Raw genomic sequence first — 72,089 nt, forward strand, 5'->3', positions numbered from 1 at the left:
TTGCAGTCAATTGGAGCACACGAAATGCTATATATGCCTGAGACTGACAAACTCAGCCATGGAGTGAAAAAAGCCCATTATAGTTCCTCGTGTCTTCGACTGGATGGGGAGGACAGTGACGCACTGTGCTAACCGCGCAGTGCGTCACCGCACTGCGCGTACAGTGATGTCCAAAAAAAAAAAAAAAAAACCCAAACTATTATATTTAGGCCAACCAAATAATTAAATTCATCTGCCGTGCTGTGTCTTATGTCTGTTAATTGCGTGTGTGTTCTATGGTCGATATTAGCATTAGTAGAGGCATATGATGCAAGAAAGCAAGCTTATGCAGCATCAGCCAGAAAAAAAAAAAAAAACCTTCCACTTCACCCCTCCGTTCGTTCGAATTACCTGTCCAGCTGAGCCTTAAATTTATTTAGGCTATCAATTTCCACAACAAGGGATGGAAGTCTGTTCCACCAACCAACCACCGCTGGCTAAAGGCAAATTTCCGCACATCTATCCTACATCTGTCTTTCCTCAATTTGAATTTATGCCCTCTCAGGTGATTTTTCTGAGCAAGAGGCAGAATCCCATCAGCATTGAGCATGCTCAAATCATTCAAGGCTTTATACACCTCTATCAGATCACCTTGCCGGTGCCTAGTCTCCAGACACTGTAATTTGCAAAACTTAAGCCTTTCTTCGTAAGAGCAACCCTTTGTTCCATTCACTAACCTTGTTGCCCTTCTCTGCACTCGTTCCAGCAGCTCTACATCATTCTTGAAATTAGGCTTCCAGACCTGTATACAGTACTCAAGGTGTGGCCTGACCATTGCATTATACATTTGTACAAGGGAATAATCACCTCCTTATCCCTGCTAAAAAAATTCCTGTATATCATTGATAAGACACCATGAGCTACTCTTGCAGCCCATCTGCATTGCTCAGAGAACTTCATATCTTCCTGCACAATTACCCCCAGGTCCTTTTCATTCTCTACCACTGTCAGTGTAGTACCACAGAGTTGATACGTTGCTCTGGGGTTGCTGTTTCCCATATGTAGTACTTTACATTTGTCAATGTTAAACTTCATTTGTCACCTCTCAGCCCATCTGCTCAACCTTTCCAGATCCTGTTGCAGCAGCATAGCGTCAGTAGTGTCCTTAACAACCCTGCCAACTTTTGTATCGTCTGCAAACTTGGACATTAAGCTTGATATACCATCATCAATATTATTTATAAATAAAAAAACAATAATGGACCCAACACTGAACCCTGAGGGACTCCATTGATAACATTAGTCCACGATGAGCAGTGTCCATTGATTACCACTCTCTGTCTTCTCCCCCTCAACCACCCCTTTATCCATAGCAGCAATTTGCCTCCAATGTCACACTGCTCCAATTTGTGCAGCAGTCTTCCATGTGCAACAATATCAAAAGCCTTTCTAAGATCCAAGTATATAATATCAAAGTTATTCCCTGCATCCAGTTCTTTTGTGACTGCATCATAGTATCCAATCAAATTGGTCAGGCAAGACTTCCCCTTAACAAAACCATGTTGTGTCCGAGCTATAACTAAAGTCTTGTCTAGATGATCCTGTGGTGCTTCTTTAACCAGTGCCTCCATTAATTTTCCTAGAACAGAAGTTAAACTCACAGGTCGATGATTACTTGTGTCAGCCTTTGATCTTCCTTTGTGAATTGGGGTCACATTTGCACTTCTCCAGTCTATGGGTACCTCCCGTGAGTCCAAGGAAGCTCTCATAATTATGGCTAAGGGTTTGCTTACTTCCTTTGCTGCCTCCTTTAATATAAATGGATAGATCCCATCCACCCCAGGTGCCTTTCTTGTGTTTATCTTCAACAATTTCTCCTCCACTTTACCCTCAGTTATTACAAGATTATCTAGCTTACTGCCAGAGTTGAATACACTTCTGGCATTCCCCTTGCTGAATAACTCCTCATGTTTGAATGTCGATGCAAAATACTCATTTAGTTTGTTAGCTACCTGAGGAGGATAATCAACAGTTGAACCATCGATATCAAGTGGACCGATCTGATTCATCCCCTTTCTTCTAGAGTTTACATAAAGTAAAGAACTCTTTGCTGTTTTTCTTTGCATCCCTTGCCAAAGATTTCTCGTAATCTGCCTTCGCCTGCCTAACCTCCTTTGTAACTTAGTTACATATCAACTTATATCTATCATAGGCTTCTGTGTAACGTGTTAATTTATATGTATCCCAAGCATTTTTCTTCTCTGCCATATGTCTCATTAGTTCATCTGACATCCATTTATCCTAAACCTTGAACATTTCTTAGTTGGTATGTAAAGCCTGGTAGCTTCCAAGATAAGTTCTTTGAATGCTTCCCATTTTGAATTTGCTGTTGGTAACATCATCAGTTGGTCCCACTGTATAGAATTTAAATACTGTCTCGAATTTAAATACTAACGTAGTTGCCTTTACGAAAGCAACAATCCTTTCCTTTACCCCTGATGGTAGTTACCTCTTTGAGTAAATCCCACTTCAGCACACTGTGATCACTGCCACCTAGCGGTTCCTCTATCTGCAGATTCTTAATGCATTAAGAATCACTACTGATAATCAAATCAAGAGTATTACCCCCTCTAGTTGCCTCCCAAACATGCTGATGTAGAAACAATCATCCGGTAAATCCACAAAAGCCTTGCTAGTGTGTGAGTGACCAACGCACAAATTCCAGTCAATATCTGGGAAAAATAAAATCCCCCATTATAAGACTCTGATTTACTGGCTCACTCTTCATTTTGATTTACTTAGGCGTAAATCACTTTGATTTACGCCTAAGTAAATCAGTTTTCCGACCCACCTAACACTGCCTCGATAGCATCAGCAAATATTCTTGCACCCTTTCTATTTAAGTGTATCCCATCCCTGTAGAAGCAGTTCCTTCTGTTAACAAGTACAGACCAAGCTGAAAAAAATTCAACCCCTTCAGCCTTCACAATCTTTCCAGGGCCGAATTGATCGACAAGGCTCTCATCATATACTCCCTCCTATGGTGTCTGGGGAGAATTGCAGACACTTTCAAATTCAACCCTAATTCACGGCTTGTTTTCAACAGTGACCTGTACTTGTTAAGTAATTCTGCCGGTCTCCTACTCTGAATATCATTAATGCCAACGTGTACAACTATATCACCTTTTGTGCCCCTAATAGATGATATCCGTTCTACAACGTCATCAACCTTTGCCCCTGGCAGACATACTCTGGTCCTGTTCCACCTATCCTTTTTACAAAGCATGTTTCCTGTTTCGTCACCGTCCACTCCACACCGGGTGGAAAAGGCACGGGTTCGAATCCCGACGATGACCTTTAATGGGCTTTTTTCAGCCTGTGGCTGAGTTAGTCGGTCTCAGGCGTAGATAGCAAGATTTTCCCCCAGAAACTGGGGGTTTTTCATCCAGAAAACAGGCATATCTGTAGCAACAAACAGACATACCAGCAAACCAACAGGTCTGCTGACGAGGCTAGTGGGAGCCAGACGTGTTCAAAGCCGCTAAGTGGATTTTCTTATTTATTGATTTGAAATTATTGTTTTTCTAAAACTTTTGATTTAAATTTAGTAGTATAGCATTATTTTGTGTCTTTCTGATTAATCTGGTGTATTTATTCTTTACCCGGCCTTATAATTCATAAAAGTATCGGTAAGGGTATCATATCCACGTGTTACGAGTTGCACTCCGCTGAACGAGAAGTTTTTTAGCCATATTTAGCGGCTTTATTGTCCAATTGATACATCAAATTATTTTCTATAAGTAGTTTATAGACCTAGTCAGGATCGTTAGTTTATTCTGAATTGAGACAGCGAGATTTGGAAGTTATTAATACTTAAGTGTCCCTAGATTTACCGTTCGTAACTTGCGCCATTGTTATACGATACAACGCTATAACCCGAACTAGATAGCGTTAGTATAGTATATAATATAATATTTTAAATTAATCAGCAAAATCTACTAATTTTGTTAAACTTCGTTGTCAATTAAATTGTACTTTTAACTAAATACATATAACGACTTAGATTACAAACGAAACATAATTAATTAATACATAACTTGATACGGAAGTTATATATACAAAACTTGTAGATAATATTTGATACTGGAAAATATATATAGCGTTATAACTCTGTTGGCATACAAGTTTAGGGTTATAATTTTGTACTGAAATTGAAATTTTATTGAAATTAAATCGAAATCATAATAAACTTGTTTTTATGTATAACATTTGTGTAATTATTTGTTGTACTGGACACAAGCCCATCCGAAGGGAATAATATACATCTAGAAGTTTCCCCCCCAAAACCTGAAGTCTTCTGTGAAGTTGAAAGTCAGACACGCAAGTGGGGAGTAATAAATAGGGGAATAAATCTAAATATAAATTATATATATATATATATATAAAACATGAAACCCCCCCCCCCACAGTCCTTTGAGTTTCCAGTCCTTGCAGGTGATCCGAGCGAGCATTTCTACATACGCCTTGACTTTAGCTTTGATGCGGTACAGGTGTGAGAAAAATGTCCATTTATGGTTCTATATGACTGAGATATTTTACTGTCCTGCAGGATTTGAGGCGAATAACTGTAGGTCTACATATATCCAGAGTTCCTATAATAAGGAGCATCTTCGTTCTGGTAGTGGAGATGGTCAATTTATGTGTTCTGTCCAATGTAAAAGTGCAGACAGAAAGTTGTTCGTCTGCAACCGAAGGGCGGTCCGGGTGGAAACCTTGACGCGGATGACGAGATTTTCCGCATACGCCAATATAGAGTTAGCTGGAAGGAGTTGCAAAGCCATTCGTCTAGCACTATATTCCGTACAGATGATTCTAAGGTAGAAACTTGAGGGCAGCCTCTGGACGTGTATCTGGTTATGCTATGAAATGGGGTCTTGATGGAGTTTTTTTTTTTTTTTTTTTTTTTGTCACTGAAGTGATTGATGAAGCTGTTGTAAACTTCCAGCATATCTGATGGCACTAGACCACTGGACTGAATCGAATTCTGCCTCGAAATCAACGAAGACTGCTAGAACATACAGTATTTGAATTCTGATTCTTCCCTTTTCTTACTAAGTGTAGTAGAGTATATATTATAGAGTTTTGTTTTTGTTTGTTTTCAATGTGGTTTTATGAGCATCTGCAATTAAGGCCATATCGCTCAGTGTATATTGTCTGTAAATTGCGTGTGTCCTGAGGTCGATTTTCTGTTTGCTGGACGAAAAACCCATTTCCGGGAGAGAAAAAAACATGCTTCCCTCACCTGAGACCGACTAATTCAGTCACTTTGTGAAAACGGCCAATAAAAATTCTTCACGGCATCAAGAACTGGAACTCAGAACTAAAGAGTTATGCATTGAAGTTCTGAGACTTCATTCGTGATGCGGTTCTAAGAAAAAGCCCGGTAAAGGAAAATTCCAAAGACTGGTTGCCTCACCATTATAATGCGCAGTTGCATTCTTCGCTGTTTTTGCAGGTTTTTTGGAGAAACAGGGAATCGCCGATTTTCATCAGATCTAAACCATGTGACTTTATATTTCATAAGTTGAAAAAATTCCGTAGAGGATGTCGGTTTGACACAATAAAAAACAACGTGACAATTCAGCCTTTGGCGATTTTGAAATCGGCTTCAAAGGAGAAAATCATTACATAAAATGTGCTGCCGCAGAAGGCACTGTTTCTAAAAGGATTAAGTCGCTCGCCCAGAAAGTGGTAGTAGTAGTAATAGTCCGAATACTTTCCGAACAGACATCATAGAGAAATTCAGTTTCTCCCCCGTCCCAGCCCTCAGGGACGCCCATAGTGGAGTTTACAAAATAAAGAGAAGGTATCATGGTTTTCAAAATTTCGTGTATGGTGTAGATCTGAACACGCAATGTGGGTAACTGACTTATCTACTCAGTTATAGTCGTTTGGTTATTCAATTTGCAAGATGCAAAAGGTTGTATGCAACCATATAGTCCGGGTTAGATAGATACTGCTTTGTTTCATAAATGACCCATGTTTGGTACTATTTTTATTTGCACATTCCAGTTCTTGATTACACTGAAAATCACCACCTTTTGATTCTCGCTTCTTACTTTGTATACCAGAGCAAATAATTAAGGTTCTCATAAGGAAGCAGCAGACTTTAAATAATTGGAGTCTGAGTTTCCTGTTGTATGTGTATTATGATAACAACTAAAGCCTTTCTTTTCGGTAATGTATAATGATGCCCTTTCAGACGAAATTCATCTGTTCAAAAAAGCGAGGACTGAAAAAACTATCAAGCTTGGTACGCTTATTAGTCTTCTAAACTAAACTTCGGCAGTTTACATTGCCGATCACCGTTGAAGGCAGTACAAAGCATGGGTTACTCTGTGTTGGAACGAGCGCAGAGAGGAGCAACAAGATTAGTCAGGGACATAAAAGGGTACCCTTACCAAGAAAGATTTCAGTTCTGTAAAATGATGTGTCTGGAAACTAGGCACTTGCAAGGAGGCCAGCTTGAAGTGTTTAAGGCTTTAAATAGGTTGACTAAACTACACACTGATGGCATCCTTGATTTTTCTCGAAATGATCCGCATGAGGTTGCGTAAATTTAAATTTAAAAAGAATAGATACTTTCAGCCAGAGCGTCATTAATTGTTGTAAAAGTGGTTGAATAAATTTAAAGGATTAGACAAATTATTAGAGAGAATGGGGAGATGTGGATATGTTTTTTCTTTCTGGCTGATGCTGTATAAGCTTGATTCTTTCCATCATATGCCACTACTAATACTAACTCTACTGGTATATAAATGTTGACTGAAGCACCGTACACACTTTAAACTTTTCTTGGGGACAGAAAATGTAATCGTGTGCATTTAAAAAATAAAAAATTTCCTTGGAAAAACCATTATTGAATGATTACATCACTTGTCATAATATGGAAAGTTCTTGTTCGATTCTTATTGCCAGACCAGGAAATGCCTTCTCATCAGATAAGTGGAACTGCCAATTACGTATGACGTTTTCATATGGAGGGCAAATATAGTCTGTCTGTCTTTTACAGAGATATGAATTTATTATTTTTCTTGTTTCTCGACAACATCCCAACAATCCTCACTGCTAACAAAGAATTATCGCTGTCCATACGGCTGAGTTCTAGTCCTCCTAGGCATCAGGAGCTTTACGGAAATTTTTTTTTCCTATTGTTGAGTTAGTCAGCCACGGGAGAAGTTACATGGTTTTTCATCCCGGGAACTTTGGTGTTTTATCCCGAAAAAAAAAGAAGCAAACCTACCATAGATTACACACATTTGCAGACAAATACATCAACTTTTAGGGGCTTAGTTATTTCCACGCAAAATTCAAAATAACCAATCGACAAATAACCAAAATAAAAATAACCAATTCTACTAAGAAACTGCGGATTTCCATCTGCGCACACACACACACACACATACACACAATATACTGAAGTATCTTATCCTTGGTTGCCTAGAGGAAACTAAGACCATTATTAAGAGAATGGAACAATTCAATGATTCATTATGACAGATTTACTGATTGTCGAATGTAATCTGACTTTAAATGATATTGTTGTTTCTTTTTGAATTTTAAATAGGCTTGGGTTTTGGCAAAGCTCTTTAGTTCGGTCCTAATTAGAATTCTCACCCTCATTTCTATATAAATGTTCAAGGTATTCTACTACAAACTTCCTTGTTCTTTTCTTTTTCTTCTTCATGGGATAAATACTGCAGAATTCATTCTCGGTGTTTATCGAAATTAGTTTCTCTCTTGCGTTCTCTCGATTTTAATCACGATGCTGAAGTCTGTTGTATTGGCCTTCTGTTTCGTGGCAACTGCTACAGCGATAACCATGGAAGAAATTTGCAGTAAGTTTACCAATAATATCGATAATAGAGGTTACATAAATATCTACTTGCTGTTATGTATTAGTAGCAGTAACAATCCTTGTATTGCGAAATACTTGTTTTGTTCATATATCATAATGAAAGTTCCCAATTTAATTGTCAGTATATTCGTCCGGATTTGTTTGTTTTTTTAAGAAAAAAAAAGAAAACGGATTTTTAAGCATTTTATTTTATAGTATTTTATTTCCTTAAGTATGTTCATTACATTTATTATTATTATTATTGTTGTTATTATTAGCCATATAGTACAAGGCAGCGTGAGGTTTATGCTACACCAGCCAAAAAAAAATTCCGAGTTACCCTGAGAGAGAGAGAGAGAGAGAGAGAGAGAGAGAGAGAGAGAGAGAGAGAGAGAGAGAGAGAGAGAGAGAGAGAGTAGAAAGGAATCACCAAGAAAGAGAAGAATGATGATATCCAGCTCAGGACCCAGGTTGTGCCAAGCCCATACTCACCAGATGTGAGCCCATTGGATTTTGGACAATTTATATTGGACATTCCGTACAAAAAATTAGTCACTTGTATTTAGGGTGAACAGATTGAACGCGTGTATCTTCTACACTTGTTTGCTTAAAGAACTGAAATTAGAGAATAATATTAATATATTAATCCGTTTTCTCTATTTAGAGGGACATCGTAGGTGACACAACGAATATAATCACCTACCCCACACCGGAGGGTAACTTCACAGGTTGAAACCTTGTCAATGACAGGATTAATTTTTTTTTTTAGTTCTTTTTCACAACGTGGCTCAGTTAGCTGGTGTCAGGAGAGGGCTACACGATGCTTATCTCTTTGAAAATAGGTTTTTTTTTCCGTCCAGTAATCAGGCCTTAGTTCCTTTGGTGCGCGTAATACTCTCTCTCTCTCTCTCTCTCTCTCTCTCAATTTACAGGTATACCAGGTGTGACTAAAGAAGCAAGGGTTTCCACCATGAAAGATGGGATGCAGGTGTTAGCGAGTGGCAAAAAGGGTGATAACATTTGGTAGATCTAAAGGAATAACTGAATTTAAGAATAAATCCAGAAATAAAAATCCAGAAATCCAGTATTTCTATTAAAGAAATAACTGGATTTACTGTGTTTCGGAAAGAAGAGTAATAAGAGTTGTTAAGGAATGGTGTGAGTCGAAGTCAATTAGAAATCAGCATCAGAATTTTGGTCGAAAGGCTGTGATCGTGATCGGTGATGAATATTGTGCCTAGTAAACGAAAACGGTTCAAACCAGCTGAGGTCCTGCTACAAACAGTAGCAGGACCTCAGCCAGTTACCAGAGAGGAATAAGAGAACTACATAACATGAACATTTGGAGTATATGGGTAGATGTAATCATTTACGGGCGACCGTAAATGATTACACAATTTCACACACGAATATCACAATTTATTTTTATTATTATTATTATTATTATTTATTTATTTATTATTTTTTTTTTTTTTTTAACACTGACACCTACTTAGCATTTTGGACAATTTCGTACTCCCTACGATGTTGCATTTCCTTGATACAGACCCATGTTTGTTTGAACAGGATAATGTCCAAAGCTGTATTCCGGTGTGTTCGAGAATGGTCCTTGAACACGAAAGCACAAAATCTGGAATGGCGAGCGCCGATTTGAACCCGATTTAGCACCTATGGGTTGAACTGAAACGTCGGTTGACGGCCAGATCAACATTTCCCGATCGGTATCTCAAGTGGTCAGCTGCTCTACAGGACAAAGGGAGGAATACATCCGCTGCACTCCATCGTTCGTTGGTGGAAAAGCCTACTCAGCAGGGTCCAGTGTGTCATAGCCAGAGGGAATCGACGCTATTGAAATATAGCACTGATTTGATTGTAGTGTATAATGGAGGGTAATAATAAATAAATAAATAAATAATCTTTATTTGTCCTACCATACTAAATAAAGTGTTACAATGGTGAGTGACAAATTCCCTTCACGGCAGTAAATGGCAGGGGATTTACATATAAAACAATATAAACAAATAGAAAATATAGACTCATTAAATTTACACTGTATTTCTGTCCTGGAAGTTAAAGTGCAAGTTGCTCAGTATAACAACAATTTGTTCACATAAGTACACAATTAAGTGCACACACTTCAAAAACGGGCACAACTGTTAGGCGACAGTAGCCTCAGCGAACCACATCGCGATTTTTTTTCTGTACTTCGGATCTTCCATCAGCCTTTCGAGGTCAATTCCAATTTCAGATAAGATCCAACGCCCTGGCTGGTACGAACCTATCAACCATCTTCAGTCTGTTTTCTTTCATCCTCAGGGATTTTTGGTGACTCTTAATGACACTACTGGCCTCAGATGACTCAGTTCATAGTTTCAACCAGGGTTCTTTTAAACGCCCTTGTCTCCGAACCCTTCTGTAGATCTAAGTCTTCGGCGGAACTGTTCTGCAAATCTTGCGTGGAACTTTAATATCTTTAAAAACAATAATACCCGAGTATAAATTAATTAAAAATCAAGATAAAATTAATCGAGCATTTGCAGAGCTCCAGGGTTACACACTTTGAAAGCCACTGCTCTAGACAGTCCTTGATATTTCTTAATTTGTTTTAAAACGTGGTCAATACATCTCAAAAACCTTTACGCCGGACTTTTTTTCTGCGCTAATCATTTCTCTTTCCTGTAAAAAGAAAAGAAAAATAACATAACAAAGATAGTAAAGTCACCTCTCTCTATTTCATTAAAAATCCTACAGATCCATGTCTCAAAACCTGTAATATAAACGACTCAACCTGTACTGGTATTTTATTATTGTTATTTATTTTTTTTTATTTTCCTTTCAGAATATCAGAAACCACTTATGACAAAGGCCTACTGGGAATGTGTACCTCAACGTATTCCTGCTGATGTAAGGAATTTTTATTTAATTTGCATGTTTTTGTTTGAGGCGTTGTACTGTTAGAAAATGGACTTCACTGAGAAATGAGACTATATACTTGTACATTTAAGTTCATTTGAAAGTTTTTTGGTGTTTTTTTTTAAAATTTTTCTTAATCGTAGATAAGCCTAAGTTTATTCCATTAATTTGAGAACTCGGGATTCACTAAGGTAAAATTTATTAGAACCATGAAGTAAAGCGAGTAAGCATCTAGGTATGCCATCCTCGTAGCAGAAATATTCTGAATTCCTTGACAGATCTGGCCTTGAATATCTCCGTTCCCCTAGACCATTACGGACTCCATTTGGCCACAAGCTCGGATCAGCGACATCGAGGAACCTACATCTGCCAGAAATGATTATACAACTTGGCGTGTAAACAATCTGCCGAAAGACAATTTGGTTATGGAGGCTAGAACAAAAATTTAAACCTTTACTTTGGTATGGTAAAGATTTCCATTTTAAAATTTTATGGTTCTCAGCATAAACTACGCTGAGAGGCCACTTTATTAGGTACACTACTTAATTACGAATAGGTCTCCCTTTATCCCCGAGAACAGTGAGATTCGCCGTGGTGTGGATTCAACGAGATTTCGAAGGTATGCCACAGAGATATCTGTTAACTCATTTGCTTAGCACAACCTGATCATTTCGGATCTTTACCCCGAAGCGCTACTTCCACCTTATCTCAGAAGTGTTAATAGGATTGGGATGTAATGAATGGGAAGGCCACTTCATTAGGCTGAATTCACTTTTCTGTGTTTGGAACCAGTTCAATGTAATACTGGCTTTTTGACAGGGCACATTCTCCTGTCGTTTAGGTTAGGAAAGCTGTATGTTAAGTGTCAAAGCAACCAAGACTATGATTTTTTAATATTACGTATGTAGTTGCGTATATTCGGTCGGTTTCCTGTGTTTCTGGACAAAAAAACATGATTTTTCTGAGGAAAAGAACTGTATAGCTGAGATAAATAACTCATCTACGTTGTAAAAAATCCTATAAATATTCCATGCGTCTTTGAAGCGCATGTACTACAACAGACCTGTTCCAGCCAGTGTGGGATGACGATGATTGTAGCCATTGTTTTTCCAACAACGACTATTCTGTTCGAAGAAGCATTTAGATACGCTGCAGCCATAAAGAGATTACATCTGGCTTTAAGCCAGACGTCCAAATGTAGCTCTGCTAGTATCAAGGGGTCCAACGTGTGGTACCAACACAGGACTGAGCCTGAATCTCATTCATGACGGGAGAAATGTTTTTCACATCTTCGATGGTCGATTTCAGGAGAGTATTGCACGGTTTTTTTCTGCTGGAAACTGGGGATTTTTATCCATCAGATAGCAAACCGACGGGAGAATACATGCAAATACAAATTATGGACGCCTCGCAGCCTTAGTTCCTTTGAAAAACATACCTAAAGGCCCAATGGGCACCACGAAAGCACTCCTGATACCTTTACTTTGCCGCCGGTTATGATAATCTGACATCTGGCAAGATAGGACAATGTGAATCGGGGAACCGTTATTAGTCAGGCAACGTCTCTCTCTCTCTCTATTTTTTTTTTTTTTAAAGCTTTTCTTTTAATGTTGAACCTAAACAGGGGAAATTGTTTAACTCTACCATACTGTGACAACAAAAATAGGTTCAGGTTTCTAGAAGCCAGGAAAATCGTATCATCAGACTTTAATTTTTATAGGCTACTGCCGGGAAACATAAAAGAAGATTCTTTTAGGATTACTAACACCAGCTCATTAGTTGATAGTTGTAATAAGACAAATAGGTTGAAATTATACAGGATTCACGTGCGCTAATAAACACCGATATTTTTTTATTTCTGAAGCGTTTTTCACTTTCAAGTATTTTCTCACTTCCTGGTCTCCTCAGTGCTTCTTGACTGTCATCACTGGAAAATGTCCACGCCCAAATTGACGCCGAATGATCCTTGAGGAAGAGCGTAATAGTTTTTTGCAGAGATAGTTTTAATAATAACTGGGTGTTAAATTAACCGACATATAACTGACAGCCACAGTTGTGAGTGTCAGTTAAATATGAATCGATTTTTAAAAGAAAAACCTGTAAAACACGTATTGTCTGCAGCAGTTATAGACAAAAAAATTTGGCATTGAGTAACATATTCAAATAAACCAATTCTCGGGATAAATAAATACAGATTGCGATATATATTTCACGAATAAAATATTTTATTTTTATTAACCTTGAGTTCGCACTCGCCTAGGTTAGATATGACTGCTAATTGAAGAAAATAAAGCACGTGCCACCTTTAATTTTGGATTTTCGCCAAAATATTCGATTCGTGTGTTTAAATATAAGGGACTTGCCGTGAATTGCAGAAGCCCAAAGACGAATCGAATCAATAATCGTTTTCTTAAGCCATTGGTCTATATTCTTTCGAGTTTTAAATGATGCTCTAAATTTTGAATATCTTACTACAGTACTCTTACACATTTCTAGTAAAAATCGCCTTGATTGGTTGTTATAGGGTTTTAGGGGGAGGATCAGCAACTTGGTCAAATTGCGCCGTATATAATATGCCTATAAATTGTGCGTGTGTTTTGCAGTCTATTTGCTGTTTGCTGAACGAAAAACTAAGTTTCCGGGAGAAAAAAAAACATGCTACCCTCACCTGAACTCAGCTCAGCCACATTGTGAAAAAGGCCCATAGAAATTTCTCGCATCATTGACGTTATTCGAACTCAAGTCTTTTCCACCCGGTGTTGGGAGGACGCTGATTATAACGGTGTGCTACCCATGAGGGTGTAAATTGCCTTCAGATAAATATTCTAGTTATCTAGGCTTCAAATTCAATTACTTATTTTATTTATTTAAAGATTGTTCCGCATGTTCATCTGAGTGATATGTTTCGCTAGAAGTGTCAATATTTTTAATCTATCAAATGTCCGAAATTTCGAAGTAACATTTTGTTTTTTTTTTAAATTTCAGAACAGAAATTGTATATCACAGTACATAACGAGCATATCATGTCATTTCCTACACAAATCACTAGCTTTAAAATTCATATAAGTTGCTACACTGCCCGGCAAAATAAAAAAAATAAATAAATAATAAATAAAATGTTTTTCATATTTGATAGTGAAAAGTGTCGTCGAAGGCGAATATTTGATATAATAGGTATCTTGGCATGCAAATTCCCAGTATATAATAGAAATCGATCTACCACCTTAGAGAGTGGCACATTATGCAAATTATTCATGCTTATAAAAAAACGGGTTGCGACCACATCACTTCATTCCCGTTTTTTTGGCTTTCTTAGTGGGATACCCACATTTCCAGAACTGAGGATGGCAAGTCATCGTTGTTAAATGATTCTTTAAAAAGGCTGACCGTTGGACGACTTGAAGTCAGGCAATCGCAGGTGGAGATGGCGCGTTGGCTTAATGTGTCACGCAGTGTCGTCTTGGCACGGTAGAAGAAGTTTCAGAAGAAAAAAACTATTACAATAAGAGCTGGCTAAGGGTCCCCGAGGACTACGTCAACCGAACAGACTGCTATCTGGCTCTGACAGCAAGACCGAGCCCTACGATGTCCTGTGATCAACTGTCTCTTGAGTGTGCTGCGTTCACAGATAAAAACATTTATAACCGAACTCAGTTAAGAAGGATCAAATCAAATGAACTCTACGCAAGGAAGCAGTGGTTTGTATCACATTAATCCCAAACCACAGCAGAGCTCAACAAAACTAGTGTCATGAACGTGACTTGTAGCCCTCAAAAGTGGGGCACAGTTCTGTTCTCTGATGAGTTCCGTTTTAGCTTACAGATTCTAGACCAGTGCTACCCAAAGTGTGGTCCGCGAACTATTTGTTACCTTTCCGCGACGAATTGGAAATTGGTCGCGGAAATCGTCGGAGAATGTTACCATTCTCCGACGATTCGTTCGTTACCGGTCCGCGAGATTTGTATTTTGCAAAAGTACCGATTTATTTCCAATCCGCGATGGATTGGAAATAAAAGAAACAGGTTCATCGCCACAAATATTTGAAAAAAAGTACTGTTCTAGACGTTATTTAATCTGGAGACAACGAGGAATGCGGTACCATCCCTTCAAGATCAGAGAAAGAGACACTTACGGTGGAGGCAGTGCTCTCGTGTAGGACGAAATGATCAATGGCCGCACCCGTCTCCAGAGAACAGATTCTCGAACCCTATATGCGACTTTTCAGGGGTGCAGTTGACCCAGATTTTCTTTTCATGCACAACAACGCCACTCCTCATGGAGCTCAAATGGTGGAAGAATATCTTGAGACTGAAGAAGATACACGACTGCAGTGGACTTAAATCAGCAAACTTAAATCCGATCGAATATGAGTGGGTGCCCTTGAGCGTCGCATTGAACGCCGACCGCTGACTCGTAGGGCACTTGTTGGGCTAAGGGATGCACTGGTGGAAGAACGGGATTTGTTGCCACAGAATCTTATAGACACTCTTATATCGAGCATGGTTCACCGTGGTAAGCCTGTTTAGCCTTTGGAGGGGATCATACGCCGTACTAATGTTATGTGATCTTTTTTTCCAGCATCTTGTATCGACTTCTGTAATGTGAGGCCTCGTGGGTAGCACAGCTGATAAACCGCCGTTCTTGCCGGGTTGGAAAAGACCTGAGTTCGAGTCCGGTCGATGACGTGAGCAATTTTTATGGGTCTTCTTCATAAAGTGGCTGAGTTAGTCGGTCTCAGGCGAGGAGAGCGTGGTTTTACCTCCCGAAACTCAGGTTTTTCGTCCCGCATACAGAACAACGACCACAACACACGCAATTTACAGACAATATACACGGAGAAATATGGCCTTATTCGCTGATACTCCTAAAACCCTAAAACTCCTACTACAACAGTAACTGTTGCTGTTGTAGTAGGAGCAACTATTAAAACTACTAAATATTAAAACTACAACAGCAACTGTTGCTGTTGTAGTTTTAATATTTTTTGGAATTCTTATAGAACACCTGTAAATGTCCCTTATTCTTGTCCGAAGTGTCTTGCTGTCTCCTCATTTCATCGTTATTCTATAGTACACTGCCAAGCCAAATTTTTCTCGCTTCACCATAAGCTGCGCGAGTTACACCACATTTTCTATATGCTCTGTTAATTTTGTCGAGCAGTATATATATAATAAACGAGAGCATTCCTCCACATGACGTCCATGCTTTCGGGTAGCTGTCCTTTCTGCAGAATCCCATTATTATTATACAGCATCTACCATACTCCAGTTCTTTATTCCATGTATTAGAGAGGCTCCATGTTTCTGATATTCGAATTCTATCATTACAGTATATTATAATTTTTATTCCTGAATTGCTCGATGCTAAGGCTATACCCTGTTCACAGGTGTTGAATGAATGGCAGCAGTGCAAGGAATCAGTCGGAAAGGGTTCTGTAGAAGATATACCATTTGTGGGTCAATGTTGCGAGGGAGAACTCTATGTCAAGGTAAGCGATTGTCTCATTAACATAATCTCTTTGTTTCCTTTGAGAAATGGAAAGTAATTAATTTTACAGTTAATTGTTTTTTAAGGAATTGCTTTAACCAGATGATGATTGCTCTGAATCAAAACAGATATAGCTCGAAAATAACGATCCCGTGTTACCCTTTAATTAATAATCAAAACTTGAAGTTTTTCTAGTTTCCTAAATAACCATAGAATTTTACTGTAATACTTTCTGAAGTGATTTTTTTCTCGGAGTAATTAAACGCATCAACATCTCCAGTGAGGTGCTGCTGTACCAACTATTTTGAAGAGCGGCAGGTGCTAATTGTTAAGAAATTGTTGTGTATTTTTTTATATTTCAAGATTACTTGCTTCTTTTCTTCCACTAGTTCTATAAATATCTACAAGAGTTATTATTCAAAAATTTGTTATTGTTTTTGCATAGTAAAGAAGAAAACTCGAAACTGGATATTCATTCAAAGATGTCTGCTGCTCTGTGAGTTGCAACGTGTGTAAATTTAAAATTTTAAACGTTTCACAGTGTGCCAAATCTGAAAAAAATTGGAAAAGATCAGTAAATTGAGTAACTAACAGTGTCGGATGTATAATCTATATATACACCGTCTAGTCAAAACATTATGACCATTTTTGCTATTCCTCCCCGCCTGGTTGCATATGTATATCGTTGAGAACTGGCGAATGTGACACTGCAGGTTCGCGGTTCATACGAAGTGCTTGATCGACGTGAGCAAGGGACGTGATCTGACGGACTTCGAAAAAGGGATGAGTGTCAGGTACCGATTGAAGGGTGGCAATATTACGGAAACTTCGAATCTGTGGGCTGTTCGCCAACTGCTATGGTTAAAATGTGTCAGGAGTGGACGGATAGTGAACTGAGCATCAGTCTCCGAGCCAATGGCGACGGCCTACGCTTCATCGATGGCCTGTCTTGTGGGAGCCGATAGACGGAAAAGAGTGGCACTGCAGACCACGGACTTTAACCAGCAGACAAGCAGCTCTGTTTCCAAGACCACGATCCAAAGAACCCTCCTACGTATGGACTTTCGGAATAGACGCCCCGAGCAAGGTACCCGTGCTTGCAACCACCTATTGCCAACGACACGTAAAGTTTGCATCTGAACTGCGTCATTAAACCATTGACGACTGGAAAAGTTCTTTTCCAATGACTCACATTTCCTACCATGCCGTGTGGACCGTAAATGGAGAGTACAGCGACAAACTGCAAAAAAGAATCACTCCGATGGTATGAGGATGTTTTCTGAGAAGTTCTTTGAACCCTCATAACGCCTAGACCGCACTCTGAATGCTAAAAACTACCTATCCATTGTGGCTGATCAGATACACCCTTTCATGGTGACTAACTTCCAGTATGGCGCAGGTGTGTTCCAGCAGAATGCGCGCTGTCACTTTGCCGGTGTTGTTGGAGAGTGGTTCGCCAAACACGAAAGTGACTTCCAGGTTCTGCCTTGGCTGCCGAATTCTCCCGATATGAATCCTATAGAACATCTCTGGGATTACGTGGATCGACAGATCCAACGTTTGGATCCGCAGCCATTGACTATCGCAAATTTATGGAGGCAATCCTGACGACATTGTACAACATACTGGAACGTTTGGGGGCCTTATAGAGTCCATTCCTCGCTGGGTCGGGGCAGTATTGGCTGCAAGAGGAGGTCATACCCACTGTTAGGTAGGCAGTCATAATGTTTTGACTGACTGCACAGAGTAGAGTGTGTTTAGTGTCAAACGGCACCAGGGGTTTCCCCCATCTCCGCGTGCTATACATTGTGGGTGTGAAACAGAACACTGTCAATGCCAGAGGTTTAAAAGTATATGGATTTTGTATTTGTGTAGTGTCGTGTACCGTTGTTCATCTGGTCATTTAGCCGCTGGGCCCCTAATGGGACCCAACGTTGCCCCACTCCGCCCCGTGGAGGCAGACCAGGTACACTTCTTAGTTATTTACTCTGGCAGGTCCTGCCACCTAATTTCCTGAGATTTCAGTGGCAAGGACCTATAAAAAAAAAAAAAAAAAAACACGCTATAGATAGGGGTCAGCCAAAACAAAGGGAGTACTAGTTGGGCGATTTGATGTTGTTAAGTTTTTGGATGTAGGGCTCAAACAATTTGGAGTTGATTCAGACACTAGTTGTAAGTTAGAGAAGGGGAGGGAGACTGAAGACTGGGGGGAAAAGACAGAGATACGGGGTCCATAGGGAAGATGACCCCCAAGTCAGTGGAGCAGGCCCATGCCCCACCAGAGTGAAAAAGAGGGGTGGCGAGGGGGGGGAGGACACCAGGGATGAACTCCCCCTCCTGCCAGGGAGTGGAGGCAAAGGACCACGCAAGAGAGCGTGGCTAGGGAGGCCTAAAGGCAGCAGCTGAGCTGTACTGGTGTAGGTTCTGTCACTCCTGAGACGAAGGAAGAAAGGAGTGTTTTTTTTTCCTTTTCCTGAGAGGACTGTCATATCCAGGAAGTTTCTTACTTTGATCTTCAATGGGTGGTGTTTGGGTGCCTAACCCGTCTAGCAGTGAAGACAGACTGCGCAAACTCTGTAAAGGCGACATAGCGCTGATCGTCCATTATAATCAGGTGCTCACAATTCCGGGGATTTTCTTGCATTTTAGTGGCAAACCTTAGCCGGAACTCATCATATTCATGGCAATCATACATCACGTGATCCCACGTTTCTTCATCCCCGCAGTGACACAGCGGATCTTCTTCTATGCCTAGGGATGTTAGCTTCGCTTTAAAGGGTCCGTGGCCTGTAAATAGAAATGTAGTATGGAGGCCTGGTGAGTACCAGGGAGGAGGCTTTGGACTGATGAGGTTCACAGAGGGAATGAACTTTTTGGTTATCAATCCTTTGTTGGTGGTGTCCCATGTCTCTTGCCAGGTCCTGTACATAATTTCAGAGATTCTCTTCCTTTCCTGTTTGGGGTTGTTATCAAGGTTAAGAGTGATGCCTGCTGTTTCAGTGGGAATACTCTTCTTCAATCGTTGATATAATCCTCTTCTTATTACCTCTAGGTGTAGGGGTATACATCCAGCTAGCACCTGCAGAGCTGGGGTGCTTACTGTACGGCACGCCCTTGTTACGGCAAGGAGCATAGAATGCTGTATGGAGTCTAGTTTACGGCGATTTCGGTCGAGGGAGGCCCTAGTACACCATACTGAGGCTCCATAGCAAGCTATTGGCACAAATATGGCATTATAGATGAGGGCCAGAGCCCGGCGCTTAAGGCCCAGTCTGCACGGCTTATACGGATGATCATGGCCGAGTATTTTTTTATTTTCTGTGACATATATTTCAAGTGAGGATGGAAATTTAGCTTCATATCTAAGACGATTCCTAAATACTTGATTTCTGGGTATAATTTTATGGAGGTGTTGTCAATTTTGATAACCGGTGGTCTTCGTAGTTGAAGCGTTCCCTTGAGCAATATAGATTTGGTTTTCTCTCCCGAGATCTTTAGTCGGTGAATGGCTGTCCAATCCTGGAGTTTAGTTAGTGCACAATTTGCTCTCTCCTCTAAATCAGCTCTTGTGTCACCATGCACCACCAAAACCAAATCGTCAGCAAACGCAAGGGGTTGAGTCATCCCCAAGTCCATCCCAAGGAACTCGTCCAGGACGATGGACCAAAAGAAAGGCCCCAGGACCGAGCCCTGGGGACAGCCTCGGGAGACCTGGCTAGTGACAGACTCGTACCTGGTACTAACATGGACAGTGCGGTGTCCCAGGTACTCCTTGACACAGCTATAAAGGTTGAGCGGTGCTTTGGCTTGTCGGAGTCTTCTGAGAATACTTGGCCACCACAGCCGATCAAACGCTCCAGCAAAGTCAACTGTGATGGCTAGCACATACTTGCCTTGAGTGCTTGAAACAGTAGATATTAATTTAAGAAGAGCATCTTCAGTGCTGCAACCAGCTTTGAAACCGTACTGAAGTGGAGAAATGAGGTTTTCTTTAGAGTAGCATTTTGACAACCTGCTGAGGAGATGCCTTTCCAGAAGTTTGCCTAGGACTGGCAAGAGAGCAATTGGCCTGTAAGATTTTGGCTCTTCAGGTGGTTTGTCTGGGTTCTTCAAGATGAGTTTAAGGCATGCCTCCTTCCAGATAGCAGGAAAGTGGCCTTCCATTAGGCATCTGTTGAAAGTGGCGAGCATGGTGTTAGGGAAGTAGGTTTCAAATTTCTTGATAACATCCACCTCCAGGAGGTCATTGCCAGGAGTTTTATTTTCTTTAGTTTTGTCCAGTGCAGCTTTTAGATCGTCATTTGTAAATGGTTCTTCAGTATTTTCTGTTGTATAAGAATCGTTAGCGGTAACAATCTGTAGTTGCTCTTCAGTTAGCTGTGCATCATCTGTTGGAAAGAGGGCATTTAGCATGTTATGGACAGAGTCTTCCCACGTGAAGGTGGAAGAACCATCAGGTTTTACAGTTGTACTGAGGACTTCACCTCTAGGGAGTTTGTTCACAACGATACGATAGACAACTCCCCAGGGGTTGTCATTTCCTGTGATCGAGACCAGATTCTGCCATGAGGCTTTTTTGCAGCGTCTAATCATGGTAGTGTAACTGTTCCTTAAGAATCGGTAACTGTCTTTTGCGGCTTCGACCTCCAAGGGTGGGAGGTGAGCACGGGCTCTCTGAAAAGTTTTACGAGCTTGGTGGACTCTCTTCCTCATATCTTGTAGTTCAGCATTCCACCAAGGGACTGCGTTTTTTGAAGGGCCTTCTCTTGGGGATTGCCATAGCACAGGCCTCTTTGATGGTCTTGGAGAGGGAAACTGCACAGTCCTCAGAGGTGATGTGATTCAGTTGTGAAGAATCTTCATGAAGTCTTCTTACAAGTTCGGCTTGAAAGCGTGGCCAGTCAGCTTTCTTTGTGCAGAATCGCACTACATCCCTTGGTATTGGGGGAATACGATCCACGGAGCGGCCAAGAGAATAGGTGATTGCTCTGTGATCAGAAGTGGTCCATGCTTCATTAACCTTCCACTTGCTGAACTTTCCAGAAATAGTCGGCGTGGTCAGGGTGATGTCGATGGTACTTTCCCAGAGGGTGCTACTGTATGTGGGGAGATTTCCAGGCTGGTTGAGTACTTGTAGTCTGGAGGCAAGGATGAAGTTTTCAAGTTCCTCCCCATTTCGAGTGACCGTACGATCAGGTGTTTGACTATGCCACAGGGGAGAGCGACAATTTGCGTCCATGGCTATGAGTAGCTTACCCCCTGGGAGAAGGTCAAGTGCTGTTTGTATTATGGCGATCGCAATTGAGATGTCTTCACCAGGTCTGCTATAGAGTGAGAGCAGATGTAAGGATCCCATGGCAGTAAGAACTTGAGCACAGGCACTAAAGGATGTACAAAGTGGAGCTACTTTAGTTACAGAGATTTCAGTGTTACTGACTAGGATTGCGGCCCGTGGTGCATCTGTAGTACCTTGAATGATTTTGTATGAAGCTGGATAACCTGTGACCTTACCCTTGTAGGCATAAGGCTCCTGGAGCATAATTATGTCAATATTTTCTTCCTCTGTTTTTAATTTAATTTGTTCAACCACTGCTCTGGCATGCTGTGCATTTATCTGCAAGAAATTCAGCTTCTTCTGTGTTGGTGGTTGGGTGGACCGTCTATCCATAATTGGTTCTGTCTTGGTATATTCCCTTAAATTTTATATATACAGGGCAGTTTGCATCCCTGACGGAGTGCAGGTGGGGTATTTTAGACCGTTTGCAGTTTGCACAAGCTGCTGGTTCCTCCCTTTTAGGACAGTCTTTGAACTCATGTCCCTGCTGGGTACAGTGACCACACGTTGGGACCCGTTGGTTGCAGGTGTGCGATGTGTGCCCAAATTGCAGACACCTGAAACATTTGGGAACTGGAACGTACTCCTTGAATCGGTGGCTTCCCCATCCGATGTAGATTCTCTCATGTTGGCTAATAACCTTCCATGCTCTGGGGGAAAGTTCGACTACCCAGTTTACTGTAGCAGCTGACTTAGACTTCGTGATATGTTTTGGTATAATGTCAGCATCAACGTCGTCCTCTGCTGTATGCGCGCTAAGGTTTTTGTAGTATATTTCCTCCTTTAGCTCTTGAGGAGTAGTACTCTTGTCCAGACCGAAGAGGATAATGGAAGGTCCTTTTCGTTTTGACGTTTCTGCCTTCAATCCTATGTTGGAGATTTTTGCACAGGGACCTCTTCGTTGAGCGATGAAGTGCCATTCCTCAACGCCTCGGTAAAAGAACGGGGGCGTTGTAGCATTTTGTTTTCCCATTCTTGTGTGAGTAGGTCTAATTTGGCCGACATTTTCTCGTTATCTGTATGCAGATGGTAAACAATGCCCTCCATTTTCGACCATATTCTAATAATGCCTGTGCGAGTGACAGCAGTGATTCTGTTGGTCTTCTTGGCCATATATTTCTCAAGGATGTCGCGCAGTTTTAGGAATTGGTCAATTGGGGTCCCCTGTAGTGGTTCTTCCTTGTCATCAGTGTTATCTGTATCCGATCCGCTGGATGTATCCCTACCTGGGTCCCCAGGTATATCCCTTACAGGGGGGGGGGACTCTGTGCCAGATCTATGTCTTGTCCTTCTAGCTTTCCGCGTGCTTTTTTGCCTCTTTAGTTCTCTCATAGCTTCATCGTTCTCATGAAGGAGATTAGCATTTCTAGTGCGTCTGCCAGCGTCTGCGCGGTCTCTGTTCATATATTCAACGTCGGAATCTGACATGGTTTTAGTTCAGCGCAAAATTCCAGAAAAAAAAAAAAAAAAAAAAAAAAGGGCAATACAATTTTTCAGGATTTCACAACTATAGTCTTTTAGAGAATCGCAGAAGATTTTGTTTACTTTGCAAGATGGACATTCGCAATTAGTGAAATGCGGCAGTCAAGGTCACAACTGAAGGAATACTGTAGATGTGTTTACTCACTAAGTCCTGCGCCGGAGGGGAATGCTGCACATTCTTGTCACACAAGGGGGTATACATTCCATTGTCACACGAGCCTCCCAAGTCAAGTGCAGGGTATTTGCGTGGCAACCACAGTGTAATTGGTGCCTCTCTATAGCCCTGCTGTCAGCCGCATGGTGACCAGTACGGTCTGGCAACAAAGGATACAGATAGAAAACGCAAATAACCTGCAAAGTTCCCAGTAAATGAGCAAAAGTTTCTCACCCTGAGATCCACTGTAGTAATTCTTCTAATTAGTACACTTTTCATTAACTAACAGGCACTGTAAACACATATTCAGAGACGAAACCCAGGAGCGCGGAAAACGTGCGTCCACACTGGACGACTCGAATGACGTTAGTCCCTGACTGACTGGACAATATATATATATATATATATATATGTACGTGTGTGTGTGTGTGTGTTTATATTTTACATAATAAGCAGAAAATATATGCGCATGCGCACGCGCACGTTAAAATTTCGCACGTTTAACCGTCTTTTAAATTGTAAATTGGAAATGTCTAATTGATTCACGTTTATGTATGAGTACGATAAATGAAAAATAACTCGTAATTTGATGACTTCTTTAAATTTTCAGCAGAATCAATATTTTTTTAAAATAAAAGAGACAAATACAGCATTTTCTAAAAATTTAATATTTATTAAAAAATAAAAAAGTTAAGAATAAGTTGTAATCCAGTAAAGAAAAGATTAAACATTGGCATTGTCCAAACAGAATGTAAAAAAAAAAAAAAAGTAGAACTTTTTCCACATATTAAACACAAAACCTGTGAGGTGTTGTGTCAATTTTCTTTTATACACTTTGAAGCCATCACCGACAGGATAATCATGAATAAAGCAGTTCTTTTGAAACATTTTTGACCTCAATGGGTTTCTGTTTCTTCGGCCGTTCTCAACGTGAAAGAATATTTTAAAAAATTTATAAGAAAAAGTACTGATTTATCTTTATGTTATTTTGTTCAATTTACGGCTTTATTTTATGTTCTTATTTTTTTCCTTTTTTTTTTTTTTTGAACCTTCTCTGTCGTCTTCTGACATCACAAAAGTTTCGCCACTCGTTTGGAGCTGTCTGGATTCCAATCCCGTCGATGACAGATGGAATTTCTAAAGTACTCTTAAATCGAGGTGTAGTTAGCCGATCTCAGGCGGAGGAGTGAGGTTCCCCCGCGAGTCATTTCTGGTTTTTCAGCCCGCATTTCTGGTTTTTCAGACATGCAAATAATACGTGAACTCACTCACTTGTGCAGAGATAATAGATAATGGCGCAATGTGATCTAAGTCCAGAACAGTTGTAGACCAGATCAGACTAAAAGTTGATGAAGATCGCTGGTGGTGGTGGTGGTGGTGGTATGTTGTTTAATGGCACAAGGGCTGCTAAGGCCATATTGTGCCATATCGCTGGTATAGCTCCCGGAGTTGTCAGAGCAGTCAAGCTCCCTCCCCGCGACAAGGTAAAAATACTACGAGGAAGGTCTCCACACTACATTCTTGATAACTGGTCACGGCTCCTTCAAGGATAAATTAGCATCAATAGGAATCATTCAGGATCCACTGTCACTGTGGCCAGCCTGAAGATTGGAACCATATCGTTTATAATTCCTCCAGCTATGAGGATCGCCGATGCACCTTTTTTTACAGAACTACAAGATATCCTTCGAGGACACAAGTATATCTACATCAATGATGCACATCGCTGCAAAGCCTTCTCCAGTTTTTCGCGGAGTCTATTTGAATGGAGAAAATCCCTGCACGCTCCCCCAGCAAATCAAAATAACATTGATGCATAGGCTTCCTGAAAAGTTCCTTGATCTGCCTCACCTGAATGTACACTTACCGGACTATCCTCACCCCTGGACCTGACACCCACTGTATCGACTTACCTTTGAACTTCCCACCTACTGGGCTGACCACACTTCCGGATGTAGCACCTACTGAATTGATCCTATCTCTGGACTTGTTTTCTTACTCCAGGAATTGACAACCACAAACCTCTGCCCCAGTTTCCCAGGGTGAGACGTTGTTAACCCAGTCTCTGGACTAGGTAGGATCCGTCACTTAAATCCACAGCAACGCCAAAGGCGATCACACCCTGCATCACTGTTGTGACTTTTCTACCAAGCGAAAGGGGATGGGGTTATTCCCCATCCCATCTCTCTCTCTCTCTCTTTTTTAACTTGGTCTCCGTCCAGGAAGCCAGAGAATAATAGGGAGCCTGGCTTACTTCCTAGCGATGTGTACGCGCAACTTAGGCCCCCACCAGCTAAACACAACACTTTACATATACAACAAACAACATATTTTTGGTTTTTACAGTCGTTTTTTCGATACGTGGTTAACGTTTTATTGTATTGATTGACCAAATTGGTAAACAGTGCCGGGTCTACTTCGAGATAAGTGGAGGTATCTGAAACAACTGATTCTAACTTATTAATATAATCAGGTTTATAATATTACCACTGTATCTCCTTTATCTGCCCACTGTATTTCTTCACAAGAATACTTATGGCGCAGATGTAGGAAACTACTGGTGGCGCCTGACCCCCTAAACACTATGTGGTCTAAGTCGCTGATGCACCGTAAAAAAATTGAACAACAACAATTACCCTTTCCCGTACACATTTTCTGCTATAGCTGTTAATATAATTTGCTAGAGATATTAACCTCAGTATATTTTCTTAAAGAAAAAGCAGCTGAATTAATGTCTCTGTTTTAATTGTAAATCTTTTTTGTTGTTTCATGTACTTACCTAAAGATGAAGGAGTGTGTCGATAAGAGCCAGGTAAGTCAATAAAATTCAATGTGCTTTTAAGAGAAAACTCATTTTCTTAATATTAATTTAAGAGCAATATTGATTTTGTTTTCGATAAATGCATTTTCCTATTGAAAACATATTTTAAAAAAATCCCATATTAAAGCATGTATAAAATCAGTGATGATTTTTTGGGATCTATTGTTGTATGTCTTTCTTGCTGTAAATCTTTGGAACCTTCAAATAGCCTGAAATCGGTTAATAAACTATTTTCTTTACTGTCTTCTTGTAGTTCAAGACTTTCCTTAGCGTTGTCAACTTCGATCCAAGGTTTTCTCCAAGGTTCAGTAAACGTTGAACTTGGAATTTCGTTCCGTGCCAATGCCACATTGTAAATACATCTTTGATGTTGATTGATGACTTTTAACAATTCCATAAGATTTTGTTTTCGTTTCTCCTATTTCAAAATTTAACTCAAAACTTCACTTTCTCCTATGTCGTCTCTTTAGACATCTTAGAACCCCTTGATCTATTGGCTAGATCGAGGATGTTACATTCAGTCGTAAAACATGGCCTTTATATCTTCTTCACTGAGTTTCTCAAAGGACATAAAGGATGTCCTAACATGTTAAGGAAAGTTATTCAGAAAGAGATCAGATATGTTTATTTACTTCGAGTACTTCTTTACAGAAGACACAAATTCATGAGAAAACCATTGTTTGAATATTACAGAGTCCATACTGATTTTTATGAGTGGTATTAAACTGGTAAAGATGCACAATTTACATATATTTTTTAAAAAATTTGAGCCATCATTTTTGAAGGTAATATCTTATAATTTATACCACTTGCGTCCACACTGTACAGTTGTTCTGCAATCAGTTTTTCTGTATCGATAAATTTAATCTGATAAATTTTCAGATTAAATCTTCTGAAAATTTTTGAGTAGATCAGCGAATAATCATTCCCCTCTCTAATACTCAATGTATGAATACCATGGCATTTTTCTAACGTCGAAACCATCCGTTACTTGCTAAAAAACTTTTTGTACTGTCATTTTCATTGAAGCTGCTTTTTTGAGACAGCTGATATTGTGATTCCGTGTTGCTTTTCTTGCATAAAAAACAGCCGCTACGCATTGTCTATAAACTCTAATTTTTCTTCAAAGTGGAGTGAGAACTTAAAGATACTTGTGAAACCAACTAAGTAAAAAATTCTTCTAGAATCTTTATGATTTCACCATTTCGCCAACAGCAAATTCGACAGCAATTTTTTTAGACTTATCTTTATCAAGTCTTTCCAGAGCGTTCAACTAAGTTTCCATTCCAACAACAACCCTCTTTCTTTCTCACCCTCGTATTTCATTGATTTATAATAGTTAATAAAATTAGGTGCTGTAATAATAATAACAAATGATTTTACTGGTGCAGACACAGTTTGGAACAAACACACAATTGATCTCTCGAGACGGGCTTGGTGAACTAGAATCAGAGTATGTTTCAAAGAGGAAAAGGACAGCGTCGGTTAGGCGAGCTTTTGCATTTTGCTCTGGCTACCAAACGGAAGTGTAAGTTATTTCCAGACGCATTCTGCTATATTTGTGGATCCGAAGAGGGTGAAACATAACATCGTTGGCGGCACCTATTTTGGAATGCCTATAGGTGATCAAGAAGAGCTGTAGGCACCTCATTTTGCCGTGGTAGTTGTAAGTCTTGGTCTAGCCAAGTACATTGTAGTGCAGAGGCTCTCGCAGACAGCTCTTTTTAAAGAGTGGAATCTACTGGATTTTCCAGCTATAAGACTCCACATACAGAAAAAAGATATGTCATATATGCAATACGAAGAATGCGTTACAGAAAATCATGTACTGAAATAATATTATTAATTTTTCTTTCATTTCTGGGCAAACCATTGACGCTAAACAAAAACTATGGTCATATTCAGAATTAACATACCCAAATTCATAAAGTAACATAACAGTTTATTGTGGTACTGGCTTTGCACTTACGTTTAGGATTTGGCCTATGTTAAAGCGAAAATAGTGTTATGTTAAATCTAAGAAAAAAAAATTAAAATATAAATTAAAATCAAAATTAACAGGTTCGAAATGATTGAAAATTATAAAGGTTACAGAATTGTAATACACAAATCATTGGATCAAACTTTGATCCAAATGTTGTACTTATCTGTGATTTCTTTCTGCAGAAAAAGCTCGAGGTAATAGCCATTTATTATTAAGAGATTGAAATTATTTTTAATTTTAACTTTTGGCGAATAACTTATGGCTAATGGTATCTATATTACTCCTTTTTATACGACTGTATTTTGAACCTACAGCATTTTTACAGTTCCCGATTGAAATATCATTCCTTTTTAATTAGTATATACTGCCTTTGGAGAAGGAAGATGGTGTGGTCGAGTGCGTGTTAAGAGGAGGAAGCGAACTACGTAAAACCAGAGTGGATGGATGAAGTGTACTTTTCAATTCTGAAAGAAGGTATGTGCGTGATGATACTTGATTAAAAAATAGAGATTGATCCTGCTTAATATTTGTAATTTTAACATATGTGGATAATTTTTATAGCTGGATGTGACCACCCATCCACTCAATGATGGGTGGTTACATCCAGTCACATCCTTCATTTGCGGTGCCTAGTTCCCCGCCGATAAGTTCCCCAAAACGGGTTTGAAACCCAGGTTTGTGGAATGAAGTATATTTTAAATACACTGATCTAAACCATTAAAGAATCATTGCTCAATCTGTTGGACAATTTATCATATTCATATCTATTGTGGCCATGATGATAGCACACACATCACGAACTGACCAGCTGATAAATACATAATATAATTTTTATTGTGGTACAAGAAAATGCATAGCACGGCTAAGGAAAGTCAGGGAGTTTACGATTTAAGCGATGCAGTCAAAAATAACAAATAACAGTTACACGTAATGGTCAAAACATTAGAAATTTAGTACTTTACAGTACGATTCTACTGAGAGTGTCTATAGCTTCATGCATGAATATTCTTCCATTAGAATTTTTGTCAGCTGCTGTACTGTGGTGGGTAGAGAACTGCTACGCCGAAATTCCATTTTCCAATATATCTCAGACATTCTCAATTGGATTCAGATCTAGAAAATTAAGCGTCCATGTTAGATGCTGGAAATCTTGGGAATGTTCCTCGAACCATTCAGAAAAAAATTTTTACAAGGCAGATAGGTGCGTTGTCGTCTGGAAAGAATCCGTCGCAATCAGGGTAAAAATGAAGCATTGCAGGGTGAAGTTGGTTCAATATAACAGAAAGATATTCATTGGAGGTAACACGACCCGCCAACCCGATATGGGCGGACCCAGTCCGTACCTTATGCCCCATTATACCACCTCTAGCCGCTTGAGTGGTGGACACTTTAGTGTTGGGTCTAGATGCTTGGGCTTCATGGGGTTTGCGCCATACTTTCACCCTACCATTTGTGCAAAACAAATGGTAAATCGAGACTCATCAGACCACATGATCTTTTTTCCACTGTTGCAATGTTCAGTCAAACTGTACTTCTATTCTGATGCACATTTAGCTCAAAATTCTCAGGTGACATCGAGATCGAAAGAGTGGTTAATAACCAGTAGAAAGCAGCACTCCTTCAAAAAAATTTGGTTAGACTTCAGGGATGGTCATTGACAACTGCATTTTAATACTGCGAAATACAGGTTTACACTTGAGAAAATCAAAATCATTTATACATTTTTAGGGCTTGAATTAAAGACAGTCGAGGTGGAAAGAGATGTGGGGATTACGGGGAAACAAATCGAACATGATGTTTCATTGAACAGTATGCCCGTAAATTAGCCAAAACTGTATTGCTGACTGACAGTGGTCTCCAAATGGTTCCCCGATCACGATACTGCTCTAGTCTTCTCTTATTTCAAAAATAACCCGCATTTTACTAAAATTTGAGAGAATAATGGTTTTGTCTACTTTTAAATCAGGATCAAGTGGTGTATTCATAATTATTTAATTTCTGTTTTTGTATTTTTCAGATAATTCTACCATCTGGTGCAGACAATCTGCTTTCTTTGAAGAAAAGATGCAGGAAAGCTATAAAACTGCAAATTATAAAATTAAAACAATTAAAATTGCACACTTGTGTGTTGTTTTTACATCGTCGATCTATCTTCTCTACAGATCACTAAGAGACGTAACCACAACTTCTGAGAACGTCGACGATATTTTTAAAAGCTCCTATATGCTCTTTAAAAACCATCCATGATGAATGTACTGCCTATCCGCTTAGAAAAATATTAAGACGTATGTAAAAAGTGTGCCTTTTAACACAGTCATTTATTCAAAAAGAACATAAATATGGTATCGATGGAAATATATCTCAGAATAACAAAATAAAACATTAATTGATGATTCTTCGGTATCCACTAGAGCGACAGATGTAATTGCCTAATATTTACGCTACTGCAGACTCATAACATTTATTTAAATAAATGGATATGGTCATCAGCAGACAATTTTGTGCCTTAAGTTCGCTTATAAACAGAAGATTATAAGCCACGTTGTGAAAATAGCCATAAAAATTCCTCACGTCAGTAATGAGATTCGAACTCAAGTCTTTTCTGCCCGGTGCGAAGGAGGACACTGATTATATTAATTGAGTTCTCCTGATACATTGTGGTGAAGCAACAAAATCTAATTTTGAAAAAACCGAGTTTCCTGAGGAACAAGCCCTCGTCCGAAACCTGCTAGCTCAGCCATCATGTTAACAAGTCTTTGAGAGTGGTCGTTGTGGCCACAGAATTTTGACCTTCTTTAACGCGCCTGTGCTGCTTGAAAATTGCAACTTCTTCGATCACATGTCGCTGTGAACCTCTAACAGCACTAATTTCACGCCGAACACTACAGAATATAATAAAACTTGTTCTACTACTCAGCTCATCACACTTAACCATATCTAAGACCGCAGTGCAAGTAGACAATATATCAGAACTTCCAACTGTGTTGGCGTATCCTTGGACACACTCTCTCTTTCTCTCTCTCTCTCTCTCTCTCTCTCTCTCTCTCTCTCTCTCTCTCTCTCTCTCTAAAATTCAGTGGTTCTACAGAGGCGCTACCATTCTGCAAGTTAAATGATCAATCTGTATTCATTTGGCATAAAGTTTATATCAGGACCACGTCGATTCGATGCAAGACAATTCGGTGCATGGCAATTGAGTGTATGGGACATTTTGGTGAAAGACAGTTAATGGCTCTGACAATTCGGTGAATTCATTGGGAGAATTCGTGTATGGCAAAGCAAGACAGAAAATGCAAACTTTTAACATGTCGTGCTGTAAATGGTGAATATTTAATGATCACGATAACGTTCTTGATATTTTATATTTTGAGTGGAGCGTACTGTCCGTATTTTTTAGTGCACATTGTACTTTTTTTTTTAGATCCTGTTGAAGAAGTGCCACGGACAGGTTAAAGATTGGGATACAAGAGAACCTTGTTCGCGCTTTTCTTTCACTTCTGTAAGTTGCAATTTTTAGTAAGCCAATCCAACTGGTGTTCATTCGTTGTTTTATTATTTGTGTATTTCTATTTTATGGTAACACCATGTTCCGTATTCCTTTTCAGAAATTCTCGTAATCGCTAGCTTTTCTTTCTTCTAATATTTATTCCAATGAGTTTCTTCTAACTTCTCACCCTCAACTAATCTATGCTACTAGAACAGCATAGGGCTGCACACCCTTCCAAAAAAAAGAAAAGAAAAAAAAGCATACGACTTCAATTACTTTCACAGTGGTAATCTTCATTTCTTTTTTCTTTTCTCTTCTTTGCTCGTAATCCTTTCCAACCCTCAATCAGCCATGCTATTGAAACAACATTGGTTTCGATAGCCTTAAAAAAGGGATATCGAAACCAATGTTGCGATAGCCCTTGTCAAGCTTCATTTTTCTGTATCAGTTAATATATTTCTTTCGTCTTCCCCAACTCTGTCAACCAAACCACGTTGCTTGAATAGAGTAGACTGCACAGTCCAAAACACAAAGTGAATTTCATAACTTTTCTTTCTGATTTTTCTGTTTCTTCCTTGCAGTTTCTCTGTTAATAAGTTTCTTCTGATTTTCCTTCTGAATTCCGACTTGCTAGAATAACAGATGCTGACGTAAGACAAAAAGGAACCTTCGTAAACCAACGTATGGCTTTAACAATTTCACACTGATAATCTTCCTTTCACCTGGTTTCTGCGCCCGTAATTTTCGTCTAGCTTCCCAGCTCCCAACCAATTCACGCTCTTGGAAAAGAACAGGATTCAACTGAGTAGATATGTTACAAAAAGTTAATGAACAACCTTATCTGGATTAAAGGTGTTCAATATGGACGGAGTCATGTTGAAATGGGCACGTATTCACTTTCCAACTTGCCTATGAGAAGGATCGGCGTGAATCCTTTTATACAAAATAAATCGATAAAAAATATGTTACTTTCTTTTTTCTAAATTTCAGCATTACTCCTTTCTAAGTCGCCAAATTTCTTATTTCTTAAACCTTTTCCTTCATTGATTTTGTTAATTTCTAATCTCTGTGCGATCCACCGAATTGTCCTAGCCACCAATTGTCTTTCACCAAATTGTCAAGCACCGAAAGATCTTGCAATGAATTTATGTGGACGCATATATTACACTGCTATTTATTGATAGTTCAAGCATACATATTATAGATCAATGGAATTAAACTCTAAACAAAATCTTTAAAATATAGAAATTAATAAATAACATGCTATTTTGATAATATTTCACAATATAAATCGTAAGTATTAAAAAGTAATTTTAGAGAATAAAGATAAATCGATTTTGAACGTTTTTTCCTTGTAGTTTTATTGCTTAAAACACCTGACTCATAGAAGAATAATTCATTCTAAGAATGGACAATAAGAACATACACTGAAGCGGAGAATTTTCAAGAGAAATGTGCCATAAAATGAAAGCTAAGAGAGCAGAAGGAGAACCAATATTTTTGTGAACTAAATTGTAAATAAATTAGCAGGTTTAAGGATTACGTCGTAAACTACAGGAATTAAACGAAACTGATTGCACTGTAATGTCTGGGACTGAACATTGCGTGTTTCTTTAAATAAAGGAAATGGATAGATTTGATTCGAATTCGCTGGATAGAAATTCCAAGAGATGCTGGGAAAGGAATTGAATAATGGCACAATAGTCAAGAGTAGGTAAACTTTGAGCTGAGCCATTAACTGATCTGTCCTTAGCTCGGATTTGGTACGCTCCAACTTTCGTTTGTTCAGTTCAATGAAAGGCAATATTTCTGGACAAGGATTTGATGATAAACATGAAATCAAGGTTGTCCCGAAAACTTATTTAAAAAGGATCAAAACAGCGATCTCTCTTCCTCCCTCTTTTAAAAGCTGTTATAATGTGTTTAATAAGACTAAGAAGTCGAAAAGCTTTAAGAATAAGTATTTATTATGCGAGGATGAATGAAGGCGACCATGCCGCATAGTAACAACTTCGATCCGTTTTCGGAAAGTACAAAAGGTTTATTAAAAAACATTAATAAATATCGTTTGAACTCGGGCACTGTTTTGAGAAGGAGCGCCACCTCTGAAAATAAATTACTCGCGCAACATGTGGGCAATTTGAAATTCGCTTTAACAATAAATACTGTAAATTGTCATTTACGTTTTAATAATCTTTATATTAGAAGCTAACATTGGCAACTTACATACGAGGCAGAAATAAGGATTCTTTTTATTGTTGGTGAAAAGAGTAAGAGCAGTCGGAAGATTCTCTCAGGAACAGAAGTAAGAATTATTGCTGGATGAAGGTCTTGGGAATATTTACTATTGAAGCCCATAATAGACTGACTAATGTATTTGGAGAAGAGGTGATTAATATCATCAATATCCTAAGATGGATGAATAAATTTAATTAGGGAAAGATAAGCATCAAAAACAAGTAACGACCTGGAAGGCCTTCAAGTTCAATGACAGATTAAAACAGAAAACAAAGAAAAAAATGATTCTTGCCAAAGACAAATCATTGTCATGAATTCAATGTACTGTAGAAAAAAATTCATTAGTAATTTAGAATTTTGGAAAGTATGTTGAATACTTTGCAAAATTCTTTGTGAACATAATAGCGCAATCATTTCAAACTGCATATCCTTTGCGTGGATTCCCTGTCACCTAACAGGGGATATGAAGTTGAAAGGAATGGGGGTATGTACCCATGTGCTGGCAAGGTTTAAAGATAAAGGGGAAGAACTTTTCCTAAACCTGGCGAGAAACATGAATGTTCTGCATAATCCAGAGACTAAGAGACAGTCGACAGAGTGAAGAGCATCCTATTTCACTGATACCTTGGAACTGAAATCGCAGTGATCTGTGTACAAAATTATGTGAACACTGTTCTTGAATAACCAGGGGGGTTTATCATTATGGATTTCTTGGAGTATGAACAATTTTGAATTCTACATTTCGACATTCAAGAAGCTTTGAAGGCACAAAAGCAAGATGACACACAAAAAGATACCAAGTCTATCAACTGAACAGTCTTCTCGAATAACCAGGAGGATCGTTTTTCTACCATGGTTTTCTGTCATGGTAATACTTGCCAACTCTCACTTTTTCTACATAGCTGCAGCCATTACCAGAATACGCTAAACTATTAACTCATATCCGTTCCTAAGCTCGTATTTGACAATCTCTGGTAACTTCCATCTGTTCAGTTCAATGAAGGACAGTATTTCTGCACAAAGATTTGATAATAGACATGAGATCAAACTTGCACTGAAAAATTGAACAAGATGGCCTCTTGAATTTTACCAAACAAAAGTTCAGCGTTGGATTAAATGATCACCAAATATATTAAGAGGAGGTTATTTTGAAGATTATAATGTAAATAAACAAGCAGTGATTGCAATAAATGTTTTGAAAAATTTGAACTGTGTACCTATCTTGGAAGTTATAGATATAAAAATTTCAAACTTGAAAATTTCAGGTATGAATTCTTTTTGTAATTCATCATGGGCGTTATAGCAAAGTCATGATTTTATGACTTTACCATATCATGATTTCCAACCATAGATAGGATAAGTTTCACTAGCATTTCATTAAGAAACCGTTTGAGTATTCTTTTACAATTATAGTATTTCTTCCTCTTAATTATGAGGCTGGCGGAATTGAACTCACATTTCCGTGAAAATTACTGAATGTTCCTTGAACTTAAAGAGGTCAATATTTCAGAATTAACTTTCTTCACAGCGGACAACGAGACTTTACTTTGTTTTGCTAAGAAAAAGAAGCGGAAGTTGATGGGACAGTACGTCAAACAAAAGCTGTTTATCAGGAATTGATTTTTCACGCAATAGAAGTACTTACAGACTGCTGCTTATGACAGTACTGTAGATTTTACTGGCATCGTTTAGAACAATCATCCTGATTAACTTGCCCAGCAAGAGAGTGTCATCATCATCACATGATATTTTCATTCGTTTCAGTATGTTGGGAAAACCGCTTAAAATGGGGAATATTAGCAAGAAACAATAGAATTCAAAACAAACGTCATAAACTGCGTAATCAAAAGATACACATCTTTTCGAATTTTTCCTTTTCTATGCTCGCGAGAGCGTATGTAATTCCTCCCAGCTACTCACCTTATAACTTTCCTTCTCCCTTACTTTTTTTTTAAGCATTGGATGCGATAATCATAGACGCATACGTGTACCATTACCACGTGGTACATGATGACGAATAGCCATGTTGAGCATTAAATTTCTATAAATTCTGGAGAAAATTTACTTTCTGTCATGTTCAACGTTGGGTCATTCCTGTAACGTATTTTCTGTTGTCCTCACAATGCTGCGATTGGACCGTTTATTAGTCTTCTCTTGTCTTTTGATCACTGCTACAGCCGCCATCTTCAAACACACGTGTGGTAAGCTTTTTAATTTAATACAAAATCTTTATAGTAAGCTCATCCATATACGGTTTTTTTTGTTTTGTTTTTTTCACTTTGGATCCTGGTGTACCTAAACTTTAACTATAAGGCTGATTTATATTAAAAAATGTCTGGATTCTTAAAAATACTTGTCATTAAGTATTATGAGTTTACATTCTTAAATTTGCTTGATGCTAAAGCCAAATTTATTCGTATGGGATTTAATTTTTATAAACTTAATGCCTTTTATGGGATTAGAATATTAAGATTTATAGGATTAATGTTCTGTAATCACGTTAAGAGATTTAAAAGATAATGTTAAGATATTACAAGGTGAAGTAACATTTTTTTGTGAATAAGCGTTTATATTTCGTCTCAAAATGTCGATTATTTTTGAAACATAATTCGATAGCAATCTGTTGAATTAAATAAATTCACGAAAGCTAACTTAAAAGGTTATTTCAGTAAAGTGTCTTATATTAGAACAGAAACTTTGGCTCAATGGAATTCCAGAACGGACAATCCGGTTCAGAGGTTATTGTTGGCAACACCATCATGTTCTTTGGGAATTTGCAAATATAGAATATTGCAATCATGAAAAGCAACCTGCTTTTCATGACTGCAATTACACTGCTCGACAAAACTTACAGGGTAAAATGGTTTTCATGAATATTTTATTGTGAACAGTGTCGCCGAAGGCGAATATTTGATATAATTGGCATCTTAGCATGCAAATTCCGAGTATCCAATAGAAATCGATCTACCGCCTTATAGAACCGCACATTATGCAAATTATTCATGTCTATAAAACCACGGGCTGGCTCAGTGGGATAGCCACATCTCCAGTACTCAGGATGGCAAGTCATCTTCATTTAGATGATCCTTTGAGATGGCGGGCCGTTGGACGACTTGAAGTCTGGCAGTCGCATGCGGGGATAGAACGTTGCCTTAATGAGTCACGCAATGTCGTCTCGGCACTATGGAGGCAGTTTCAGGAGACAGGAACCATTACAAGAAGAGGTCGCCCGAGGGCTTCGTCAACCAGAACAGATAGCTATCTGGCTCTAACAGCACGATGGAACCTAACGATGTCCTGTAATCAACTGTCTCTGTTGAGATTGTTGCGGCTACAGGTGATAACATTTCCAACCGGACTGTGTTAAGAAAGCTCAATTTAGGTGGACTCTACGCAAGGAAGCCAGTGGTTTTTATCCCATTTACCCCAAACCACCACAGAGCTCGTAAAAACTGGTAAACATGTGACTTGGAGCCCTAACAAATGGGGTACAGTTCTGTTCTGAGTCCAGTTACAAAAAGATTCTAGAGGTTATTTCATCTAGAGACAACGAGAAATGAAGTACCATCCCTCCAATATCTGAAAAAGGGACACTTACAGTGGAGGCGGTGTTCTCGTGTGGGGTAGAATAATGATTAACGGTCGCACCCCTATTCACGATTGTGATAGAGGTACCGAACTGCACAGAGGTACCGAGAAAATGTCCTCGAACCCTATGTGTGATTTTTTTTTTTTTTATGAATGCGATTGGCCCATATTTTCTTTTTATGGACGACACTGCAGATAGAGCCGAAGTGGTGGAGGAATATCATGAAACTAAAGATATCCAACGACTGCCGTGGCCAGCACGATCATCGGACTTAAATCAGATCGAACATCTGTGGGACACCCTTGGACGTCGCATTGCAAGCCGACAGCTAACTGCTCGGTCACTTGGTGAGCTAAAGTCTGCGCTGGTGGAAGAATGGGATTTGTTGCGACAGAATCTTATCTTATAGACACCCTTGTATCGAGCATGGTTCACCGTTGTCAGGCCTGTTTAGTCGTTGGAGATCATACGCCGTACTGTTGTCAGGTGACTTTTTTTTTTTTTTTCTAGCATCTTTTATCAACCTCTGTAATGTGAGATTTTTGGTAATTCTTATACAACCCCTGTAAATGTCCCTTTATACCTGTCCGGAGTTTCTCGCTGTCTCCTCATTTCATCGTTATTCTATAATACACCACCATACCATATTTTGTCCCACTTCATCGCAAGCTACACATGTTACACCGCGTTTTCTGCGTGTTCTGTTAATTTTGTTGAGCAGTGTATTAGAAATCTGTTTTTTTTTTTTTCGGAATACTGCGCAAATCACACGATAACTTAATGTCACTGCTGTTGACCGGGTGACAAAGATGGCGACACGAAGATTGGATATTCTAATCTTAGATTAAACTGCTCACTCTTTGCATTAGTTTAAAAGTTGCAGAAATTGATAATATAATGTTCAAATAGAAATGGAAAACGAAGGGAAACTGGCTAGTAACACGGGTAAACTAACTTGATGAAGAAACGAATTCATTGTAGCAGGACCATGAGGACTGTATTGCCTACGTCACATGTTATACATAAATAGAATCAGACATGACAGAGCACAAAATAGATGCATAATTCGCAGCCACTTTCTCTCACTTATCGCCATTAAAACTAATTCCATCCGACTCTTCAACCCTAAACGAACAGCATTACACTCACTGACGACCATCCGCTGCATGCCATGTTCCGTGTCACGTGATCGTTTTACTTACAGTTCTCGATTTGCTGAAACGCGATATTACAAAAAAGGTAATCGCAATTTCAATTCAAATTGGAGGAAAGAAATACGAGAAGTCAACAGATGGTAATAAAGACTTACTCGAAACGTGGATTTAAATGCAGGAAAAGGAAATAAGGAAAAAGTTGTTTTATTGTTCACTTATGCATGACCCGTTAAACCAACTTTGTTGAGACATCGACATCTCTTTGTGCAGTCAAGGAATAAGATTATTCAAGAGTCGTTTTGATTTCCTAATTATATATTTTTCATCAAATATTAGGCAGCGCCTTCACAAAGGTATAAACTGAATGCCTAGCAAGTGTCACGTTATAACATCTCCTCCCAATCGTGTAGCACAGTGGTTATAATCACCGTCTTTCCACACCATGCATAAAAGGCTTGAGTTCTCATCCTCAATGACGCGAACAATTTTGATAGACCAATTTCACAAGGTGGTTTTTTGCCGGGAAATCGAAGAAGGCACACCTTTCGGTAGGTATTAATTATTAGAATTAGTAGAGATATGGTGCAAGAAAGAAAACTTATACAGCATCAACCAAAAAATAAAATAAAACTTCTCATTCATTCGTTCCAAACGTTTTTCCTGTGCTTCCTTGAATCTATTCAAGTTATCCACAACGACAGATGGAAGTTTGTTCCAGCAATTGACCACTCCCTAGCTAAAGGCAAATTTCCGCACATCTATTCTACATCTGTCTTTCCTCAATTTGAATTTATGCTCCTCTACCCACTTATTCATCACACTCCAGGGCCCTTGATAGCTCTAATGCCTTCCTAAATTGAGGACAATTTACATTTCGCACTGAATAATCAAAGGCTCTCCCCCTTCTTTCACAATTCACACAAAACAAAAGTTTCTATTTATTTTTGCATTCTGAAAACACATCTGAGACCACCCTCAGCACAGTGCCCACATGAGACATTCTTATGTTTGCGAGGAGTGGCCATACCCAAGGCATTTGAAACACTTAACTACTACAGTAAATCTTCTATACTTACTTGTGGGAATTATACCCTTGGAATATTCTGTCACTATACCTTAAGATTTTTAATAACTTTGGAGTCAGACCTACAACCCAATTAGACTTGATACCAGTGCTGAAGCTTATAGTTAATAGAACCGCAGAGACAACTACACTGCTCAACAAAATTAACACAACAAAATGTTTTTCGTGAATATTTTATTGTGAACAGTGTCGCCAAAGGCAAATATTTTATGTAATAAGCATCCTGGCATGCAAATTCCGAGTATCCAATAGAGGTCAAGACATCAAAGACAGATATTATTGGGATATCAGAAACGTGTACCACTCAGATATAAAGGATGCAGAATTGGAATTTGGAGAGTATAATGTGTACAGAAAGGATAGACAGGACAGGAAGGGAGGAGGGGTTATGCTATTAGTTAAGAAACACATAAAAATCTAAGGAAGTGCATCCAGTTGACATGGGTGGAAAGTGCAATGATGAGTCAGTTTATGACAAACACAGGAAAAGCAAAAATGAGAGTAGGAGTGTGTTATAGGACAAATGACTCAGAGTACAATGAACAACCATACAGCGAAATAGAGTGGGCCAGTAAATCAGAATGTCTTATAATGGGGGATGTTAAGTTCCGAGATATCGACTGAAACTTATGGGTTAGTCAAACGCACACCAGCAAGGCGTTTGTGGATTTAATTGTAGATTGTTTTCTACAGCAGCATATTCGAGAGGCAACCAGAGGGAGTAATACTCTTGGTCTGATTATCAGCAGTGATTATTCATGCATTAAACATTACAGATAAAGGAACCACTAAATTATAGTGATCACAATGTACTAATGTGAGATTTACTTAAAGAGGTAACTACCATCAGGGATAAAGAGAAGGGTTCTTGCTTTCGTAAAGGCAACTGCAGTGGTCTCAGATTTTTTAGGTTCTATACAGTGGGACAAACTGATGTTACCAACAGCAAATTCTAAATGGGAAGCATTTCAAGGAATTAATCTTGGGAGTTACTAAGCTTTTCATGCCAACTGAGAAATACTGTTCAAGGTTTAGGCCCAAATGAATGCCAGATGAACTAATGAGACTCTTGGGAAAGAAGAAAAATGCATGGGATGCATATAAATTAACAGGTGACACGGAAGCCTATGATAGATATAAATTAGTCTGTAATTAAGTCACAAAGAAGATTTCATTGCGAGAAATCTTTGGCAAAGGATGAAGGGAACAGCAAAGACTTTTTTTTTACTTGTATAAACTCTAGAAGGAAGGAGATGAATCAGATTGGTTCACTTGATATCGATGGTTTTACTGTTGATGATCATGTTCAGATAGCTTCCAAACCGAATTAGTATTTTGTATCCACATTCACATATGAGGAATATTTTGTGGGGAACAGAAGCTTATTAAACTCTAACAGGGAGATAAATGATTTTGTAATAACTGAGACCAAAGTGAAGGAGAAATGGTTGAAGTTAAACATAAGAAAGGCCACTGGGGTGGATGAGATCTATCCAGTTATAATTATGAGCATTATTGGATTCAGGGGAGATCCTCAAGGACTGGAGATGTGAAAATCTATCTCCCATTCATTTTAAATGTATCTCCAATATAACTCAAAGGGGGAGCAAAGGGTGACACGAGTAATTACAGACCAGTTAGTTTAACTTCTGTTCCGGCCAAAATCCGAGTCACTGGTTAAAGAAGCAATGCAGGATCATCTAGACAAGACTGCAGCAATAATTCAGACAGAGCATGGGTTTGTGAAGGGGAAGTCTTGTCTGACCAATTTGATTGGATATTATGATGTGTTCACAAAGGAACTGGATGCAAAAAATAATTTTGATCTCATATATTTGGATTTCAGGAAAGCTTTTGATACTGTTCCTCGTGGAAGACTACTGTACAAATTGGAGCAGTATGGTATTAAGGGAAAGTTGCTACAATGGATAAAAGGATGGTCGAGTGGGAGAAGACAGAGTGGTCATTAGCATTAGTAGAGGCATATGATGCAAGAAAGCAAGCTTATTCAGCATCAGCCAAAAAAAAAAAAAAAACACTCCCATTTCACCCCTCTGTTCGTTCGAAATACCTGTCCAGTTGAGCTTTAAATTTGTTTAGGCTATCAACTTCTACAACAAGTGATGGAAGTCGGTTCAACCAACCACCCGCTGGCCAAAGGCAAATTTCCGCACATCTATCCGACATCCGTCCTTCCTCAATTTGAATTTATGCCCTCTGAGGTGATTATTCTGAGCAAGATGAAGAATCCCATTGGCATTGAGCATGCTCAAACCATTCAAAACCTTATACACCTCTATCAGATCACCTCGCCGGTGCCTAGTCTCCAGACTCTGTAATTTGCAAAACTTAAGCCTTTCTTCGTAAGAGCAACCCTTTGTTCCATTTACTAATCTTGTTGCCCTTCTCTGTACTCGTTCCAGCAGCTCTACATCCTTCTTGAAATGAGGCCTCCAGACCTGTATACAGTACTCAAGATGTGGCCTAACCATTGCCTTATACAAGGGAATAATCACCTCCTTATCCCTGATAGAAAAATTCCTGTATATCATTGACAAGACACCATGAGCTACTCTTGCAGCTCGTCTGCACTGCTCAGAGAACTTCATATCTGCCTGCACAAGTACCCCCCAGATCCTTTTCATTCTCCACCACTGTCAGTGTAGTACCGCAGAGTTGATACGTTGCTCTAGGGTTACTGTTTCCCATATGTAGTACTTTACATTTGTCAATGTTAAACTTCATTTGCTACCTCTCAGCCCATCTGTTCAACCTTTCCAGATCCTGTTGCAGCAGCATAGCGTCAGTAGTGTCCTTAACAACCCTGCCAACCTTTGTATCATCTGCAAACTTGTACATTAAACTTGATATCCCATCATCAATATCATTCATAAACACCGAAAACAACAACGGACCCAACACTGAACCTTGAGGAACTCCACTAATAACATTAGTCCACGTTGAGCAGTGTCCATTGATTACCACTCTCTGTCTTCTGCCACTCAACCATCCCCTTATCCATAGCAGCAATTTGCCTCCAATGCCACACTGCTCCAATTTGTGCAGCAGTCTTCCATGTGAAACAGTATCAAAAGCCTTTCTAAGATCCAAGTATATAATATCAAAGTTATTCCCTGCATCCAGTTCTTTTGTGACTACATCATAGTATCCAATCAAATTGGTCAGGCACGACCTGCCCTTAACAAAACCATGCTGCGTCTGAGCTATAATTGAATTCTTGTCTAGATGATCCTGCAGTGCTTCTTTAACCAGTGCCTCCATTAATTTACCTGGAACAGAAGTTAAACTCACAGGTCTATAATTACTTGTGTCAGCCTTTGATCCTCCTTTGTGAATTGGGGTTACATTTGCACATCTCCAGTCTGTGGGTACCTCCCCTGAGTCCAAAGAAGCTCTCATAATTATGGCTAGGGGTTTGCATACTTCCTTTGCTGCCTCCTTTAATATAACTGGATAGATCCCATCCACCCCAGGTGCCTTTTTTATGTTTATCCTCAACAATCTCTCCTCCACTTTCCTCTCAGTTATTACAAAATCATCCAGCTCACTGCCAATGTTTACTTTACCTACATCATTCTCCTTCCTGAATAACTCCTCATGCGTGAATGTAGATGCAAAATACTCGTTTAGATTGTTAGCCACCTGAGCAGGATCCTCAACTGTTGAACCATCAATATCCAGTGGACCAATCTGATTCATCCCTTTCCTTCTCGAGTTCAAATATGTAAAGAACTCTTTTCTGTTTTTCTTTGCAGAAAAGAGTTCTTTACATATTTGAACTAATAAATGGACACTGCTGCTCTTCGTGGACTAATGTTATTAGTGGAGTCCCTCAGGGTTCGATGTTGGGTCCACTGTTATTTTGTATATTTACCAATGATATTGATGAAGGTATATCAGGTTTAATGCCGAAATTTGCAGATGATACAAAGGTTGCCAGGATTGTGAATGACAGTAATGGCAGTGTGCTACTGAAACAGAATCTAGAAAAGGTGGGCATATGGGCTGAGAAGTGACAAATGCAAAATACTGCATATAGGTAGCAGTAACTCCAGAGAAACTTACCAACTGTGATATTACACTTAGGGTAGTGGAAAAGGAAAAAGACCTGGGGTAATTGTGTAGGGAGATATGAAGTTTTATGAGCAGTGCAGACAGGCTGCCAGAGTAGGTCCTCGAGTCTTGTCAATGATTTACAGGAATTTTGCTAGCACAGATAAGGAGGTAATTATCCCTTTGTATAAAGCAATGGTCAGGTCACACCTTGTGTACGGGTCTGGAGGCCTCATTTTAGAAAGGATGTAGAGTTGCTAGAACGAGTACACAGAGGGGAACAAGACTAGTGAGGGGAACGAACGGGATGCTCTAAACAAGAAAAGCTTAAATGCAAATTGCATTTAAGCCTTTAAATTGCAGGGTTTGGACACTAGGCATCTGCGAGGTGATCTGATTGAGGTGTTTAAGTCCTTGAATGGTTTGAGCAGACTCAATGCTGGTGGGATTCTTCCTTTTGCTCAGATTACAAACCGGAAGAGGCATAAACTCAAACTGAGGAAAGACTGATGTGTGGAAAGTTGCCTTTAGCCAACGGGCAACTGCCCGTTGGCTGAAGAACTGTAAAAACGTTGGAGCGAATGGATGGGTGAAATCAGAAGGTTTTTTTTTTTGGCTGATGCTGTTTAAACTTGCTTTCTTCCATCATATGCCAATGCTATATCGATCGACCACTTACAGAGCCGCACATTATGCAAATTATTCATGGCTATAAAAACACCGTTTGCCACTACATTCCCTTTTTTTTTGGCTTGCTTAATGGGATAGCCACATCTCCATGAGAAGTCATCGTCGTTTAGATGATATTCTTTGAGACAGCGGGCCATTGGACAACTTGCAGCCGGGCAGTCGCAGGCGGAGATAGCACGTTGGCTTAATGTATCGTTTCGGTACTATGGAAGCAGTTTCTGCAGACAGGAACCATTACAAGAAGAGCTAGCTAAGGTCACTCGAGGGTTATATAAAAAAATTATAATAAATAAAAACACACTATTATATTAGGGCCACCCATAATTTCTTACATTTACTATATGTATTATGTCTGTAAATTGCGTGCGTTCTCTGGTCGATTTGTCTTTTTTCTGGACGAAACCCCCCCTCCCAGTTTCTGGGGGAAGGGGAAGAAATCTTGCTATCTACGCCTGAGACCGACTAATTCAGCTACGGAGTGAAAAAAGTCCATTAAAGTTCGTCGCCTCATCGACGGGATTCGAACTCTGCCTTTTTCACCCGGTGTGGGGATGACGTTGTGGGGATGACTGTTCTACCGCTCAGACGAAGGCTACATCAACCAGAACAGACTGCTATCTGACTCTAACAGTAAGGCAGAACCCTACGACTCCAGGGACTTACATCTGATGAGTATGGGCTTGGCACAGCCAGGATCCTGAGCTGGTTATCATCATTCTTCTCTTTCTTGATGATTCCTTTCTACTTCTTTCTCTCTCTCTCTCAGGGTAACTCGGGAATTTTTTTTTTTTTGGCTGGTGCAGCATAAGCCTCAGGCTTCCTTGCACCATATGGCTAATAAAACTAATAATTTCCTCTCATCAACTGTCTCTTGAGGTTGCTGCAGCAACAGGTGAAAATGTTTCCAAATGGACTGTTCTGAAGGCTAAATTCAATTGACTCTACGCACGGAAGCCAGTGGTTTGTATTCCATTTACCCCAAACGGCGGCAGAGATTTTCAAAACTGGTGCCATGAACATTACTTGGAGCCCGGAAAAATGGGATACAGTTCTGTTCTCTGGGTTCCGTTTTAGCCTACAAACAGATTCTAGACATCATTTAATCTGGAGAAAACGAGGAATGCGGTACCATCCCTCCAACATCAGAGAAAGAAATGCTTACGGTGGAGCCGGTTTGGGTTTCATCTGTATAGTTAGATTACAATGGTATTGGTTTTCACGTGTGATTTTAATAATATTTTGTTTACCCACATTGCCACGATTATCATATTTTTATTCAAAATATCATAAAAAGAAAATCAGAAAAAAGAAATTTCCAATTTTTAATAAAATATCAAATAGCACTATCTTGTATTTCTTATTTTTCAGAGTATAAGAAAGAGATTATGACAAAAGCCTACTGGGAATGTGCTGCTCGTGTCGTCCCTAAAGAGGTAGGTTTTAAATTCTTCAATTTAAATGCGTTTGATTTTTATGTGCTCAATACTGTTTTAACACCTTTTGAATGGAAGCAAGTTTTAAATTAGCGCCTTGGTTCCATTGTACCCTACTGACCAGACCTGGCTCACTTTAAGCTAAACTTGTGACCTTTAATCTATCTGATTCACCTTTATGTTTCTCTGGCCAACGCAAGGAGTGGAAGGATATCCTCTATAATTATTTACTCTATAGTGATCTTCGTCAGCCTCTTATCTCTTGAATTTCATTTTCTCCTGGGAACGAAACTTCTCTTCTGACACCAATGGAAATATTTAAGTTTATTCAGAACTTTTCTTGCAAGACGTATACCCGCCTTATACAGATTACGCTTTCAAGAGATTCCAGTTATACCGCTGATCCGGTTTCTGTAGCACAGTGGTATCGTCACCGTCCTCCCCACACCGGGTGGAAAAGGCCCGGGTTCGAAACCCATCGATGACACGAGGAACTTTAATGAGTCTTTTTCACTCCTTGGCTGAGTTACTCGGTCTCAGCAGTCGTAGATTGCAAGGTTCCTCCCCCCCCCCAGAAACTGGGTTTTTTCGTCCAGCAAAACAGGCAAATCGACCAGAGAACACACAATTTACAGACACAATACACAAGGGTAGATGCATTAACATTCCGGGTTGCCCTAATATAATAGTTTAGTAGTGGATCACAGAGAAACGGACATGCTGTCCATCATACTCTGACTGGCCTCTGCCAGGGTCGCCTGAGCTTCCCTGGCAGAAGCCACAATAAAAAAAAAAATTGTTGAAGAGAGTGCACAGGGAATAAAAGAGGAGTCAGATTGTGGGGGCAAAAGGAAGGTGGACTAATAGTGAAGACAGTCCACCATGGATTTAGGCGAAGTGGGGGTTGGGAAAGTTATTAAAATCTCAGGAGCAGGTGCCCCTGTGCCAACGCCATTTGCCAGGCGCTCTGTGCATTGATTCCGCGCCCAGTTAAGCGCCAGATGTGATCTGGCACCGTAAAGTGGGTGCCAGCATGTATTTTACCCATAAAGGGTTTGCAGTACAGTTTCCGTAGCACAGATTTATATTTATCCTTCCCCCGAAGGGGTTAACAGGAAGTGGGAGTATTCTGGACTGTCCTAGCAGCGGTGAGCTGCTAGGACAGTCCTAGCAGCGGTGAGCTTGGCAAGCCTTGTGTTGAAGACAGCCTGGGCAAATCGAGTGAATGCAATATATGTATCTTTGTCATTTAGTAGATCTTGCTCTTGCTCCTAATTGCGGGGAGTTCCTCGGATTACTGTAAACAGTTGTAACCGGTGGTTTTCATAGGAGAGGCACGCATACATAACGTGGGCCCAGGACTTCATCTCCACAATGGCAGAAGGGATGTGATTCAATACCCATGGAGTTGAGTTTTTGCTGGAATGATCCGTGTCCTGTTAATAAAAAGGTTACTTGGAATTCAGGTGAGTGCCAGGGAGGAGGCTTGGGGAAGGTAAGGCTGACTGAGGCGAAGAACTTACTTATTATTTCTCCTTTGTAGGTTGAATTCCAGGATTCCTGCCAGAAGCGCTGCAGGTGATCTGAGATTCGTCTTTTTTTTTCCTGTTTGTGGTCGCTTGTCAGGTCCAGTTGGAGGTTTAGTAGCTGTGTAGGTGTGCCTTTTCCCAGACGATGGAAGAGGCCTCTTTTGGCAACTTCAAGGTACAAGGACATATACACTGCGATGACTTGAAGCGGCACGCCCTAGTTACCGATAGAAGCATAAATTGCAGTATGCAGTCCACCTTACGTTTGTTTTGCTCCAGTGCAACTTTGGTGCATCAGACTGAAGCACCGTAATTGACAATCGAAACAAAAACTGTTTTGCAAATTAGGGAAAGGGCTTTGTGTTTTAAGCCCCAATCCGCTCTACTGATTCTTCTAATCATAGCTGCATATTTCTGTATTTTGATTGCTCGGTATTTCAAGTGACGATGGAAGATTAGCTTGGTGTCAATGTAGAGGCCTAGGTATTTAAGTTAATCTTAGAGGAACTTAAATAAGAACGTATTTAGAGGAACTTAAATACCTAGGAATATTATTAATCTTCATGACTGGTGGTCTGCGTATCTGAAGTTTCCCCTTCAATAAGTTTCAACTTCGTCTTCTCACCGGAGAGAGTAAGTTGGTGTGTTTTGGCCCAAATCTGGAGGTATCTCAAAGCCTCGTTGGCCTTCCCAGTGCCCATTCTGACGCGTGGAGTCGAACCAACTACTATCTCTTATACCAGGAAAACTATAGTGTGAATAGTGTTAGGGTCAGGCGCCACCTGTAGTTTCCCACATTTGTGCCATATTTACTCTGTGAAGAGATACAGTACTACTGTAAATGACAGAAAAAAAGTGTTCTACGTTGAACGTGTAGCATTGGTTGGGTTCTGTTGTGTTCTGGAATTTAGCCTCAGGGCACCTGTAAAACCCACGTTGCCTACACACACCGGTAGGAGGCTGCTCATTGGTCTCTGGCTGGTCTCCGTCAGAGTCGCTGAGCTTCCTGAGCGGAGACAAAGTAAAAAAAAATTTTTTTTTTTTGAAGGGAAGACCTGGATAATGAGAGGAAAGTAGGTCCGAATGTAGAGAAAATCTAAGATGGACAGATAGAAAAGCCAGTCCACCCGAGTAAGATAAAATAGGGGGTTGGGGAAGGGGATCAAAAGGAGGCAGACGCACCTCTGTGATCACCAAAGGCCAAGCGCTCTCTGAGAGTCTGGCACTCCATGGAGTGCCAAACATGATGATGCCAGCATAGTACCTTAATCTTTAGTACATCATATCAGTAGGAAAAATGCTATCCGATCCCAGTGATTCCACTTGAGCGAGCAGCTCAAGTGGAATCACAATCTCAAGTGGTTCAGCAAGCTCAGCCCGTCTGATGGTGAAGACAGCTTGCGCGTAATTCGTTAGGGCTTTGTAATTTGTTTCATCCTGAAGCAGATATGTTTCTTGGTTGCGAGTTTTTTCCTGGATTTCAGTAAAAAATTTGAGCCTACAATCATCGTAAACGGGCATTCATACATGAGGTTCCCCACGACTCCTCTTCGTCACAGCACAGTGGCAGAACGGATTACTTTAAATTCCCATTGCTGTCAATTTCTGCTAGAAGAGTGCGTGTCCTGTGATCAGGAATGTAACTTGAATATCAGGTGACAACCAGGGATGGGGGGTGGGGGTTGTGAAGGTCATGTCAGTGGATGGGAGGAATCTGATAATTTCTCCTTTTGGCGTGTTTTCCCATGATTGCTGTCAAAGTCCTTGAAGGTGTTTAAAGATTCATTTTCTTTCTTGTTTCAGGTCGTTGGTAAGGTCCAGTTGAAGATTTAACTGCTTTGGAATTCCTTTCTTTAATCGATGGTAAAGGCCCCTTTTGATCACCTCAAGATAGAGCGGCAAGTATTCAATGATAACCTGTAGGACAGGGGTGCTGACTGTGCAGCACGCTGTGCAGATAGCAACAGCATGAATCTCTGCATTGAATAAGTTTTCACTTGTTCCTTTCCAGGGGGGCCTTTGTAACACCAAACTGAGGCTCGGTAACAAACAGTTGGGACAAACGCTGCTTTTTTTTAGATGAGAGACTAGGTTTTGTTTCAAAATCCAGTCCGCTGTGCTGACTCTTCTTATCATGGCTGCAGACTTGGATTTTTGTGAACAAGTACTTCCGATGGAAGTGGAAGGTAATTCCGGCGTCGATGTACACTGAAAAGACAGAATTCATGGGATACCTGGTTCCTGGGCACCGCGACGCTGTCACCCCTCTCGCTAGTGGACGAACCCACCGCTTGACAGGTGTATAGGTACACTGCATTACTGCATTCACGTAGGCGGTAATTCAATGTCAGTATGGATAAACGTCGTGAGTTAACCGACTTTGAGAGAGGGGTAATAGTGGGTGCCAGACGCATGGGTTACTCTATCGCGGAGGTGGTACAGAAATTGCACTATTTCCCCACTCGACAATATATCAAGAATGTATCAGGAATACAATTTCCGAAATAACATCTCATAGTGGACAGCGCTGTGGGCAGAGAAATGTGGTGGTTGGCCGTCGACGTCTGTTTCGCATTGTTTCAGCCAACCGGAGAGCGACAGTGGCACAAATCACCGCCGACTTCAACGAGGAATGTGCCAGAAACGTTTCCACCAAGACCATCAGGAGATCATTAGCCTCAATAGGTTATGGCAGCCGCCGACCCACCAGAGTCTCATCGCTAGCACCACGACACAGGATTCTATGCCTCAACTGGGCGAAAGAACATCGGCACTGGACCTTGGTTGATTGGAGACGGGTCCCCTGGTCCGATGAGTCTCGTGGTGCGTATCTGGCTGAAACCGCACGAAGCTATGCAACCGCCATGTCAACAAGGAACTGGCACAAGTTGGGACCGCTGGTACGACTAGACGCATCTCTGAACGGTGCAGGTACGTTTCCATCCTTGCAGACCATCTGCATCCCTTCATGGTCATCGTGACTCTTCCAGCAGGACAATGCGCCTCCCCACACAGCCGAGTGACTAAAACAAGGGTTCAAAGATCAATCCGCAGATCTGGTGGCAGCAATCCAAGAGAAAGGGGTATAATCCATTTTACTGAGACCAGATGGGGGTTAGTTCGGAAAGTGATTTTTATCCCCACACTAAAGGATCAGCACAAACAAATAATCACCGGGGCATGTTAGACTAGTGTCTTGAAGAACAAATTTCTTACAGCTCTGTCACCACAGATATGCTACGAAACGATCTAGTCCTTCATCATGACGACGCAATCCGACATTGTTCTAGCTTAGTAACGTTATTCATCAAAAGTTTGATCCCTTGTCCCTGCTCCATTCTGATCTTGCTCCAAATGACTTCTGGTTCTTCAGAAAACAACTGATCTCTGTGGATACGTGTTTGTAACACAATGTGTACTGGGATCCGCGGGAGGGCTTTTTACTTCCCCATTTCTAGAAAGCTCTGGCAAAGGCTACAGCTTTCTGGACGTGACAGAATGATGCAAGGAATGCGTGACCATTTTTGGCGGGTACGTTGAAAGCAGAGGTTAATTCGTTTTTCTTGTACCAGTAGCTTGATAGGTAGCATCATGGATTCTTGATTATAATTATTTTTTTTCTTATTTATGCTTTGTCATTATTATTATACCATGTCGATAAATGTTTGCGTTTTAGCTAATACAGTGCGCTTTCGCTTACAGGTGTGGGATGAATGGAATCGGTGCAAAGAAGAGCTCCAGGACAGTTCGATGAATAATATAGACTTTGTGGGTAAATATTGCGAGCCAGGAAACTTCGATAAGGTAAGCACTTGTACAATTAACGTTTTCCTTTAAGAATTCAAAAGTAATATTCTTAAGTGTAATATTAATACACTAGTGTGCAAAATTTAAGGACCAGTCAGGTTTTCACCTGTAGCTTCTCATAGGAGTGGCCTGGATATGGGAAAAGCATACCAAAGAAACCTCATGAGGTACAGAAATGATGAAGGAAACAACACCGACACACAACAAAAACAAAAAGGTACAGAGGGACTTTATTCAAAAATGGCAACATAGCACTGGCTGCCATGATACAGATGATCACTGCCAAAGATGGAACAAAGGGAAGAGATGGTCCTCAGTAGGAGATATGGCCACCCCTAATGTCAATGCAGTCTTTGCACCACCTGTCCATACTTAGAACAATGTTGTTGATATGTTTTTGCGGTAACATCGTCCATTCCTCTGTCTGCGCCATCTTCAGCTGGTGAACATTTTCTGGTGGGTGTGGACGTGCCGCTAGGCGTCTTCCCAGAGCGTCCCATATGTGTTCAATGGGATTTAGATCGGTGGAACGGGCAGACAGTCCATACGAACAATGTCCTCACTTTCCAAAAGAATATCAAATGGTGCAGTGCGATAGGGTGTGGCGTTATCATACATAAACACGAACTCGGGGTCAATGGCACCTCGGAACAGACGTACATGGGGAAGGATTACCTCAATACAGTAGCGTGCACCGGTTACAGTACCGCCTTCCAGTATCTGGAGTGGTGTATGTCCATCCAAGGTAACGCCTCCCCAGACGAGAACACCTCGACCTTCATATCGATCCCTTTCAGTGATGTTTGCGTGGTGATACCGTATGCCAAACTCTCGCCAGATTAGCTGACGTCCAGAATCGCTGCTGAGAATGACTCTACTCTCATCAGTAAAGAGTACCGTAAGTAAATATTTTGTTGTAATCTTTAGAAATAGCGTTCGTTCTTAAGTTTTGCACACCAGTGTATGATGACGAAAATCCAGGATTTCGTCATCATAGTTGCAAACGCTGGATGAATCATGTCCTGAACTATAAAAAAAAAAAAAAAAAAAAACCACTTAAATTTGGCGCTTTTTGCGTTGTATGTCCAATTGCCCTTGTTTGGTTGAGAGTTTTGAAGATTTTATGGGCACCGACTATCAAAATTCCCCAAACCTTGGGTCAAAATGCACTAATTTCCTGGGGTACTAATGCGATTTATTGCGTATTACATCTGTACAAATGAATGTTCACGAGTCTATTTTCATATTTTTCAAATAGACTACAGGGTGGGCCAAAAGTAGGTATAAACTAACCTTATTACCTGTAAACTAAAGTAATAAAATAAAAATACCATGACCCGATCAGTACTGTCAGAGGCGGATTTAACGTTGGGCTCGCCCTGGGCCCCGACTTTTGAAGGGCCCACGCAAAACCCCAACACATTAGTTGAACTAATATGTTCAACTATATTAGTTCAAAACTTTGTGATTATTATTATGCTATTATTAATTACATTATACATATATTATATTCAAATTTTATTGGAAATAAAACATTAATAGTACATAATATTTTTTATTTATTTAAAAAAATGGTTAACATCTATTTTTATTTTCCCTGTCTGTCTTTTTTTTAAGGGGCCCAATATTTTCTTCTGCGCCCGGGGCCTCAACCGACCTTAATCCACTACTGAGTACCTACTTTGGGCCTACCTGGATGTATATAAACTAGAAATAATGAGCGAAGGAAAAATCTTACTCCTTCTGCTACTGCCTCTATTGAGAAGCACTCACTTAAGGAATCTCCCAGTATCTGAAGGAATTCGAACCCAGACCTCTCCAAATGAGTGAAAAGCGGCAAAACGGAGGACCATCTTCATAAATTTTTATCCAGACCATTGATCACATCAACCCCTGGTGGGAGCCATTCCTCATCATTAGCAGGAGATTAGAATCGAATCAAGGTTTAATATTCAGCTAAGCGCAGCTCATTCAATACCATCGTAATCTTTTTGTTTTGTTTTTTCTCGAAGAACGTTTTTCCTGTTTATTATTTATTTTTTAAATTATGCCATGTCTAATCTTTTATACACTACTTTCACATTGGAACTGTTCGTTTATATCATGATTTCGATACGAACGAATTTTATGATATTAGTTTTGTTGAGAGTATTTGCATATTTCAGAAGAAAAAGTTTTTGAATTGTTCCAACGAATATATTTTAAAATATTTATTACATTTATTTGCAATTATATTTTAAATATAAATCATTTTCTTATTTTACGTTTTCTTATAGCTCTCAGCCTGTGTGGACCACTCTGCGGTAAGTGGTCCTACTTAATCTTTCTGCTTTAAAAGTGAATGCTGATCTTATCAGAACTGCTTCAATATTAAAGAAACACATATGCAAATCACTTGTGCATTTTTTATCCAATCAATCCTTTATATAATATATATATATAATATCTTTATTGCAATCAGCGAAAATAAGTAAATTTTACATGTATTCCTGATGCAATGCCCATAACAGCAAAAATGCTAGGGGTTTAACATTTTTCATTTTTCTCTAAATGTTTAACAGAGTTTGAAAGGAACCTTGGCTAATTACAGATAATTACTTACTAATTACACCACGAAACAGCTGTACTTATAACAGTTAAAATTATTTGGCCAGAAATTATGATGATAGGATGTCCACAGTTGTAGAGGCTAAAAATTCAATGCTTAACAACCGAAAACAAAGGTTATGATTCGGAAATGGGTAAATAGTTCAAGCTGGGCAAAACTTCACCAGTGATCATTAAATTATAATGTTTGCCGATTATTTAGTAAATACTTTATCCATACAGATAAAGATTACAAATATTCTTCCATCATGTAAACAATGTCCAGTCTAATGTTTGTTTGTCTTTCCACAGCTTTTTTAATAGCATCGTTTATAATAACCACCTTTTCATTGTTTATTAATGAACTTTTTGAATTCAAAAACAGAAGTCTCTATAAAGATTCCTGTTTTGGAACTGGCAGTTTTTAATACTACCAAATACATACGTAAAATTAATATCAAATAAACAGTAAAACGAAAACTTAAATTTATATAGTTGTATATTTAATAAAAATTTCATTAAAGTCCTAATTTATTCCCTCAACCAGAACTACTATTTGGCACAGAGCAATTGGCATGTCCAATTAAGATTCCTTTTCGATTGCTGAGCAGAGTTGGCAGGTTTATTCTAGGCAAGGTGGAGGAATTACCTTGCTGAACGCAACTGGCATCCACCCCCCAATGTTTTGAGGGTATAAGGGCGTTTCGTCAAAAATATTCATTACTTACTATCCTGATGTGTTGATGTAACCACTCAAGTGGAACCAAGCTTCATCATTAAGAAAAACGCGAAACCAGCAAAAAATAATGCAATCCTTTTCTCTATCAAGTTCTTAATTTCGAGCGTTACGCAAATACTGTACTGTAGGAGGACTGACTCAAGCGCTTTGTGTACTTGAATAAACACATCTGTTGCATTCGTTCTCTCAGTGATTTATTGAGACAACGATAGAACGTTGTTTAACATAGTTTTTCTTCATGGCAGTGAAGGACGTCCTTTTTTTGTCAGGAACGCTACCTATTTCAAGAAAATGGGCTAATAATCGTAAAACTTGATTTATTTGGTACTGATGAATAAATAAATTTTTTTTCTTGAAATTCAACTTTGATATTGATATACGAGTTTGATCAAAAGTATTGTTCGATCATAAAGATACGTTCAGACAGAAATACTTATGTCAGGGTGGCTTAATCATCACAAATATACCGATCGGAATGACATTGTGTTACTACGTTGTATGCTTCCGCATGCGGAGGTATACAACGCAGCTGCTGATGTGGTTTTTGTAAGAAATTCGTAGGGCTACCAAAATGACAGAAATTAGATTTTTTATTTTTATTGCTGGAATTTTGAATCACCCTGTAGTTAACTTTTGATGCTGTAAATATTCACCAGTTATTATAAGAGCAGCTTTAACTATTAATTCAGCACAATCAAAATGGTTGAATTATCTAAAATATTTTTGACTTTTTTTTTTTTTTTTATATGAGAACCCCAAACACGAGAGGTATTAGAACCTATAGTACTTAGTACCGTGCTTGGGTTGGAGGTTGAGAAGACGAAAGAAGATATTTGTTGATATTGGACTTGAACTTCTGTAGATTGTAATTTTCAGGAAATACGTATGAAGGAAGGTTGTTCCAGAAAACGGCAGTTGAATGAATAAATGAGGAAGATGAAAAGTTGGTTCTGTGGGTTTGAAGTTGGACAGTAAATGGATGTTGGCTGGTGGCGGCACGTGTTCGGACTGTTTTGAAAGAGAGAGCGGGAATTATAGAAGCCAATTCAGATGAACAGTGCCCATGGAAGTATCTGTAGAAGAGGCATGCAGCAGAAACAGTACGTCTATGAGAGAGTAGGTGGAGAGACTCTGTTAGAGATGAATCATTAATTAACCTAACTGCCCTCTTCTGAATGGAATCAAGAAGCCTGACAGAGGTTTTGGGGGCACCACCCCAGATGTGGGAACAATATTCCATGGCAGGGCGGATTTGCGATTTATACAGAGTGAGCAGCTGTTTGGAAGAAAAGTACCGCCGAGAGCGAAAGAGAAAACCAAGTTTTTTAGATGCAGAGGAAGCAATATTTGTAATGTGCTTGTGCCAGGAGAGATTAGAAGTCAGGATAATCCCCAAAAGAGATATATCATTTTGCCTAGAAATTGGAGTGTCACTAAAGATAAGCATAGGAGCAGAAGAATCCTTTTTGCGAGATATAAGACAAGACTGAGTTTTAGAAGGGTTGAAATCAACTAAGTTGTCTTTGCCCCACTGTAGAATTACCTGAAGATCGGCATTTAAGGAATTGATAGCAGATGTTCGAGAAGTTGAAGCTGATTGAGCAGGACAAGATTTCTCAAAACAGAAAGTTGAATGCAATGTGCTATCATCGGCAAAACTATGGATAGGATTTCCAGTCAATGGAAGAAGGTCATTGATATACAAGAGGAAAAGAGTGGGGGAAAGAACTGAACCTTGGGGGACACCGGCATTAGTGGAGAAGTTAGAAGACAGAGAGCCATCTACCATCACCCTCAGTGAGCGATCAGAGAGAAAACTGGATAACCAATTACTAAAAACAGTTTGCAAACCATAAGATGGAAGCTTGTTTAGAAGACCTTTATGCCAAACACGATCGAAAGCCTTTGAGATGTCAAGAGCAACTACTTGTGTTTCACCGACCTTTCCATTGAAGTAGTCCATAAATGGGTAACATAAGCCAGGATATCACCAGTGGATCGACACTGACGGAATCCATACTGGTGATCGTTGATCAGACGGAAGGTTTCTAGGTAGTTTAAGAGTTGGCGGTTAATTGATTTCTCCATTACTTTAGAAAGAGTAGAAGTAATTGCAATGGGACGATAATTGGATGGGAGGGATTTGTCACCCTTTTTAGGAACTGGCTGGATATGAGCAAATTTCCAAGCAGAAGGAAAAACACTTTGGAATAAGAAAGTGAAAAAAGGCGGCAAAGAATAGGAGTAAGTTCAGGAGCACAGATTTTGAGAACAAGTGGAGAAATACCATCAGGACCTGGAGCTTTCTTAGCATCAAGATTCATCAAAATCCTTCTGATATCCTTTTGACGGAAGACCACAGGAGGCATTGAATGGACCGTGTTGGGAATGGTGGGAGGTGTTTTACCAAGTTCATTAATACATGAGCTGGAAGAAAAATGGGATGCTAGCAGGTCAGCTTTATCATTGGCTGAAGTGACAACAGAACCATCTGGTTTGGACAGAGGTGGAAGCAGAGATGGGCAAAAGTTGCGGCCAATAGCTTTGGCAAGAGACCAGAATGCTCGGCTACCATTAGGGCAAGAAGCAAATTTTCTACTCTTAGCCTGTTCAAACTCTAGTTTGGACTGATTAATAACTGCTTTACAATTGTTGCGAGCTTTGGTGTAGACAGAAAATGAAACTGAAGAATTAGAAACAAGCCAATTACAATATGCAACATTCTTCTCTTGAACAGCCTTAGCACATTTATTGGAAAACCAAGGTTTAGATAAAGGACGAGATTTTAAAGTGGAGTGTGGGATAAAGGATTCCATTCCTGCAAGAATAATTTCGCTGACACGATCTGAGCAAACGTTGACATCAGGAGTTTTGAAACAGTAATCCGACCAAGGAAAAGAAGAAAAGAAGTCTCGCAGGTCATCCCATTTTGCATTCTTGTAATGCCAAACAACACAAGGTTGGGAATAGCCATGAGATAAAGGTTCCATTGGAGAAGAGACAATCACCAAGTTGTGATCTGAAGTGCCTAAAGGACCTCTCACTTCGACCGTGTACTTAGAAGGGTTGTTTGTGAGAAAAAGATCAAGCGGATTGGCTGTATGATTCGGATTGTCCGGTATTCTTGTAGGTAAATGAACAATCTGTGCTAGGTCATTAGTAATTGCAAAAGCCTCAGCATCTCGACCTGCTGGGTCGGTGTGACTAGAAAACGGAAGCCAGCTGGAGTTGTGAACATTAAAATCACCAAGGAAAATTACCTCACTGTTAGGAAAGTTGGACTGGAGAAAGTCAAGTTGCAACGAGAGGAAGTCAAAGAGCTCCAAGTGATTAGTGGAGTTGGGAGAACGGTAGAGACAACAGATGAATTTGACACAATGAGGTAGAGAAATTTTAAGCCAGAGAAGATCAAAGAGAGGAGATTCCAAATTGCCAAGTCTCTGACAGGGAATATCAGAACGGACATATGCACAAGTACCACCTTTGAGGCAAAAGGAATCATACAGCGAATAATTTGGGCATCTGAGATGAGCAGTAGTTGAATCAACCGATAACTGAGATTCTGTCAGAAAAAGTACATGAGGTTTGGCAGACTGCAAGTGGAAATGGACATCGTTGAGATTAGAATTGAGACCACGTATATTTGTGAAATGAATTAGGAAGTCCTTGGGAGGTTTAGATATTTTCGCAGATAAGCTTGTTCTATTAGTTTGACAATTCATGGTGTATTCAGTAGTAAGAAAAAGTGGGTGGGACATGCTGTATGAAGTAATGAAATTTTTGGATATGGCGTACATGTGGTAAGAATATATCCAGATCCTTGACATAACGTGGCCTCGACAATGCTCCCCGCATACACACTACTCGGACTCCCTCCAGTCACTATCTGGCAAAGTAGAGGTAGCAAGATTATACACTAGCTGATCCGGAAGGCTCCTAGAGAGTTACCAATAGGTTCGGTCCAGTGTACTAACTAGCGGCCGGCCTGCGAAAACCGTTTTAGAGCTGTACCATCGAAATGTAAGGAATATTGGATCTCGCCACGATGTTCATCATAACCTCAAAAGTCATCAATCATACTGCATGATGGAAGAGATAGGGAAGGGTTGACCGGAACTTAGCTCTAGAGACTAAACATGTTTTCCACCACTTCAAGCCTCCAATAAGCAAAGTGGTGGTATTTCACCGGTTGATGAGTCATCTACCACCTAGTACTGCCTGGTAACATAGAGGGGCGGCATTCCTCCATGTGGTGTGGGCGCCACACCTCGACCCCTGCTTACGTTGGTTCACACCTGAGTGGTCACCCACCATGTGCTTGTGCATGGAGGTTATACCCAGGATTACTAACAGTCCCACCATCGTGAAGGTGCAAGCAGAGGATTTGGCTGTCACAGACCGTCCGGACTTCGCCGAAATTGGGTCCACTTGACTCGAGTGTCACCCGAATATCGGTTCCATCAGCGTTTTAGACTCCCAGGTAGCAAGTACAGCTTGTCTGGCATATCTGAGAGAATGTCTGTGACGACCTCAAGGACTGTATGGGCTATCTAATAATTGGGCTGTCCGATTATTTTATTAGCATTAGCAGTTGCAAATAATGCAAAAAAAGCAAGCTATTCCTTATCAACTCCCACAACAACAGATGGAAGTTTGTTCCAGCAATCCACCACCCGCTGGCCAAAGGCAAACTTCCACACATCTATTCTGCAACCGTCCTTCAATTTGAATTCTGCCCCCTCATGTGTGTGTGTGTGGTCTGAGCAAGAGGAAGAATCCCATCAGCATTGAGTTTGCTCAATCCATTCTAAGCCTTAAACATCTCAATCAGATCACCTCGTAGGTGTTTAGTCTCTAGGCGCTACAATTCGCAGAACTGAAGTCTTTATTTGTTCCGCTCATCAGTCTCTTTACCCTTTCTGTACTCGTTCCAGCAGCTCCAATTCTAACTGCTAACAGACAACATAAATGAGAATTTTAACCTTTTAAATGATGAGCTCTTGGTTCTGGATCAACATTTTGAAATTGTAGAATTTTGAATCGTTGAAAGTCATACACGCATTTTCAACTTACGTTATACTCGACTGCAAGAGGCTGATTATTTATAAGCAGAGTAAGATCACTCTCGCCTATTATCAGTAATAAAAACAGCCACAGCACCAGAGGAAGAGCCGATACAAATAAATTTACAACGTGCATTTCAAGCAACAATGATAAGACAGCCTTTAATTTTTATTTTGAACCTTTTTTTTTATTTCTTGTCATTTAGAAAAAAAAAAAATCTGATTAATTACTGTAATATTTATTTTCGTATTAGGCCATGTTAGCTTTGGAAGAAGAACTTGTTTTTGAATGCGTGCTGCTGGGAGAAATTGAATTAAAACAGAGTCAATAAACGCGAATTTTTCATTCTGAAATAAGGTACGTAGATAGAAATACTGACTAAATACAATTTGTAATAAATAGAATTGATAATCAAATTTATTACCTATTGATTGGAAATACTAAAATTCATTGATCTAGTTGTCAGTCCATAACTTCTTTAACGGCCCCAAATGCATTGCAATTAATGGTGAGCGCAGCGATTAAGGCTTTGATTTGGCTACTCATGTTTGAAATTTTAAGATTGAGCTCAATGCTGGCCAGTTATTGACTGTTATATTTATCTTTCATACGGTACATTTTAGTCAGTTAAAAAGTTGGACGTTTTGTCCAGATTGTTACTTAAAGTAATAAGCAATATAAGTCACTCACTATTTTTTGTTATAATATACGATTTGATATATACACTACCCTGCCATTAATAACTGGACACCAGCGTATCAAGAAATACTGTTTATTTACTGAAAAACTAAAAGGGTGCCAAAGCCTTTAGCCTTTATGACAGCCTCCAGTTTCCGTGAAACACTGCACCAAGTTTCTGTAAATGTCCTCATATTTTTCACCATTCGGGTTTTAAATTACCGATCTGTCTGAATTCCAAAGAGGTAAAATTGTTTATTCACGTTTATCAGAGGAATTGGTGACTATATCAGCTGATTTAATGTATACAGTGCAATTCTAACGAAAGTGATGCCTGCATTCACCAAGTATGGAAAAATAAATCTGATAGGATGAGTGGCAGAAAAACGAAGCTGACTGAAAGAGACCACTGAAAAGGACTGTAGTCAGAAAACATAAAACTCGAAAACTTAAGGTGAGTCTCAGCAATCCAATTTCTAGCAAAGATCTGCGAGAACTTTATAAAGCTGAAATTTATGGCAGAGACACTATTGTCAAGTCACTCATCACTGATGGTAATCATCAGTGGCTTGTTCATATCATTAGTGACCTGTGGCTAATCATCATATTCTAGAAAGAGAATTCTGTAGTGTGAGGAACACAAAAACTGGATTCTTAATGATTTGATTTTCGGAAGAATTATCATTTATGCTTTTTTCAACATCAGGAAGAGTTTAGATTTAGCGAATGCCAAAGGAAGTGCATCATTGTGACTCTTGTGCCAATCGTGAAACATGGGGGAGAACCAACAATGGTTTAGGGCCTTTAGGAGAAATATTTTACTCTTTTATTTAGGTCCTGTCATCACATTGAACGGGCCAATTACTGCCACTGATTACCTTGATATTCTGAGTGACCAGATTCATCCCAAACACTTTCACAAACGATGTCATGTTTCAAAATGATAATACTGCAATTCAGGTGTGGCCAATCTTGGTTTGGGGACCATGAAACTGAGGTTAAGCATCTCCCATGGCCTGCACACACACTCACTAGCGTAAACTTTATTAAGCACTGTGGGCATATTTGGCAAGGAGAGTGAGAAGAAGATTTCCTCCACCTTCATCACTTAAAGTGCTTGAAATGTTTCTCCATGAAGAATGGTCCAGTATTCCTCTTAAGACAGTTCAAAATTTATTGAATCTATTCCACGTAGAACGCATGCTGTTTTTGGTGGCCTAACACCATATTAGTGCATACCTGTTACTCGGCGCCTCCGTAGCCAGGTGGGAAGGAGCAGCAGCAGTGCGTAGCACACGCTTCTTGATTAGACCGGGGTTCGAGCCCGTCACCACCAAATACGGAGGATGCGGAAAGGTCAGGGAATGACCACCGCATATCCTGGAGCAATATGGCCTTAGTTGCTAATGCTCCTAAAAACCAAATAACAACAACAACCTGTTACTCTTCTCACTGGTGTTTTTATTTTATGTCCACACTCTCTAACTCGTGAAATACTGAAAGTTGGGAATGTCAGCGTTGGTACCATATACACCATAATACACAGCCACCTACATTAACTGAAGGTGTGCAATGTGGATGCTGAAATGTCTTTCAAGTGACAACAGTTATGTGCATATTGTTCCCTGCACAATATATCTTATGTGTTATTAGTAGAAGGCGGTTTGTCTTTGGTTGCTGCAAAGTTATGAGATGCGTTTTCAGTGAAAACAAAAAACTCTTTGCTGTTAAAGAACGCCGCTTATGGCATGCGCAACGCTGAGGCCTTGACCAGGTTTGTTTTTCTAAAATGCCAAAGATGATTGTTTCTGCTGAATGACGCCACAACAAAGCTGATCACTACTAAGAAACACCAATGCTTTTGCTACAGGTAAGAAAAGCCAAATATCCATGATGAGAGTTATCAAAGACAATGCGTCCTGCCACGGAGGGCAAGAGTTATGAAGATTAAACCGACAGGTTCCAGTAGGAGGAACCTACAAGGTTTTCTACAAGTCTCTCCTTGTGATTTCGTTTTTTTTTTCTTTAGAAACAGCGCTGAAAAGTTTCGCTTGCGTACACACGATGATGTGGAGACTGCAGTAAAGAGCAAAATATTCGCAGACAGTTATCTCGGGTTATTTTGTACATTATTTTATGACAAATAAAGCATTCAGTAAATTTATATTTTATTTAACAATCCTCTTGAATCATATCATCGATATTTATAAATTAATACGGCTATCTAATGCTGTTGTGCAATACTCTTCACGCCTTCTCTTATCTTTACACGATAATAATCCCAAAAGAAAGAATTGTCTTCATTGAAATTATTATAGCGAAATATTATGATATTGGTCATGTCGATCTTGGAGAAAATTATTATTACAAGAACATAACTTTAAGTATATAAGACCTTTCTTTCTTCTATTTTTTAATATTCGTTTTTTTTTTCAGATCCTGCGATCTGGTGTCAGAGTTCCTATAAATCTATTTTTACTAAGAAATTTATCACATCGTGTGAAGCCCTACACTTCAGTTCCCAAATTAAAGCAGTAAAAAGTCTATTTTGGTGTTTTGTTGTCACTTCAGTTATTTAAAGTATTAAATTCATTGATGTATTTCATTTCGCAAGAGGCCCTATGACAGGATGAGCAGCTAACTTGGTGAATCGAATTCTAGATGACAAATGAGGAATCAAATGGGAAATGTTTTTCAGTGTTTTGGACTTTTTTTTTTTTTTTTGTTCGCAGTGTAACAAATAATTTGAATCCTAAGTTATTAATTTATTTTCCACACACATCTTCGAGCACTTAACTGGAGAACTTGAGTACCACTAAGTCATTTTCTGGTTTATTTATAACGGATCTAAAACATATACGGATCTAAAACATCTTTCTAAAAGTATCCTTTCAGGATACTTTTAGAAAAATGTGAGCAAAACAGCGCTACATTGTTCATTGTATATAATTGTCTATGGTGGCACGCACCTAGACAAGTGTCCATCTCCACCATATATTCTGTATTTAATGGATAAGCTATAAAATGGGCCAGTAATGTAGTGTATTAAATGTGTAAAAAAAAAAAGGAAAAAAAAAAACAGGCCACTCTGCCAGTAGGGGAGGAAACACCCACGGAGGGGTGTTTTCCACCTGGTTCCACGTTCCTAGGCTCTTAGAGCCAGACCTGGGTCTACTTTACTAACTGTACATCAAGCACCAACTCTGCTCCCAATGAATGGAGTGCAATACCATTGGGAGCCATCACCACCACCCCCTGGCTGCCCACATCAGAAAGAAATAAATAAAAATAATTAAAAGAGGAAAAGATAAAAAATAATAATAAAATGAATGAAAGAATAAAAATTCCCGCACTCCTCGCAAACAGGGACTAATCCCGCATCAGTCAACTGTCAGATGCCAGCAAAAAAAAAAAAAAAAAGGTCTGTGGGGGGGGGGGGAAGCCTTAAAAAATGTACAAGATACAAGGTTAAACTAATCAGAATTTACCAAAATAGCCAATTGTCTCCTTTTCCGAAAAACTTTTAAATACTCAGGATTAGATAACAGTACCTATCTATTCCCTCTATGTAGATCAGGCATGTGGGTACTGAGGGTTATTCTTAACTGCTCATAAATCGGACAATCGAACATGACCTTGTGCACATGATCTTAGTCTTGAGACTAACGCTTGAAAAACAAAATGTAGATCAGACTCTAATCCTAACTCACATAATTTATTTCTCAAAGACCCAGGTGTTTGTTATTAAATAAGAAGCTTCCATATTCATGTTAAACCGCTTATTTTTCTTATGATCAACATTAAAGGTCATATTAGGGATAATAATCCTAGTTACAACTTCTGTCTCACTAATATTCCATCTATCTTGCCACATACTAATTAATTTAAGCATTGCATTGTTATCAGATATCTTCTGATCACTCCCAATATCATTAGTAATGTTCAAAAAAAGTTGCTTGTCTACCCTTCCTAGTATAATAGCTAAATGCCCTATAAACAATATAAAGATCTAAAGGAAAAGCTCTATCCACTATCTAGTTTACTCCATTTCCGACTCTTGACTTGGTTGAGTATCTGGGCGTAATAAGGTCACTCTTATCCAGGTCCGGGAGATGTCCTTGTACATTACATCTCTATATTTCATCGGTGATCTCGGAGGGGGTGATGTCTTTATCTATGTCGAAGATGACAATTGACGGCCCTTTTCTTTTGGGGGCCGCAGCAGTGAGGCCTAGGTTTGGATCTTTGGGTTATCCATAATTTCTTGGGCTTCCTCCCTGGTTTCAGTCTCTATGACCACTCCCACATTTCTGGTTTTCCTTATACTTTTGATTTTAATATTTTTCAGTTCTTCATTTTGATTTTTCATAACATGGTTTTTGATATCTTCGCATGTTTGCACAGTATTCTATGTCGTTGGTCTTAAAACGACCAGGTTTGGCTGTTTGATCAATGGCTTCTTCCCCAAGGGGGTGTCCACTTGCTTTTGGCACTCTGTCCCATTGGGTGCGGTCCTCATCGCGTCTGCGTACGAAGGGGCGCGCTGTGGCATTTGGTTGCCCCGCTCGTCTAGGCAGGCCTCCAACTTGGCCTTAACCTTTACCTGTTCTACGTGCTGATTTACTTATTAGAGTCTCCAGCTTTGTCCAAATTGTCACGATTTCAACGGAGACCGGTAGTGATACTACTGTTAAATTTGGACATTAAGTTCTTTAGCTGAGTGCGCAGCGCAAAATATCTGTTTGAGAGCTGTTCCTTCAGGTAGCGAAGGTACAGGGGTGGAATAGAATCTTCCTTTGTCCCCTTCTCAGCGTTTTCCGTTTGTGAGCACTAATTGTCTTGTACTTCTTTCATTTCACTAGCACTCCTAGTGAAATGAAAGAAGACAATAATGAAGATGCCAAGACAGGCAGGGCCTGTCTTTGCATCTTCATTATTGTCTGGATCATCGTCGGGGGTTATATTTACCTGAACTGAGTACTCTTCTTGCTTAGTGCCAGCTTCAGCTTGGCTTTGTTTACCAAGCTGGCTGATATATATACGTGACTGTCACTGACGTGTCGCCTTCTACTCCAGTTATTTAAAACTTTCTGTCGTGAAGTACCTAGATTAATGGAGGATACTTCGTAGTTGTCATTAATTTCGGAGATGTCATTTGTGGGCTATTTTCACTGCGTTTTTTAATTGTTATCGTGAATTGGTTTGGAGGATGAAGATGTTTTATGCTCCCTGACTATTTTCACGATCTCGTGATCGCTCCGTGATTTTTCCGTCGTCTTGTCCTTCAGTGTACTTCCGTCTGCAATGCTGTTGTTGCTGTGGTGGTTGTTTGGCACCCAACACAGTATTTCATTGGCCCTAAGTTCCCATAAAGCAGATCCTTAGTTCGGAGTATCATGGACTTAAAGGTCTGACAGGTGTTTGTTTCTGAAAATTCAAGAAATGAGACCGACTTTTTGGGGGGTTTGCAGCATCCCCTAAAAATGAACTCTGGGATTTTGCTGACAGTTTATTTATGTGCGCAATCTTGCTGCAGGAACGACAAATAAGGTTATTGCACCCGGTGTATTTGATATGAGAGTTTGACTCGACGTTTCTTTCCGTTTTGCGTAGGTGTCAGGTACCAGTCTTGTTATTACCACGTGTACGTTTGTTTACACTTGACATTATTCAGCTGTATGTTTGAGCGTGGCTAAAGACAGGAGAGGGGATGCAGAACTTCTCTAGGGAAGTGGGTTATTTCCGAAGGACAGAATGCTAACAGGTGTATAGCTGGAGGTGCTTGGTCGCGACTAAACGGTGCACGTTGACAGGTAGGCAACAGCAAAGACTCGTACGTGACGTACAGCGAGCCTAGGTCTAAGTAAGAATACAATGGAGTCCCCCATTACGTACTACAATACAAATTGCTATCCAAAAAATAAATTAAAAATTATTTAACTGCATCTTCGGATCCAACGTCGAAAATGTTCTCAGCTGGTAAGGATGAACTTGAGTAATCGCTCAGAGCATATCACTAAACAGCGTTAGAACTGATTAATTTTAGTTAAATTTAAGAGCATCAATTAACACGCAGCTATGTAACTCGCCACCTAGCGGCTATCAAGCAACCCTACAGCACCCCCACCACCCTATTCGTGTTAGGTCTCGGGTGAAGTAACATGGTTTTCCTTTCTGGAAACTCGCGTTTTTCATCCCGCCAAACAGACCAAAGTATACAAGCAGTTTACAGATACAATACTCTAATACCATATGGCCTTAGTTGCCTCGCCTCAAAATCTTATCAACACAACAACTCTACTCACAAACAAAGTTCCTCTTTCAAAGTGAACAGCCGGACAGAAATTAAACTATACTCGCGTTTTATATATATATAATAGATGAAGCAGTCTATGTATTTACATGCACTCATTTGCATTTCATTCGTAAATACATTCCATCAGTAAGTATCAAGAAATGCAAATTTCGAAAAAATCTTCACCGATATAATTGTAATGTGGTTAATTATTTAAATCTAGGGATTTTTCTGCTATGAAATTTCTCGAGTCTACTTTTCGATTTTGGATTATATTTCCAAGCCCATGATTAAGCATATAGCTATATTAATCAGCTACATTGGTGTGTACGGTCATAAAATAACTTTTTGGCAGCAAACCGCTAACATTTCTCTTGGCTACAACACGTTTCCTGTCATCCTGACCTAAATTTAGCCAAGGTAACTTCGGGACCTTGCCTTGAAAATATTTCTCTGAACACCTCCGAGATTATAGCAATTACAGACAGTTTTTGCGCTTGTAAATTGCGAATTCTGTCTGACCTTTGAGCAGCATCTTACCAGTATCTTTACTTGTAAGAGGAAGTTCAACAGCTTGTCACTCAACTATGGTAGTGTCCTCCTTTACTGCAAAGGTCGCATCAATCATTTCTTTTTATTTTTACGATCAAGGAAACGAGATTTACAACAATTTTCAGATCATGGAGTTATAGCTCAGTGATTCCCATTTTCATTCGATAGTTATTGTTCGTATCTGTTATTATTTTATTTTTTATTTTATCAGAATGGATCTACAATATTTATAATCTTGGATCTCCCAATTACTACATTTATCTTTATTTTCTCTTTTCTTTTCTTCGGGTTTTCCCTCCTCTCCTTCAATGTGTATGTTTTTATTAATCATGTTTCAGACCTCGAAAAAAGCAACCTTTATAGCTGAGAATTTTACCTGTTATTGTGTTTTTACTCACTATTTTCTTACTTAATGTTGTGTTCTTACTGATTTTTGAGCATTCCATTGTTTATAGTTACATTATGTTTTTACAGTCAGTCATCGTCCGAGTCCTATTTAGGTGTGAACAAACTGGGATCCAGTCAGCAAGGGAGTTTACATGAGAACACACACACACCTCCTGGATTTTATAAAGATTTCTTTGTACAGTACTATTATTCTTTAGATAGAATAATATTCTACATAATATTATACAAGGATAAAGCGAATGCACTACATGCTTCAGTTGTCCTATTTAACCTTATTAGTGCAATCAAATTAATTTGGAAGGGGAATTTCGGATTAACAGGCAAATAGTGCAAAGCTTTCATTGAAGGCTTTTCACCACCTGCCAGTTAATTTTTCCTATGGGAAAAGTCAACTGGCAGTGCTTATCAAAGTGCAAAAGGTGTTTGTTTTGTTTGTTGATTTTTTTCATGGAGCTGAAGACTATTAATACGGATTACTTTTGAAAGACATTGATTTTCTTAAAATATGAAGGTCAATAATCCGAAGGCAGAGTTTCCATGGCTTCACACAGGTGATCTGAACAGGGAATAGTATCTGACTTCGTCTGTATTCCTGACTTAACACCTATTTACCATTTGTTCAGATCATTAAAATGTTTCTCAAAGTAAAGCCGTGAAATTCTAATTTGGAGAACAATCACACAAAACTTCTTCGAAAAGTGCATTAGGAAATTAGTAGAAGTATTTATATAAAGAAGACAATCCCGAGATGTAACTATGTTTATGTCACTGACACTTCATAAAAAGTGTTTATAGAAAAAAAAAAAATGCTCATTCAGTTTTCGAATTACCGTTTGTTCATATATGTATAATGTTGTACACAAAAATTTTTCGGTTCATCAGTGACTCAGAAATTCCTCTTTTAGCGAGAAACAATTTTAATCTTTTTACGAAGGTGTGAAATTCCACAAATTGGCGTCTCCCGTACGAGATTCCAACAGTAGTCTGCCAACATAATTGGACTTCATTTTTCCTGGAATCTTTTTTTCCATTTGAGATCTTGGAAAAACCTTTCACCGTGCTCATCAAAGACCGCTCCCAAGTTTTCAGTAAAGTCTAAATGGGAATGTAGGAAATGAAGCTTTAACGACATGTTGCATCCCAACTCTCTGTACACTAAAATTAGCTCATCCACAATTTCACTGTAATTTTGTGATTTCTCATTGCTTAAAAAGTTCCAACAGACGTTTAGAATGCCTTCCAGGCTCTTATTTCTGCAGAATTTAATTTTTTAATGAATTCCTCATCTTGGAATAGCAGTTTGATTTGAGGACCCACAAAAATTCCCTCTTTTATCTTGGCCTCACTGATTCCAGGAAACGTTTGCCTCAAACAGGAAAATTCTTCTCCTTTTTTGTCCATCGCTTTCACAAATATTTTTATCAATTTTAATTTGATGTGCAATGCAGGTAAATAGATTTTTGACTACCCACCAAAGGAGTATTTGCTACATTTTTCTGGCCTGATGTAGTTTCTGAACGGCCTGGCCATTTTTTTACCTTGTAGTGGCAATCCTTCACTCTGCTGTCCCACTCGCATAAAAATCTTGCAACCTAGTCAGCAAAGCTTCCACTTTAGGTTTGCATAGATATTCCATTTGTATTCTTAATAGCATATTTTTTTGCAAAAGAACCTGTAAATTCTCGTACGTTTCCTTCATATGAACTGCATGGGCCAATGGTATAGATGGATTTTTATTTCCATTATGGAGTAAAACTGCTTCCAAATTGACCTTGGATGAATCAATGAAAAGCCTCCACTGTTTGGGGACGTGCGCTCCAGATGTAACTCTTTCATTAATTCCTGGACATTGTTACAATAAACCAAAGCATCATCCATGGAGTAATAGGTCATTATGTGAGATTGCCTCTTCCTATAAAGAGACATTTGGAGAAGTCCAGATCTCTGACCAAATTGTTCAATTCTGCCTGGATGATTAGATGCTGAATCAAAGTAAAGTCCATAAGTTACTGGTTACTTTGGAATTGCATTGTATCATCCTGAGAATCCGGCCTTGGAGCAGAAGGTACGTTGGGATACTCTACTTTGTTTGCATTTCCCAGAAAAACCAGAAATATTGGTCATGCAAAAGTAACGATCGTTTGTGATCTCGAGGTTCCCGCCATATCACTGGAACAGCAAAAGGCGTCGATTTATGACTACATCTAAGCCAGCCTGATAATATCCTTGAACATGAGCTACAGGAAATCTTTGGAGCCCATAAATTGTCTTGATCTCCCACCTTACATCCAAAATAGAGTTCATAGGCTTTTTTCACAAGTGACTGTGGCTTCTGCTGCGATTTGAATACCACTTCTCCGCAAATCTAGAAAAAGCTAGAATTCTCGAATGTTGTAGAAAGCTCTCGAATCTCTAGAATTCTCCTGAATGTTCTAGAATTCTCCCGAATGCTCTAGAATTTTCTTGAATGTTCTAAAAAAAATAAAAATAGATGGAAAAGATGATTAAACCAATTACAAGTCTTAGTTTTCGGTCATTAAACTACGATATTTGAAAACTGAGGATGATGTGAACTTTTCAAGCACATATCTGAATTGTTGAACATATTGAATTGATGCCCACCAGCGTAATCTATCCGTCACCTTGTGCCAAATAGATACAGTGGTTTGTCCCAGCAATGTTTTGTTTCTCACTGGAGCTGAAAATTACCTCTTCATCCAAGCACTAATATACAAAATGTTAATATGAAAATATAAAATTTTTTTCCTCAATTACTTTTTCTCTAAAGCAATTTTTATGTGAATTATATGTTATCTGCAAGAAAACAAGTCTTCTATGTATTCAGAGAGAGAGAAAGAGGCAAGCTGTTATTTCATTTCGTGTACAGTCAAATAGGTTGGCGTGCACAGACTTCCATTTCCAATGTGTAAAGATCTTTTATCGTGTATTACATTACTCTTTCCTTACAAGTATGTTGACGAGCCGATTTATCTGTTGTACTGGAAAAAAGGGGTGATAATCCACTAGAATAAACTTACTGAGTTTGGTTAACTACAGACGTAGCTGAAGAGACTTAAGAATTCCTTCGGCCTCCAAGAGAATTTGTTTGAGGCCTCTCCAAGGGATAAAATAGCAAAATCACTGAACCAAGGAGATTGGAGATTTAGAAATAATTTAAAAACGTATTAACCACGTGATAACAAAACAGCATGCTCAAAAATCGTAAAAGTAATGTCACGATGTTAGCGACTTATTCACTATTGACTTCAGTACTGTAGTGATATGAAATTATCTTTTTCTTCTCTTCTTATTTTTGTTTTCTCTCTCTCTCTCCGTGGTTGTCAGTGTCATAAAACACTGGGTAATTGCGTAAAAATGGAGAGATGTATGGATCTCGAATAATGAAGGTTATGCTGCGAGAATTGCACAAACAAGAACAAAACAATGATGTAAAACATGTTTCCTATTATGCAATGTTGCTAGTTTTAAAACAGCATTGATAAATCCGGACAAACGGTGCTAGAAAGCGAATTTATTCTGCATAAGCCAAAAAAAAAAAAGGAAAAAAAAAAACTCAATTACAAATCACGCATCGTTAAAGAAAATATCATTTCTGCCCTTGAACATTGTCGGACTCTTGACCTCAGCGACCCTTGTAGGCAAATTACTCCAGCGTCTAATGCGAAAATATCTTCCTTATTCCTTTTGCGTTTCCTTTAAGGTTCCTAAGCAATCTTAGCACTTTCAGCCAATCTATTCGCCCTTCTATGAATCCTCTTTAGAGCTGCTATGCCATTTTGTAAATGAAGCCTCGAAACCTGAATAAGAGTATTCCAAATGGGCCTCACCATCCTTTTATAAAGGAGAATAATAACATCCTTAGATATACAAATATATGTACACCTCAGCGATCACTGAATTATAACCACCCCGTCCGTAAAGAACTATGCCACATAGCTCGCAGTATAAAAAGCCGAACAGCTTCCTCCGCTAGATAGAGCAGTGGTAATTTGCATCCGATCGCGCAAGTCAAAGTGATAAAGTGGCAGTTATGGGACCTAGTAAAGATATCACGGAGTTTCAAAAGGACATGATGATTGTGGGAGCTCTTGCGTCGAGTGGTTCCATGTCGGAAACGGCACGTCCTGTTGGTTGCTCACGGCCCACTGTGATTAAAGTGCACAAAGAATGGTGTCGAACGGGTCAAACCGCCTCAGACAGAACTGTAAAGGATTAAGCAAGGCGGATGTTCATGGTGAGCGAAGGGTGCAGCGCTTTGTACGGGCTCAACGGCAGACCACTGTGCGACAGTTTCTTAAACTTTTTTTTAATGAAAATCCCAAGCACAAGGGGTATTGGGAACTGTAGTACTTAGTAATGTGCATGGAAGGTTGAGATGATGAAAGAAGATGCTTGTTGACATTAGACTTCAATTTTTGTAGATTGTAATTGTCAGGAAATACGTATGAATGAAGGTTATTCCAGAAAACCGAAGTTGAATGAATAAATGATGAAGAAGAAAAGTTGGTTCTGTGAGTTTGAAGTTGGACAGTAAAAGGATGTTGACTGGTTGCGGCACGTGTTCGGATCCGCCCTACTAGCTGTTTTGAAAGAGAGAGCGGGAATTATA

General features: G+C 39.4%; 2 protein-coding genes across 2 annotated transcripts; both read left to right on the forward strand.

Annotated features, from left to right (window-relative positions):
• The first annotated feature begins 7,734 nt into the window (after positions 1-7,734).
• On the forward strand, positions 7,735-30,170 carry LOC150076237 (uncharacterized). Its single transcript, XM_090388115.1, has 6 exons — positions 7,735-7,877; positions 10,716-10,780; positions 16,176-16,277; positions 26,033-26,059; positions 28,411-28,526; positions 30,070-30,170. Exons 1-5 carry the CDS (start codon positions 7,805-7,807, stop codon positions 28,498-28,500), a joined length of 357 nt encoding a protein of 118 aa, XP_090244241.1. The 5' UTR covers positions 7,735-7,804; the 3' UTR covers positions 28,501-28,526; positions 30,070-30,170.
• A 5,623-nt stretch (positions 30,171-35,793) lies between these two features.
• Positions 35,794-62,728, forward strand: LOC150076238 (uncharacterized). Its single transcript, XM_090387624.1, has 6 exons — positions 35,794-35,978; positions 45,737-45,801; positions 51,033-51,134; positions 53,414-53,440; positions 59,780-59,883; positions 62,641-62,728. Exons 1-5 carry the CDS (start codon positions 35,900-35,902, stop codon positions 59,855-59,857), a joined length of 351 nt encoding a protein of 116 aa, XP_090243750.1. The 5' UTR covers positions 35,794-35,899; the 3' UTR covers positions 59,858-59,883; positions 62,641-62,728.
• Positions 62,729-72,089: the final 9,361 nt, after the last annotated feature.

This window comes from Mastigoproctus giganteus, chromosome 13, assembly GCF_048544385.1.
Source record: "Mastigoproctus giganteus isolate SK-2022 chromosome 13, ASM4854438v1, whole genome shotgun sequence".
Taxonomy (NCBI): Eukaryota; Metazoa; Arthropoda; class Arachnida; order Uropygi; family Thelyphonidae; genus Mastigoproctus; species Mastigoproctus giganteus.

Excerpts from the sequence above, each read along its gene's own strand:
- LOC150076237 (XM_090388115.1), top strand. The coding sequence starts at position 7,805 with ATGCTGAAGTCTGTTGTATTGGCCTTCTGTTTCGTGGCAACTGCTACA. Across the intron at positions 7,878-10,715 it reads AACCATGGAAGAAATTTGCA|AATATCAGAAACCACTTATG; the intron begins GTAAGTTTACCA and ends TTTTCCTTTCAG. Across the intron at positions 16,278-26,032 it reads AGGGAGAACTCTATGTCAAG|ATGAAGGAGTGTGTCGATAA; the intron begins GTAAGCGATTGT and ends ACTTACCTAAAG.
- LOC150076238 (XM_090387624.1), top strand. The coding sequence starts at position 35,900 with ATGCTGCGATTGGACCGTTTATTAGTCTTCTCTTGTCTTTTGATCACT. Across the intron at positions 35,979-45,736 it reads CATCTTCAAACACACGTGTG|AGTATAAGAAAGAGATTATG; the intron begins GTAAGCTTTTTA and ends CTTATTTTTCAG. Across the intron at positions 51,135-53,413 it reads AGCCAGGAAACTTCGATAAG|CTCTCAGCCTGTGTGGACCA; the intron begins GTAAGCACTTGT and ends GTTTTCTTATAG.